Genomic DNA, 71689 nt, shown 5'->3' with positions numbered 1-71689 from the left:
GGACGAAGACCAGAAATGTTCTTCGTACTGCTAACCGCCGTGTATGTGACCACCGGCCAACGTGCCATCATCGTTCGTCGATCGCGACGAGCATGCGACCAGCCCAAACAGGCCACCCGACATCGGAAGTTAAGTGTAGTTGTCGCATCCGAGGACGACGCAATATTTCCCACTGGATCTCGAGTTCGTCGTCTTAGCGCTGAATGCACAAAAGAGCAAAAACGTAATAAAAATGTGTCAAGCGCCGAGCTAGCGCACTGCAAACATGGCGCGGAGGAGGAAGTATGGAGGAAGGCAGTCGGAGCGCCGCCCAAGAGCTAGGTGCGAGGCTTAGATGGAACACGGTGCGCAGCTTCTGAGTAATTAATGTTAACACTCTGGTAAAATCATATCCTAGGCGTTGAATAATTAAGGAGAGAGTAAACAGGAAAGTAAACAGACTATCACGCTTTACAGAATTTGTACAGAGTGAGTCAATAGTTTCTAGGTCTCATGGTCAGGTTTTCTGCAGTTTATTATGACACTTAATACGTGTGTAAAGCTACCAAGGCTTCCAGACGTGAGAATGATGCCTCTCCTGACACATACACCTATTTCGAGGTTCAGGGATGGTGTTGTAGACGTCCCAATACGCAGCTTAAAAACAAACTCCGTTGCCCGGGGACTTTTGATCAGGGGAGGGGGGGAGGTGTACATTATATAGGAAAACCTACTGGGAGTACTGTCGGGGACAAAAGTCTGTGAACCATGGGTTCCTCAGACGAAGGCGATAGCTTTACTATCAGCTGGCAGCTGGAGATGAAAGAACAAAGCTTTGACGCTCACGTCCACAAGCGGGCTCTTTAGCCGCCGGCTACATGTCACGTGTTCCTCAAACCAGCCGCCGCTTTCGTTTGAGGAACACGTGGTTCACAGACTTTTGTCCCCTACTATACATATGCTTTAGTAGCATGTATGCATAGCAGATATCTGAAAATATATTCACGTGAATAGTGAACAACCAACCTGTCGTTATCATAGACAGGTGTCCTACTATCCTTTGTTAGTAAGGCACCCTGTTCAAGTTGCCTTATGGCAATAGCTGACTCGGGTACCTTGTAAGCCTTCTTCAGCTTTTCAGCTTTTTTACCTAATTGGCAGAGTCAAAACAAATTCCCTGCATGTGGCAAACGCTGCTTTTTCAGTGGGACTTCTTTTTCTGCTGCCCAGATGCGATTGCTATTTGCGTAGCTTGTTGTTTTTTGCAAGAACAACTTTTATTAGCGGTTATCTTGTCACTATAACATTGTTTTTAGCCTCATGATGTTGCACGATTGTTCTGAGATAAATACGGCAAGCAGGTGCCGCGGTAATTTATCATTATGAAGGTGGACACAGCGGAGAAAGAGTGTAGCGTCTGTTAAGCTCCCAGGTATGATTTAATTTAGGACGGTGCATTTGTGAAGTTCCTGGCGAATCTATGCCGCTCGGAAGTATTCTCTAATTGTGATCCAGCAAACCTCGCATCAATTTATTTGCAGCTTGCGGTGACTGCAGACTCAACCACCAAGAACAAAGGCTGCAGCAGCTTAGCTTGCGTGCTAATTTACAATTTATTTTGTGGCATATACGTGTAGGCTTGGGCAGTGAAGCTGGCTTTTTAAACCCACTTTTCTCCTTCACACAAAGAACGAGAGCCGTCTGCATTTCCAGCCTTCGAATCGATAACAGCGACAGCGCTAGGCCTAATTGATTGCGTATCATAGGATGGTACAAGCTCTCAGAAGATGAAGACGCACAAAGATGGACGCACCAGCGCCTTGTGTGTTCATCTTTGTCTTCGTCTTGAGCGCCCTTTTACGGTCTTATAAAATCGTCAACCTTAAACCCTTGCTAGGCATCCCAAAATGTCTTTTGCCATACTCGGTGGTGTTCCATGAGCGAAGTCATGGGCACTGATGTTACCAAGTAAGTAGTCAGGAGCAAAGACCGAGTCTTTGTGCAGGAACTCTGCCTTGAAGACATGGTCGAAAGGTGCGGCGTCATCGCCTACGACTGTACTAAATCACTGACTTTGGACGACGCTAATGACAAGCTCGAGGTCGCTTCTGCTGCTATGAGTGCATCAATTTCTTATCCAATGGTATTCATTTATCCGAAGTTCCCCGGCGAAGGTTGTCCAAAAGAAAAGGCAATCCCTTGAAGAGGGAAACCGCTAATTAAAATCCGAATCTAATACTACCCGCAAGAGTAAGTTATGGTTTTCCGCAGACTAGGGCAGGCACGTAGCCAGCAGTATTTGTCGAGAGGGGCCCAAGTTAACGTTTCGTATCGAAGGGGGACGGGGGAGGGGGATTTTAGGCTAAGACGCCGCTCCTCCCCCCCCAACCCTTGGATGCATGCCTGCACTATGGCACTAAATGTATAAGCCCAATACCACAGCACTTAATGTTTGCCCTTTGTCACTTCAAAATTGAGGTGCCAAGAGACGCATGAAAATGCGTCACAATATTGCCACCTAGTATTGCCAGGTGGCGCATACGAAGTAGGGCGACGACGACGAAGTAGGGCTCGCGCCGTGTGGAGTCTGTCGCTGTTGTTGCCCCAGCTTGCCTGGCCTTCCCTTTTGTGCCTGCTAATAAAGCCCCCCTTCGTCAGCAAGTACGTTACAGTCTGGTGGAGGTGCTGGGTAAGATCCCTGTATATGTCTAATACTCCTCCGCATACCCTGGGCTCCAGTCCTTCGCTGGTGGACACCCCTGTGCACCGTGCTAGCCGGAGAAACCAAGGCCTACCTCCCGAACACGGGCTTTTGGAGTCTGCAAGAGCACCCACCCATCGACCTGTTATGCCAGCTGCAGCCTACTATAACTTGCAGAATCCGCGACTGCCCAAACCATTCCATGGCAGTCAGCTCGAAGACGTCGAAGACTGGCTGGTCGAGTTTGAACGCGTGGCCTCGTTCAACCAGTGGGACGACGCAGCCAAGCTTCGAAACGTCTTCTTTAGCCTGGAGGATGGGGCACGTACGTGGTACGAGAACCGAGAAGATGCGCTAACATCATGGCATGAGTTCCGCCGACGCCTGCTGGAGACCTACACCAGCACGGATCGCCGAGAACGGGCTGAACGGGCTTTGCAGTCTCGCATTCAAATGCCGAATGAGTCTGTAGCCATGTACGTGGAGTATATGACTCGGCTCTTCCGGCGAGCTGACCCGGCCATGCCCGAAGAGAAAAAGGTGCGCCAACTCATGCGCGGCGTCAAAGAACAGCTCTTTGCAGGCCTCGTGCGCAGCCCACCATCGACCGTTGCTGCATTCCTTGCCGAGGCCGCGACGATGGAAAAGGTTCTTCAACAACGTTCTGCGACTTACAAGCGGCCCGTGCATGCTGCTGCAGTCACCGAATCGTTTGCCACCGCCAGGAGCCACCCTGACGATTTGCGCGAACTGATTCGCACCATCGTGCGTGAAGAGGTCCTCAAGTTTTGCAGCCCTTCGCAGTCTGCACTTGGTTCCATTTCCGCTCTTGTTCGCGAGGAGGTGCAACAGGCGTTCAGGGGTCCTACCGTCGAAACATCACCTCTGCCGGGAGACTACAGCCGCCCCACCTATGCCGAAGTTGCGAGACGCCCGGCTGCAGCTTCGCCACCGCCGATTCCAGTAACGCCTCCTGCACCGCTGTCCCCAGTTCCACCAGTACCGTATTTCGACGATCGCCGAGTGCACTTGCGGAAGGCCGATGTCTGGCGCACACCTGACAACCGGCCACTCTGCTTTCACTGCGGAGAACCAGGCCATCTCTACCGCAATTGCTCTTATCGACGCCTCGGTCGGCAGGGCTTTCGAGCCGATTCGCCCAGACCTCGGTTTGGCCACCGGCCTCCAGCCATTGAAGACTTCCTCGCGGAACAGCGACTTTCAGCCCGTGCGCCGCATCAGCCGCGCTCATCTTCTCCGCGGCGCTCTTCCCCGAACCCGCACAGCTCCCCGCGAGCAGTACAGGGTCGCTCGCCGAGCCCTCGCCGGGAAAACTGAGACCAGCGACCTTCGGGGGCGAGGTCGCTGGGAGTCGCTGCGCTGAAGACCTCCCGCCGCCGCCGCTACACTCCGACCGTGAACAGATAGTACCGTCATCTGACCAAAACAGCTGCGTTTCCTTGGACATACCTGTTCTTCTCGACGGTCACAGAGTCAGTGCATTAGTGGACACCGGGGCCGACTATTCAATTATCAGTGATAAATTAGCGACTCTTCTAAAAGAAGTCCTTACGCCTTGTTCTGTAGTGCATCTCCGTACTGCCGGTTGTCATCTCGTTACTCCAAAGGGTATTTGCACGGCTCGCGTTCAGATTCAGGGATCTACGTTCGTCGTCAGTTGTGTAGTTCTGTGCAATTGCTCCCGCGATCTCATTATCGGCATTGACTTTCTGCGGGAGTATGGTGCTGTCATCGACCTCCGCCGACGAATCATCACCTTTTCGACCAGTAACGCGACCCACCTCGCCGACTCTTGCCACCGCAGTGCCGCCCTTCGTGTTTCTGCAGACAGTGTCACGTTGCCGCCACGGAGCAGTGTTTTGGTTGAAGTCACTTGCAACGACTTGCATGACGCAGAAGCAGTCGCCGAGGCTAACCGTTCACTCCTGCTTACTCAAGGCATCTGCGCCGCTCGCAGTCTACTGACGCTTCGTGGTGGCGCTTCTGCCGAACCTGTTACCGATATTCCCGTTTGTTTTGCGTCCGCGGCAGCCGGCACTGACGAACCTTCCCTTGAAAACGTCGACATAAACTGCCACCTGTCTCGGGAGCAACGCCTGGCTTTGGAACAGCTGCTGAAGGAATACAAGTCGTGCTTCGCTTCCTCCTCGAAGATTCGTCAAACACCCATCACGCAGCACCGCATCATCACCTATGACGACGCTCGCCCTATACGACAGCAGCCTTATCGTGTTTCTGCTAAAGAACGGGCGGTTATCCAAACTCAGGTTCAGGAAATGCTTGACGACGGCGTTGTTCAACCTTCCCAAAGCCCGTGGTCTTCACCTGTAGTCCTTGTTAAGAAGAAGGACGGCACTCTCCGGTTTTGTGTCGACTATCGCAAACTGAACAGTGTGACCAAAAAGGACGTCTACCCGTTGCCGCGCATTGACGACTCGCTGGATAGATTACGGCGCGCTAAGTACTTCTCATCCATTGACTTAAAGAGCGGCTATTGGCAAATTGAAGTAGACGAACGGGACCGCGAAAAAACCGCCTTTGTGACTCCAGATGGCCTCTATGAATTTAAAGCGCTTCCTTTCGGTTTGTGCTCCGCCCCGGCTACGTTCCAACGGATGATGGACACCGTCCTCACAGGCCTCAAGTGGCAAAGCTGTCTTGTTTACTTGGACGACGTCGTAGTTTTTTCGGAAACGTTTGACCAACATCTCCAGCGCCTGCGGGCTGTCCTCGAAGCCCTCCGCTCGGCAGACCTTACCCTGAAGCCCCAGAAGTGTCATTTCGGTTACGAAGAGCTCAAATTTCTGGGTCACGTTGTGAGCGCTGAGGGAGTGCGGCCGGACCCCGAAAAGACTGCCGCCGTCGCACGTTTTCCCGTTCCGACTGACAAGAAAGCTGTCCAGCGCTTCCTGGGTCTCTGTGCGTATTATCGGCGCTTTATTGCGGACTTTTCCACGATTGCTGAGCCGTTGACACGCCTCACAAGGAATACCACCTCCTTTGTCTGGGCCACTGAGCAACAGACCGCTTTCTCTACGCTCCGCCAGCGCCTTCAGACACCTCCCGTTCTTGCGCACTTCGACGAAGACGCCGATACCGAGGTCCACACCGACGCCAGTAACATCGGTCTTGGCGCGGTCCTTGTTCAGCACCAAGACGGCCTTGAGAGGGTTATCGCCTATGCTAGCCGTACTCTCTCCCGCGCCGAGAGCAATTACTCCACGTCTGAAAAAGAATGTCTTGCGGTCGTGTGGGCCACCATGAAGTTTCGCCCTTATCTTTACGGCCGCCCATTCAAAGTGGTCACCGATCACCACTGCCTATGCTGGCTGGCAAATTTGCGAGACCCATCTGGACGCCTGGCACGCTGGAGCTTACGGCTCCAGGAATTTGACATTATTATTGTTTACAAGTCCGGCCGCAGACACGAAGACGCCGACACACTGTCGCGTGCACCAGTTGATCCTGCCGACGCAGCGCCCGATGACGACAGCGGCTTCCTTGGTACTCTCACCGCCTCCGACCTACTGACTCGGCAGAGGGCGGACTCGGACCTTCGCCCTCTCATTGACGCCCTTGAAGGTAGTGATACGGTTATACCTCGCCACTTCTCTCGACGTCTTGGCTCCTTCTGTTTGCGGCAAGGTCTCTTGTACAAGAACTCGAGAGGCAACGATAGACCTTACCTTCTCGTCATTCCAGCCGACCTCCGATCTGACGTTCTTTTCGCCTGCCACGATGAGCCCACGTCTGGCCACTTGGGCTTTTCACGTACGCTCGCCAGAGTGCGGAACATGTATTACTGGCCTGGACTTTCTGCTGATGTCAAACGATACGTTAAAAGCTGCCGAGAATGCCAGCGCCGGAAAACGCCCCCACTTAAAGGGAGACTGAAGCACTTTTTCTGAAAATCGGGCTGGCAGCGGCGTGCTATAGTTTTTCATGCTGTATACTGGAATATCGCATCCAAATACGGCAAAAACAAGCGCGAATTGCCTTTTTTAGCCGAAATATGCGGCCTGTGCCGCGGGGCACGCCGCGCGGCGCGCCGCCGCCCGTCATTGGTCAAGAGAGATCGTGACGTCACTTTGAGGACTGGAGAAGCTGCCGACGCGGATCCGGCGCTGCGTTGAGTGCAGATCGCAGCTTTCCGTGTCGTTGTAAAAGCGAATACGGCGACTGTTTTTTTTTTACTGACCACTGAAGAAAAGGATACTACAGTTTGCTCATTCCACGTATCGCCTGAAACCAAAAAAGACACAAGCAAAAAATTCTATGCCTAGCACAAGCATACGCCAGCGTCAAAGACGCGATGCAGACCATGCGTAAAAGGTGCCAGCACAACCTCGGCTCGTATTCTCGGAAAGGAAGTGGTGCGAACAATACTCAAGTCAATTACCACCACCGGACGCCTCCTGGCTCGCCCGGAAGAGCGTCATCCAAAAGAAAAGGCCCAAAGCACTGTGTACAAGAAATCCTATTCTCAGTACCCGGCGTTGCAGGTTGGGGCAAGAAAGAATTTTAAGGAAACTATGAAGGAGCACAAAGTTGGTGTCAAAATTAGCGACGCAAGCATGGTGCGCTGGAAACCAAGCCAAATACGCGCACAAGGCTGCTGCTTCACTCTTGGCGCGTTCAGCAGATGCCAGAAAATATTAATCGCTGCCTCGGAAACGTTCGCCCTTCCTAGATTTGCAGTTTAGGTTCAGTGAAGTAGTTGCCAACTATATGTGTGTTTAAAAGCCAAGCTAGCTCCAACTCGCCCGCTGCCACAACTTGATGAAGAAACCGAGTAAGGCGGCGGTGTTTTTTTTTGCAAAAACTCGGTTGGCATTCATTTCTCTCATAAATTTGCATCCCAAATCAACGTCGAACGCTTTCATTTTAATTGCTTAGCTAGGATTAAACGAGATGCCGCATATGAAGAGCTTCGATGCTTGCTTGCTTTGCTTTATTGTGCTTTGCTCTGCTTGCTTGCTTGCTTGGACACGTCGAACCGAGTATAAAATCACTAACCGAGCCTTGCTGAGCACGTCTCAGGTGGTCTGGCCGCACCTAAGCTGAGGAGAGCGACACATGCTTAAGCCTCTATAAGGTTTCTTCAGGGGCTAAGTGAGCATGTTTCTATTTTTAAAAGAGGCGCTTCTTCGGAATGGTGACACGCCTCTCATGCGCGAGGAAATCGATGGAACTGTGTCATGGTTCAGCCGCGCCTTTTCGGCAGAAATCTCCAGAGATCACACTAGGACAAGCTCTGCCTGTAGCCGCTCTTACGAAAGTGTTTCGAGCAGAGTAAGCTTGCTTTAGTCGGCATGAATTCTTCGTCACAGCAGCGAGCGGTTGCGCTGCGAGCTTGTGATCGTGCGGAAAACAGTAGAAGACGACACAGTCGCGGCCGTAGTTGTTCGTGGACACGAACGCAGAGTAGTACCTGTTGAATCTGATTCTCAAGGTCGGCTGACACGCTTTGTCACAACGCACGCAGTACGAGGAACAACGCATGCAGCACGAGAAACAACGCACGCTGAAAGCGCGCTCGGGTGCGCCAAAGCATCCCCGGCTCCTCAACATGACGTCACGCTGGCCGACATGGACGAGGTTTCCCTCTCCGCTGTTCCCCTCTCCTGCGCTCGCGCGGGGAGCGGGAAATTTAAACATCTCGTTTTTAACTGGTGATTGCGCCACTGTTTTAGCCAAAATCGAAAAAATAATTTCACAGACGTGATCAGCAATGACACTACTTCAAAACGCTAGAAGGTTAGCTGATTCGAAAACCGCCTCAGTATCCCTTTAAGCCGGCGGGCTTTCTCAAGCCCGTTACTGCCCCTCGTGCTCCGTTCGACCAGATCGGCATGGACCTCCTCGGCCCTTTCCCCTTGTCGCAGGGCGGCAATAAGTGGATCATAGTTGCTACCGACTATTTGACTCGCTACGCCGAGACCAAGGCGATCCCTCGTGGCACAGCTTCAGAAGTCGCAGAGTTTTTCATGCACAACATCGTCCTGCGACATGGCGCTCCTTCGCACGTGATTACAGACAGAGGGACGGCGTTTACAGCGCAACTAATCGACCACATCTTTCGGCTGAGCTGCACAACACACCGCAAGACCACGGCCTACCATCCGCAGAGCAATGGCTTGACCGAACGATTAAACAGGACCCTTGCGGACATGTTGTCCATGTACGTAGATGTTCAACACAAAACTTGGGATGAGGTCCTGCCGTATGTCACCTTTGCCTACAACACCGCCCTGCAGGAAACTACGCGCTTCTCCCCGTTTCGCCTTGTGTACGGACGCGAAGTCCAGAGCATGCTTGATGCCATGCTCCCGTGCCCAGAGGATGACCAACTCGCCCCAGACGCCCACCAGTTTGCCCAACGTGCTGAAGAAGCCCGTCAGCTGGCCCGCGTGCACATCGGGCAACAGCAGAGCTCGGATGCGCGCCGTTACAACCTTCGCCACCGACAGGTTGACTACAAACCCGGTGACCAAGTCTGGGTGTGGACTCCTGTTCGTCGCCAAGGCTTGTGTGAGAAACTTCTCTCCCGCTATTTTGGCCCTTACAGAGTGGTACGGCGTGTGAGTGAGGTTAACTATGAAGTGGTTCCGGACGGTGCTGCGCAACCGCGACGCCGACAGCCCGACTCTGACATTGTGCACGTTGTGCGGCTTAAGCCGTACTATACACGGTGACGCAACCGTGCTGATGTTTTCGCGCGCTTCAGTTGCGGCAGTTTGCTTGTTTTTTTGTTTATTTTTTGTTGCACCCTTACGTCGACAGCGACAGCGCTCTTTTTTTTTTTTTTCCTTCATAAGGGGGAATAATGCCACCTAGTATTGCCAGGTGGCGCATACGAAGTAGGGCGACGACGACGAAGTAGGGCTCGCGCCGTGTGGAGTCTGTCGCTGTTGTTGCCCCAGCTTGCCTGGCCTTCCCTTTCGTGCCTGCTAATAAAGCCCCCCTTCGTCAGCAAGTACGTTACAATATGCATACGATACAGAACTGCGAAGAGTTCGTCCACAGTTAATGGTTACCAGAGAAGTCTATATCCTCATGATTGTACTGCAAGAATTAAGCCCCGAATTCAAAGAAACTACTTGGGAAAGTCGTGATGTTTTATCTTTCGATCTTACTGTCACGTGTTTAAAACACGTATTACGTTTCCAACGAAACAAGCTGCTTATTACATGCAGTACAAGAGCTGTACATTTCTTATAGAGGAAAACAACGCTCTTCCTTCCGAGCCGCCCGCGACAGTCTACCGAGACCGTCTTCTTTTTTTTTTTGTCGTGTGCTTTACTCGCTCGTTGCTACGTTCCCTTGGACTCCCCCCTCCCCTCGTGCCCCCCCCCCCCCCCCCCCCCTCCCCCACCTCCCTTCTTTTCTAAACCACGTCTCCGGGATTACTCTGCTCGTGGTCCGTTGAGTTCCTGGAAGGTCCTTGTCGTCGAAGCGCGAAGCATTCCATGGGTTCTGCTGACGCTGATGCATGTGCACAAGAGATCAGCCAGTGCCCCTGTCATCTTAGCTTGTCTTTCCCCTTCATCTGAGAGGGAAAAATACCCCACTAACGAGGGGCCGAAACGGCGCTGCCCCTGAGGTAGTCGTGTCGGGACTCTACAGGTGTGGCGGCCACCTGGTGCTAAAGAAAAGGGGCACCTTCTGCCCTGTCCTCTCGGGGTCGCTCGGCGTACTCAGTCAACCTTATAAAACTGGATGTTCTAAATGTTTCAAGACAAAAGCCACATTTGGAGCTGTCGGAATCGATGAATACTGCAGCAACACTATTACATATTTTTATTTCGATATCCTGATCCTGAACTCTAGTCAGCCAAGTTTTATGTGGCTTATTCCCGCGCTTTTTAGGTCCTTCATAATGGCTGTAACTCTATGCAGAAAACTGTGGCATGGACGTTCAGAGACAATAGTTTACGGCAATGGCTTTCAAATTTTATCATTTGACACATTTCATTTTTATTGCTGCCGTTATTTATTTGTTTCTTCATTTATACTGTTGTACTTCTGCAGTGGTATCTTTAACCGGCTGATTTGCTTCTCGTGGCAATGTGTGTCAGCTTAGCATGTGTTACTGTCCGTGCTCCTATGGTTTTCGTTCAAAATTTACGAACGATTTTCAACTTTTAGTTACCTTGCTACCTTTTATTTTCCAACATCACCTTTTACCTCTTGCAGTTGCGGGGTCTCTGCCTGTGCCCTTCATTGGTACAAGAAATATTACTGTTTGTTGCCCCAATAAATTAAATTTTTCACTCCGCACTCACTTGTCAGAAACCGCACAGATTAAAATTCGATAAAAGGAATCAGGTTAATCACAGCGCTGCGCACCGAACGTCGCGGATAGTCTAGCTTCATCCATTCTTGATAACCGTCATTTCGTTAAATGTTCAGCTCAGGTTCACATCGGCAAATTTAGAGCGGAGCATTTATTTCATGAATGTTTCCACCGTTCAGTCAAACACCACAGAATTATGCGTTCCTTGAATTCCAGAAGGGTCATTAGGATGCTGAACAGTCAATCCATATAAAAAAGTTAAAGGTCCAGTGAAGAGGAATCTGAACTCGTCTTTTTGCCGTGGAAACTCGATCTATACGTTCCGAGCATTCTTAGAAACTTCGATTTATTGCCCTGTGTGGCCGATTTCTCTAATTAAATCGAATTAACATCCGGCGCCCGCCTTTATTTTTTGAATTCTCCCCGTACGGTGGGCGGAGACGACCAACGAGTGGAGTGCCTTACAGCCACCTCCGTGGAGGCTTTGTTTTCTCTTTATTTTGTTTTTTAGGTTTCCGTGAATAAATAGTTTCATTCGCAGATAACATAGCCGCAAAATGAGCACGCACAAATAAAAATACGTGCGGACTATTTGCTACTAAGGATTACTACGTATTAGTCCGCCGATGGCAGCGCGGACAGCCGCCACGGGACTGGGTGAAACGCACTCCACGCGTTGCTCAACTCCGCCCACCCTACGGGGAGATAGCTAAAATAGTGCCAATATTTAAATCTGGAAACAGAAACTCCGCTGAAATATACCCTCCAATATCTCTCACGTGCATCTGCTGCAAAATGCTGGAACATATAATTGCATCTCATGTTTTCAGTCATCTTGAGCAGAATAAATTTTTTTACGGTAATCAACACGTGTTTAGGAAGCGTCACTCCTGTGAAACACAATTATTCGTACTTACTGCTGATTTGCATTTTAATATCAACGAAAACATTCAAACTGATCGTATGTTCGTTGACTTTGCCAAAGCGTTTGACCGCATAGTTTACTGCCGCATGATTTCGAAATTACCATCACTCCGTCTAGACTCGCTAACTTTAACATTGCTTCGCAATTTCCTCTTGCATCGCCAGAAGTTGATATTCGTTAATTATCTGTCCTCTGACCTTTCCCCGGTAGCTGCGGTGTACCGCAGGACATTGTGCTTTTTCTCTTATTATTTTTTATTTATATAAAAGATATCTAATCATTGAACTTCCGGTATGCGAATATTCGAGGATGATTGCATTATATACCGCCTTATTAGATCTACTAATGGCCACCTGGCACTCTAATACGACCTTCTTAATATTAACCACTGGTGCAACTAATAGTTAGTGACTCAATGTATCAAAGTGCAAAGTCATTCCTTCACCCGTAAAAGTAACAAGTCTAGCTATACTTATACCGTATTCAAAATGATCTACTCTCTCACGCATCACATTACAAATACCTTGGCGTTTCTTCAGATCTTTCATGGTCATTCTATATCTCATCGATATGCGCCGTTGCCTCGAAGTCATTAATCTCCGAAATCCACCATCTGATATTGGAAAACTAGCATACCTCACTTTTGTTCGTCCAGACCTTGAATTTGCTTCTTTCATTTGGTCGCCCTGTCACAACGACATGATCACCACGTTAGAATCTATCCAAAGCAGGCAAGTGCGATTCATTTTACGAAACTACAACTACAGTTCAAGCGTCACTCAGATTAAACCCGATCTTTCTCCACAATCACAAAGGACACGCCGCATCACTCTCCTCACACTATTTCACAAATATGTACGCTTGAATAGAGCAAGTTCATTTCACCTCGATGTATCATCCCGCACGTTGAAAAGATTATGTAATGAGCCCAGTTTCGCAAGGATATATGCTGATACATTCGGTTTCAATTCATCCGCACTATTACGAGCCATCAGATTACGGAATGACATAACAGACAACATCGTTTCCACATCTATTCTAGATTCTTTCCATACCTAACTCATCACACATTTCACTGAAACCCTCATTTAGCACGCCTTCGTTCAAATCTGTCATCTCTTATTTTTTGTTCTTTACTTTGCTGCAACTGTCGTGCCATTTTGATGTTTTCTTACTTATGCTTCCTGTTTTCACTCTTATATGCTTGCCTTAGTGGCGCATCGCTACTCACTGTTACCACGTTCCGCCGGCACAATATCCTCTATTGCTGGTATTTATTTTGGTCGGATGTTTTAGGGGAATAGCTTTCCTTTGTAGCCGTATTGCTGCGCTCGGGTGGATGTCAATGAGGATTTACTCCTTAGTGGTATTTATTTTGTGTCGGGTATTTTTTCTGCTTTTATTTCCGCGTCTCTTGTTCTCTACTAATTTGTTGATATATTGTTTATCATGACTGTGTGTTTCCCTTCTGTTCCCTTTGGTTATGAATGGAGAGTATAGTATTTTTACGCAGTACTTACGCAATGCCCAATGGGCCTCTAAGGATTTCAAATAAATAATTAAATAAGCAAGAGCGACACCACGGGAGCCTCTTGTCAATTCTGAGAGCGAAGGTTGTCTGCTTTTCGGATGATGCGACCTAGGAGACTATAGCTACGAAATTGGCAACATCCCGCATTTGCATCGTGGGGGAGTGGGAGGGCGATACGAATAACTTAATGTTTAACAGTGATTTTCTTAAACACTGATAAAAAATTATAAATGCAATATAGTTTCCATCTTTGAGCGAAGAGTGATGAAAAACAATGTGCTGTTGCAATTTTTTCTTCTTTTATTACAATAACATCAATTAAATGCGTATGCATATCAATTAAATGATACGCATAAAGCAGAAAAAAAGTCACACACACAGCGGTGATGTTCCACATGAGGAATTTCCTGTTTTTCATGGAACTGCGGGAGTAAAATATTTCTAAAAAGGAATCTTCACATGTTCTCGGAAAATATTCTCGTTCCAACCGACTGGGTCACGTTTCTAAACTGCTGAAAGGAGAAAGGGCTAAAAATGTCAATTTTCGGGTCGGGCATAATTTCGGAAATTTTTGGTTATTAAATGGAACACCACTCCTAACCGCAAAACAGAAGCATTAGAAGAAAGCTAAGCTTATGTATGGAACCGTCGAAGCACTTTGAATAATTTTGGACGCATGCTCAGAAGCATGAACAAACTGCAGGGACTTCCAGATGCTCTCTGGTAGAAAAGATGCGTCCCGGATTCTCGCCTCGAGTGGATTAGACTCCGAAGATCCACCTTAGTTTGATCCGAATTATGTCCTCGCTCACATAGCCTTCATTCAAGAGTTGCTTCAGCCTAAGCGAAGGAAAACGAAAACGGACTCCTATGGTCCGCAATTCGTCATCCCTTTTTGGAACTGACCCAGCTATTCTGCTTCCGTCCAAGCTTTTTTCTACTCCCGATGGATGTATGAAACTCAGCCCAAGTGCTCCTACGGATGGAGGCAGCCAAAGGTCATCGTTCCACACCATCCGGACAGTCACTTCAAGCTGACAGGCTCGGTCGATATTTGCGAGCACAGCTAGAGTTGACACGGAGCAGCCTAGGAGCCGTAGCTCCTCGCATCTAAACTCAGCATAACTGTAATCCATGTATTTATCCAGCAGTGATTCTACGCCCGTTATTGACGACTCGCTGACAGCTATTCGTGGTTGTTCGGCTGGGAGCACTGGGTAGATGCGCTTCGATGACGTCTGGCTATATTCTTGCGTTCCGGATTCTGGTCCGTCGACGGCGGCGGATAAGGACCCATTTCTCCGTTTTTCGACCCTCGCTGGTTCACATTCGGGTTCTGCGTCGGATGTCTCTGCGGTGCTCGAGAGGTTGCCAACTGCGTCGCTTTGGGCAGTCATATTTGGCCTGTTTTCCTCATTAGGCGTGGTAGCTCTGGTGCGGTTCTCTGTCGTTCTGTCATGGTCTCGCTTTATTAGTGCTTCCAGCAGTCGTCCCACTGCCTCACTGAAGGCGGCCATAGTGTCAGAGAGCTTCTCGAGTGTGTCGCTCTGTGTTGCGAGGTTCCTGGCCAGCTGCTCCACACAAGCCTGTTCTTCAGAAGCTCGGCTAGACGATCGCACAGACATGGAATCGTGTCTGAAGCTGGTCTGGCTTCCGCACTCTGACGGAGAAGGCGACAGGGCACAGGCCGACTTCAAATGCTCGCACACGTCGGTGCAGAGGACAGAAGCCGAGCACTCGGGGCACCTCCATGAGTGGTGCCTACAGTCCTGCTGGTAATGGTGTATAATCTGCTCTGTAGGCACCACAGCCCCGCAACCATGTTCTGCATTCCAGCACTTCACCTGCGTATAATAAATGTGCCAAGATAATAAACACTATACACTTTATTCGAAATTATGCTTTCAGGACTTGTTCAAAACGAACGAAGAACCCTGCACACAAGACGTTTAAAAGCAAATCGATTACGCGACCAGGCCGGCAGAAAATGAGTGTATATTGATCGTCGTAATCTAACACTTAATTGGAATAAATCAGCCAACCTTTAGTAATTAATTTCAGGCCGTCTACTTGTTTTGAATGCTTAGCGGTGGCTAGATTAAAAAACTGGCTTTGTGCAGAATTGTAGCACTCCGGTGTTCAAAGTTTATCGCTCCCAAATTTGCAAGTAAATTCAAGCCAGTGTGCATAAAAACGACAAGCCATGCTCTGCAAGAACAAGGTTTGCGTGCGCTATCAAGTAGTTGATCAGACTAACAAGTGCTTGGCTATATTTGAAACCACTGCAATAACCTTTTGTTGGCCATTGCAAACACCTTTTATTCACTCTTAATTTCACTTGAACCGCTGCCACCACCGCCTTGATCCGAGCCCTAGACTATGCCACGCACACAATAGCCGCGTTTACATGAATGCGACAGCAGCGCATCATATTTCCTCGCGTATTTTGCTGAGCCGATGCGCTTCTGTTTGCACGTACCACATCATGTCCGGTGAGAGTGATCCTTCGCCCAGTTCTCGCGGCAGAGGGGCAGTCACCCCCATCTTGAGCGAAGTCTGCTTTGTCTTCTTTCTTTTTTTTTTTTGGGGGGGGGGGGGTGTATTGTACAGCCACGACAGGGAGAAGGGACCCTGTTTCCATTCACAGCTGAAATCAGCTTGCCATTCTCAATCTAAGCCCTACTGGTGCATTGATGCGACGCGCTTTCCTAGCGCATTATCACCGTTTACATGAATGCGATGGGTTAAAAAGTTGATTCCATGCGCTGCCGTCGCATTCATGTAAACGCGGCAACAATGGGGCTACATCTACTGAGTCGCTGTACGATAAGCGCGTCGGCGGCTGTTCGAGGCACGTGGTATCGGCGGCAATGTGCACGGCTTGCCGGAGCAAAGAGGATACATGCAGCGCTGCACATCCTACTACACTGCGTACAACTGTCGCCTCAACCGAGAGAGGGCACAACGCTGCCGCTGGCACTAGAGGGACCTAGAGTTGCGCGTTTGTTTTGCCTGGGCCGCTCATGGTTGAAAAGTCGCCATGAATTTGGTAGAAGTAAACTGAGCTGCAATGTTTAGCAGTAGGCCGTTGCTGGCAGTAAAAACAATCATCGCGGAGGCCAAGAGAAAACATTTCTGATTAGCGGCGTTTACAACAGATGGCGCCACCCATCCACGTGACGATGGGTGGCGAGCGGGAAACGTATTGAGAAGGCGGTGCCTTTGGGGCTGCAATCGATTTGTTATGGTCCGCGAGCTGTGGAAGGCAGTTCATGTGCCCGCATTGTCATTTGCAAACTCAGTTATCTGCGTGACAGCGCCCACAAGGGAATGGCTCGAGCGTGGTCAACGAGCGGTGGGACGTCTGGCGCCGGGGTGTCATGGGCGGGTGGCTAACGAGGCAGTGCAGGGAGACCTCGGTTGGTCTACCTTCGAGGCTCGCGAGGCAAGAAGCAAAATAGCCTACGACGGCCGGCTGCGCCTGATGCACAAAAATCGATGGGCGCGCAGAGTCTTTGACTATGTAAGTCAATACTGCCTGCGGACTACATGGGTGAAGCGGCTCCAACACCTTCGTCCCAAGTTCGGCTTCTTCAGAAATGAAGTACAAGCCTACAACGCGAGGAAATGGGTCAAGGCAGTTAATACCCAAGTGCATGCGCAGGAGCGAGAGGCGTGGAGGGCTGCCATGGAGGGGAAGTCGACACTGGAAGTGTACCGGGCAGCCAAGCAGGACATCTGCGTTGAGAGCTTCTACGACAACAGTGTAGGCAGCCGCCTGTTTGAGGCACGCGCGGGTGCCATGCCAACGCTTGTGTACCAAAAGCGCTTCGACACTACAGTCGAATGCACCCAGTGCCTAGCCTGCGGAGAGCACGACGAAACAACGGAGCACATCGTCCTACTCTGAGAGAAGCTGCCGACGCCACCGCACGAGGGCGCTACGTTTCCGCAGGCGCTGGGTTTGCGTTCTTCGAACGAGGGCTGCACAGCGGATGCGGCAAACCATGCGGCAGTTGCAGCGACGAAGCGCCGACTGACAGAGTGGTGGACGCTGGTGCGACATTAGACCAGTACTGTTTCGTCGGTATTCGCATGTGTGTTTGCCGCTTCGCGTTTGATAGTGGTGTTTTTATGTGTGTATCTATCCAGCCAGGGCACCTTTGGTAGGCGCCCGCCCGTTACAAAGGGAAGGCTACATCATCATCATCATCATCAACGAGTATTTTGTTCGTAGCTCATTGAGGTAGCCCTTGTTGCAGCCGGCGAATTACTAGAAGCTGTGTCATTCAATGCAACAGCAGTTTGCATAAAATAAAGCAAGTTCGGCAGCCACAAAGAAGCGGATTGAGCCTTCACTTGCTCTGACCAGTGCATCTGGTCCGCCTCCCGCATGCAAGAGGGTCGGCTTTCCCTCACAATTTGGACGCTTTGCGGCAACAAAGCAGACCTATGCGCAACACCAGCTGCCGCTAGGATTGGCGCCGGCGGAAGACGATCAATGCAACGGCACCGTCTACGCCATCTATAAACGTTAGTCTACGCTACGAAAGCCCGGCTTTTCATGCGGTGGGCACTCGTACGACGCTAACAGGAGCCCGCACCCCCCTTTCGTAATTGGTTTCTTTTTCAACCTCCTTCATTTTCTTAATTCTCCCTGGCTCGGCCGCAGTCCTGCTCCCACCCGATGCAAAGGCAACAGCCACACACACACATCATCATCATCAGTAGACCAAGGAGGTTTCATCCTAACAGAAGACTGACCGAGTCGCCGGCTCGGTCCGTTCGTGTGCGCGTGCGTTTATGTGCGTGCGTACGAGATGGGCCACTTTCTCAATTACTTTCATTTCTGTGCGTTTTGTTTTTTCCCTTCTCCCTTTCCCTTCTCTTACCACCTGGTACGCCAAAACGTTGTCTGCCCACTACGAAGCGGCTATAATAGAATCATCTTCTTTATCATCATCATCATACTCGCAGCCTTTTCCTGTTTTCCTGGATGACTTACAGGGGCCCGCAGCGTTGCTCTTCACCTTACTGGCGGTAAATTGTATTAATCATCGAACGGAAAACTCTTCTAGTGAAGCAGCGCAACTGCACAAGGCCAAGGGAAGAAGAGGACAAACACAGCGCTTTGTTTGTCCTCTTCTTCCCTTGGCCTTGTGCCGTTGCGCTGCTTCACTAGATATATCAGACCAACTCGCCCACCAGTTCATGTTGGAAAACTCTTACAACAACGAAGGGTCAGTGCCATCTTCTCTTACCTCTCTTTTAACCATATCACCGAAGGAGGATTCCTTCCAGTCAACGTCGCCTTCCGGGCACCGGCGTCCGTCCAGAGGGCAGATACTAGCGCCATCGTTTGCGCACTGGTCGTAGCACGACTTGCACAACACGTGCATGCAGGGAAGAAGCGACATCGTCTTGGGGACCAGCCCACAGGCACTGCATACTCGACTCGGGGGTATCGGGGCGACGAACTCCAAGGGTCTCCGATCCAGTTGGCCGCAGAATCCGACCAGCGTGTGGACGTAACTTTCCATAGCGATGCTTTCTGCGTTCGCTCCCCACCGCCGACCGCGCAATGAGTCTGCCGTAGCCGAGGCGGCCAGGACATGCCTTCTCAAGCAGTCACTCTTCCTCGCTTCACTCTCGCTCTCTTTCATCCTCTACGCCAGTATTCCAGATGAAAAGCGAGAAGGAAGGAGAGAAGAGAGAATTCTGGAAAGGAGAAAGAGGTGGGCGCAAGGAATGAACACAAAAAAACGCTCACAAACAAAACAACAGCAAAGGGAGAGGGTTGAGATGGCAAAGAAAGTCTTCAAGCATGGCCTCAGCGGGAGTAAGGGGGAGGAAAAGAGTAGTTACAGTGCGTCGTTGGTCAGTTTGGCGTTCGCGGGGAGTCGAGGGAAGTGGGGTTGTTCACCGTAATTTCCGGAGGGCGCTTCCTTCGCCCATGCTCCTGGGTTGAAGGCCGACCGATGCTTGCAAGCAAGCCGGCTGGACCCTCTCCCCACCATCTTTTTTCGGTCACTGACCCTGCCCACTTAGCTGCACGCAGAGGCATGCGGCGGTTCTTCCTGCAAACGTGCGTTTCGTCGCCATGTTGGAATGTGCGTTCGCATGTGGCTAAACTGCAGCTGTTTTCTTTCCAGTGTGCTTTAATTTCGGTGCTGTAGTGCGCATGACGCGAAAAATGATTATCTTGAGGTTGAGTCAAGCTCGCTGAGACGACATGTCCAGTACTTCAGCTAGCAACGAAGCTTTCGAATCTGAAAGAGCACTGGTTGTGCCTATGGTTAGCATTGCAGATTAGTGATGACTCGTTATAAAGGCATTCGCTTTGAATGGCTTTCTAGATTGTTATATTGTATTGAAACTTCCTGTTGGGCGAGTTGGTAGTTCATCTCATTGTAGACGGGTTTATAGCGCAAACAAAGACACGGGCGAAAGAAAGGAAACACTCACACCGGTGTGTTTCGTCTCTCTTGTCGGTGTCTTTGTTTGCGCTATCTCCCTATAATCCCTTCTACATCAAGACGTTATATTCCGATTTTACACACCGCGTGGAAAAAGCGCGACAGTCCTGCAGTGCCTTTAGAGATGGGCTTTCGCTCTGCTCAGGGTCTTCCGTTTCTGATCGAATGTTTGCGCACGGAAGCCTGCGTAGACTGATCGCACTCTTACCTTCATTGCATACTTTCCGGGAAGCACACTTACTTTTCACAATGCGCTTTTCTATTTCACACCAATCACAATTGCGGCAGGTCGACGGCGGCCGATCCATTGCTGGCTGTACCGTTCATACGTCCATTGCGTTGGTTTATCGTTCTTTCAAGACCGCGATCATAGAATTGATCGTGATGTTCTTCCCATCGCTCAGGATAGGCATACTCAGCATCCAGAGGGTTTCGCCTCTGGTGCCAATTTGCTATCCATTTTGATGACGATGGGAGACAGTGGCGGTCCCAGAGATTGGATCTCGGGGGGGGGGGGGGGGGGGGGATTTTGTGTAGCAAAGAAGAAAAAAAGAAAAGCAACAATTTTTTATTTACACTCTATTTGTACAACAGTATTTGTGCACTTTGTTGTTGAAAAATTAAATGGCCAACGATATAGATGTTATACCGTAACTCATGCTTTGAATGTTAACGGCTATGGGAGCAATATTGATTTGAATGTTAACGCATACGGGAGCTAAATTCATTTTGATACCAGTGTCGCCGGCTAAGATATCCTGCCAATGCATGTCCAGGAAGGTCAAAGCACCTGCCCGGGAATTTCACGTGCGGGGTTAGCGGCCTTCATTATTCAGTTCAGGGAAGGGGCTTTGTTGGGCCCCTCCCTCAAGGCGGCTGGTCGGCGCTCCTTGTCAAGCCAACAAAAGGGATAATCCCATCGTGGGCTTCTCTGTATCCCGTGGTGGGATACAGACATGAATAGGTGGTTCCCTGCAGCCCCGACGAGGTTGCTGGCCACGGCAACTGCAGGTGAGCGGCACCGCCACCGCTGTCGTCGCCGCGCCGGCGCCAAGGCAAGGCAAGGGTGGGGGCAGGGCAGGACCATGTTACCTCGACACGCATTACGAATTGTACTCGTACAACTACCAACCTGTAGAATGTTAAATTGTGTGAAATAAGACAGCCACTAACACGATGAGCGTACAAAGTAGAGGACTACTTGACGCATCACAGACGAAAAGCCTTTCTAGGTCCGTTCTACGTTCTACGTGAAAAATCACATCTCGCCCTATGAGAGCCAGAAAACTGACGTTCGGGTAGGTTTGCAACAACGTTTGGGAGGGGGTGGGGAGTATAGGACCGCCACTGATGGGAGTCTGGGGGGAGGTGGGTTTCTTGGGGCAGATGCATGCAGAACAGTTCGGACTTCTCTGGGGTGGTCTGTGAGAACAGCGACGCTGACCATTCTGTTAAAATCAAGAAAGTTTAACTTCGATACCATTGTACAAATTTTAGCACGCGCTCTTAAGTATCTATAAAGATTTGCGTGCTCGAATGCATGCCGTCGTGTACCTTTGGGCGCACGCTCAGCCGCGGACACCAGCGGCTGCGGTTGCCTTTGACACATTCGCTTCAGGGAGGGAGCGCAGGCATTCAGGTCCAAGATTCGGCCATGTTCTCCCAAAAAAGCGTCTTATGAACCGTTTATTTTCACGACAATGACATTTCCGTGCCAAAAACACTGCGTATCTTGTCGGCCGTGTTGGCGGCGGCAGGCAAAGGACCAGAAGAGCGGGCTTTTTGAGCTGCTATTGGCTCACTTCAGCCACCGCTTGCGACTCCAAACGAGCCGTTTTAAATTACGCCCGGGGTTGCGTGACACCCCACGCGGCCAGAATTCTTCAAGACCTCACCCTCTCATACACGGTCAGCATCATCTGGGCACCCGCTCATTCTTCCCTTACAGGCAACGAATCCGCCCACAACACCGCCCGATAGCTAGCGTAACGGGCAAAGGGAGAAGACGAAGGCGGCAGTAGCTCTCAGAAGGATGTACTGACCGCATACCAGGAACTTACGCAAGCCTACCGTCTGGCCCGCAAACAATATCCTGCCGGCCACAAAATCCTAACTAAAGCCCAAGAAAACACCTGGCGCCGCTTACACACAAATACGCACCGTCATCCCACAATTACCCATACAAGTACACGGGTACATGTAAATTCTGCGCTCAGCCAGCCAACCTCACGCATATGATGCGGGGTTGCTCAAATCTTCCCAAACGACATAGCAACATTGAAAATATTGAGCAATGGGAGGCACTGATACTCAGCCAGATCCAGCCGTCCAAGTGGCGGTATGCAAGTCGGCTGCGAAGGCCGCCGGGGCTCAAGGGCTCCCGTCTGCCTGATGCCATCACCCTTCCCTTTTAAATTTGCGCACAAATAAAGTCTTAAACAACCACAACAACCGGTCTCACCAGACGCAGCCCGTCAAAATCTATCCGGTCCTGATTGGCGGCGGCGGGCGTCAAATCTGCGCCGTCGGGCGAAAATCGCCTCAAAAATGCTCCATGTATTCCGGGCTAAAAGCTGCCCAATTTTGGGTCATATTGGCGGCTGCATGGAGAGTGTCCTTTATGGCGCCATCATTGTCTGTTGCGTGATGTCCTCGGCACACAGGGTATGTTTCAGGCGAGGAATGGTCGCCAGTTGTCGGGCTAGGGGGATGAGAGTGATGTAAACAAGAAAGGTGAGAAGACGGACCCTTGTGGGGGGCCGACGCTCTTAGAGAGTACTTCGGGTAGGCGAGTGGGCCAAAGTGAAGCTCTGCAGTGCGTGCTGTGAGAAAGGCTTGAATGTAGGTCTACGTACGGGAACCGATATTCAGTGGGGAGAGTGCAGTCATGATAGCATGATGTTCAAAGCGATCAGAGTCTTTGGATAAGTTCAAAGCTAAGACTTTCATTGGTATGGCCTAGAAAGAGCGGGTCGGAGATGTCATGGGTGATTCGAAGCATTGCGTCTTGGGGGGTGGAGGGGGGGGGGAATCCCACCCTGCTTTGAGGCTGCAAGTCGGGGTACGTCATGTGCTGTGTGAGTCCCACTAATACCGCATGCTCTAAAAGTTTTCCGAGACATCAAGTAAGCGAGATTGGGTGAAGGTTTTGGTTTGGGATCAAGATTATTTTGGCGTGGCATCAGGACTGGGGTAGGATGCCCTCCTTCTAGCACTGATTGAAGTACTCTGCAATGCAGGAGATCCATCGATTATCTACATTACGGAGCGTTGTGTTGGTGACCTGGCCGGCGCCTGTTGCGGAATTAGTTTGGAGAGTCAAGAGGGCTGCTCTATCCTCGGCCTCCGTCATGCCAGCGTCGAGTTCGGGGTTCGGCTGTGCTTTGTATGAGAGGAGGGGAGTTGGTATGCCGGGCGAAGTGTAGGTCTCGTGGAGAGCATACAAAACAGCGGCGGGGTTCAATGTGTGCTTGTATATGCCGAGTGACGTGGGGCTGAGCTCTAACATAGCTGAAACAGTCACTCCCTTTTCGTTCCTACTCGAACAGAAAATTGACGTTTAGTTTATGTCTTTTCGTTTTCCAGCGACGAAGTGTTCCGAGCAGACGTGAGAGGACAACGAAGGCGAGAACTCGTTCTTCCGCAGTAAATAGATGCAGCTGAAAAAGCTTGCAACCACAGTGCGCCGCTGCTGGTCATAAGGTTCGCATGTTTCTATTCCCATTTTTTTTTCGCTTTCGTTAGTTGTTAAGTTAGAAGTCTGCAGCCCCGATGGCTCGTTTCCTCTTCCGTCGAGAGCTGCCGTCTTCGAGAGAAGTCGAGAGGGGTCAGAACAATGACGGCGCGTCGCGCACTTCGAAAGCTTTCCAGTGCCTTGGGGCCAAACGGGGAGGGTGACCGCAAACGGCGTCGTCAGAGTCGCAAAGGGCCGACGACCTTTTCCGCTGTGGAGGGACGAGACGCGCTCCCAAGTGGGGTCGTCATCAATGTCGGTGGAGGAACAGTACAGCTCCGCCCAACTACCAAAGGTTTTAAAACCAACCGAAAACAAAGACGTTGGAAGAGTGCGCAAAGCCTCAGTCTCAGCCTTTCTTTTAAAGCACCTTATTCTTAAACTGCCTTCTATTTCAGTCCCGTCCTTAATAAGCCAAATTTGTTTGTTAGATTGGAATTTCTGCCCCAACCGGCAACGTGTCGGCGGACGAGACTATGTTTCGCTCGCTCTCTTTCACTTTTTCTCTCACTCTTTTCTTCGCCGTCACCCTCTTCCGGCCATTGACTTCGACCTTCCCTGCAGCTGTACTGCCGTAGGGACAGCACGTCAGCTGCGTCTTCTGTTTTCACTCGGGCACGGTGGTTTTCCTTCCCCAGTCTTCTGGAAATCCTTTCAAACCACCTTTTTCTGTTCGATCTCTCCTCTAACCTCTCCCTTGAACCCTTACCTCATCCAGTGGGCTTCTACGTTCTTCACACTCCCTCCCCCAATGTCTTCAGCCCGCTGGGCCACGCGCTGCGTCCTCCTCCTCTTCACCTCTCCTTTTGTTCTCTTAATCCCCACATCCCTTCCCTGTGCCTGGAGTCTGCCACCTTGCTCGGTGAACAGCCACATATCTGCCGGGCAAATTGTCGTTATTTCTTGAATCACGTTTTCGCTGGCTGTGGTAGACAATACACTCAGCCGCTGAGAGCCTAGCGCGCCAAGGCCAATGTTACAGAGGTAAGGGCACGCCACAGTGTGGTGCCGCTCAAGAGTGCGGAACAATTACATGAATCGGACAGAGGCGGGTCAAGTCAGGGGATCGTGTTGAGCAAGGTCAGTTCAACTCGACGACTGCGTGGTTACATGAATTCGATTTTAGCGACTCGAGACGGGTTCAACTGAAGCGACACGAAGTGTCGAGCAGCGCAGCGGGAAAGGGCAGTGGCCGCCTCCAAGATTACGACATGGCACCGCTATCTCGCCGGCGCAAGCGAAAAACAGGTTCTAATTTATCCTCTCCCCTTCCGCTAACCCGACTCTTCGACTCGATGGTGACGATGGAGGAATGTTACGCTGTGTAATGTAAAAGTACTGCAACATCTAACGTCACCACAGAAACTGCATTCCCCTGCTGTCACATACACACGGCTTTTCGACTGTTTATGGCACTCTTACTGCCTACAGTGCAGCGGCAAAAGAGGATGCCTCCGTGCTCAGCGCTGGAAGAGACAGAACGTACGGAGGTATGTTGAACAAATTCAGAGAGCGAGTTGGCTGTTTCCTTGATAAATAAAAATGCATACAGAAATAAATAAACAAAAATGAATGCATATTTGTGCAAGCACCGCATGCGTCGGTTTCCTTTCACCACAAAATCTTGGTCTCGGACAGTTCAGTAACCTTATTGCACAGGTAACTCATGGGTGAGACATAATACAGCCTTATCAAGTATGGGAGGCTATTCACGGTAAGCCAGTCGCGACTGATCGGTACATCATGCTAGATTGTGACTCGCTTGACTGTGGCTCTAAAAAATACATGTGAGCATGGGCTGACAAACAGTTTTGATGCGCGGATAAAAAGAATTTACTAAGCCATGTTCCCTGATCTCATGTCAACGAGTCTCTGGAAGCCGCTTCGATGAATAGTCAGGAGGAAATGAACAAGGAAAAGCGATCGGCCATTGTGAGCCCTTATATCTACTGCTTGACACACCATTTCAACAAGGTGGCTAACTTATACAGGTTAAGGGACTTTAGATGTGTAATTAGTTATCTGTTTTCGTCTTTCATATGATGCGCTAGACATTAGGATACTTGGACTGCCACATGGTATTCGCCTGCGACCGCTTAATTATTTCCGTCAAAATCTGCTTTCTCATGCCGTTTCGGTTTCAGCAACGGAGCGATGGCTGTAACGTGCTGTTGAGTTTTTGGTCACGTGATTGACGAAAAAAGCGTGCAAATAAACGCTGATACGTAGTTTTAATTCAGTACTACACTTAGACAAGTCTGCTTCAAGAGTTGGAAAGACAACAAAGGGCGTGACCTGACCTGAAGGTCCATCACTCGTCAGAGCCAGTACTGTTTGGTTTATGCAGCCAAAGCTGAAACCGCGTCAAGAAAAAGACTGCCGTAGGAGAATAGCACGCGGTGAACTATGGTTAATTATATGCAACACATGTTATGAAAGAAGAAAACACGTAAGAATAAATTTGGTATCGATAATCCTTTAATATTGCGTTGTCCTATGTACACCACGCAAGCTGCGGGAGATTTGTCGGAGACGAAAAGGGAGGCAAGATGCGGCAGGCAGGGCAGTGGAGCATCTGCGCCTGGAGGGGTTTCCTTCAATTTTATTCAGAACGCAGCTTTCCCTTTTATTATAGATTAATATTTCCTACATGCCATTTCTGTGGTTTTTATCGGCGGAATAAATGATGTCATTGTGCGTTCAAAACGAAGGTAGAGTATATCTTTGCCTTCTTTTTCAAACCAGGAGCTCGCGCAGCAGCATTTACGCCATAAGTGTTCGCACAACGAGCATTTTTATTGAAGGAAGCCGCACAGTTGTAACATTTGTTACGAAATGCCGCAGTTAGATGATCGGGCCGTGAGACAAAAATATAAATGGAAGCTGAGTTCGAAAACTTGATCTTCACATACTAGTTGCACTCGGCGATAAACGATAGGATCGTGCATTGTATGCTACGCTTGGTGGGGCAGCGATGGAACTGCTGCTTAACCGTCGCGGAGGTGTGAACATGGCACTTTCGTGCCGTTTATGCAGAGTTTCACCAGTGACTATTGCTTATTACGGTTACAAAAGTTGCAATATCCTTACATGCAGTGGAAAATCCTATACTTAACTAAGCGACGCCGGTGTAAGATAACTTTGTCTCACGTTTTTTCCGGTTCCAGCATTTCTTTTTTACCGTGACCTAATTGACTGGTACATTAATGTCAGTTGGTTGTGACGCATATGCCAGAAATGGACCTACTTCAGATATACGTATTGGAATGAAGATGATGATTCAGCACTGCCACCAACGACGACGAAGCGCTAGCGCCGCCCGTGAAAGGCTCGTGCTGGAGAACTGCCGCTTGTGTGCCGGGCTCTCGCCTCGCTGGTTCCTAGACGACTTGCACCCGGGTCTTCGTTGCCAGCGCTTCAACGTGCCAATAAGCCACGCTACATTTGGTAGAGGTGCTGGGTGTCGATCCTAGTACCTTTACATGCAGTAGCAAAACCTTTGCTTAACGAAGCGACGCCGGTGTAAGATACCTTTGCCTGACGTTTTTCCGGTTCCAGCATTTTTTTTATACCGTGACCTAATTAACTGGTACATAAAAGCCAGTTGGTTGTGACGCATATGCCAGAAATGGACCTACTTCAGATAAAACTGAGTTTCAAAAATCAACTCGTCTTACTGTTATCGGCGCTTTTCGGTTTGAACCCAGAAGTACGCGCCCTAGCTATGTCTTACCAGAAATATAGGATTCACCGTGTGCATACCACGTTTGAGTATCGGTTGATGCACCGCCCTAGATTTTCACCACAATGCTCATCCGACTTCCTGGAGAAAGCCATATGAGAAACGCTTTCACAGGAGAAGCAAACAAATACGGGATGTTCCTCGAACGAGGACGTTTTACGGAAACCAGAGCCTTCGTTTGGTTTTACCTTACACGCAAAATCATCATAGCATAGTTGAAGTTATATTTCATCAACGCCACACAGTCTTTCTGTTCTTTGCCTAGTGAGCATTGTCATGAGTACTAAATATTTTTTTAGGTGCCGCCACGTTGCCTTCACAATGCTTGGCGATCGTTGAGTGTTAATTAGTCTTCACTTTAATTTGCTTGTTTTATGATCGCAAGCATTTCTCCTGTTTTTGCTGTTTTCCATACTACATCATTATGTTCGCATTGAATGTGCACATGTTCCATTGCTTTGCCTTTACCGGACCTCGAGTATTTCTCAAGCAGCTTTGTAGCTTTTACCCCGAGGCCCATTTCTGTACGTCTGGAACTAAGCTGTCTTCAATTAAGTTCAAGCTATCTCAAACCAAAGTCTTGCTAGGTTGCCGTACTAAGCTTAGCAGAGCTCGGAGTGCCAGCAGGGGTGCCGGGCACATAAGGTCTTCCCTTCTCCCTCCCGGCTCCCTCTTGAAGCGGCTTCCTCCACTGCTCACCAGACATTTTGTTGAGGACAGTGCAGCTTTGCGGTGACCGACTACCGGGCAGACGGCACCCCTAGCGAGGCTGTAAACACGCCTGCCAACAAAAAGGGAGGAAATTGTTTCCAGCGCTCTCCCGGCGCCATGGTTTCCTGCCGGGAAAGGGCAAGGACCTTCAAAGTAGATGCTTTGGAGTGACCGATTCCTCGAAAGCGAACGGGATGGATGGGGACCTGGGAGCCGGGGGGGGGGGGGGGGGGGGGGCGAGGCAGCCATTAGTCGCGCTTAAATGGCAGCGTCAGAGGAGCAAGTTGTCGCTGCGCAGCTTGTTTTCCGATTCCCCGGCGGCTTTTCAAAGTCAACGGCCTCGAGCAAACAGACAGAGGCTTTCGCAAACTAGGTCCGCTATGTTCGGAAACACCACTACACGCTTACCGGTGCTTCTACATTTGACGACATTAATATTACAATGTGGAAAAATTGCGTTCATAAACTGTTTCCATTTAAAAAATGCTTTTGTCCAAGATTGTTTGTATGCGCATAATGTCTATTTCCTTTGTCCTCGTACTTCACAGGCGGTGAGGACAGGGCAATTTTAGTTTTTTTTTTGGTCGCTCGCCTAACGAATGATATTTTGCCTAACCTTGCGCTTAGACTACGAGCAGACGCAGTTGACGAACAAATGAAAAACATATAGAGAAGAGAAAAAGAAAATGATGTGTGCGAAGAGCGGCCAAGGGGGATATGATGTGTTCATAGAGGAGAGGAAATTTTTGAAAGCAATGCAGTTCATTGAGAGCGGAGCCATAGCCGAGAGTACGGGATGGCCCCGGAAGAGGTGAGCGAGGGTAATACCCTTGTCACACGGGCAGCCTTAACCTCAGTTCCATCTAACTGCAGTTACCCGACATAACAGCAGTTGCCTTAAACCGAACTGAGGCGCTGCTACACGCTCTCTGAGACAGCGGCAAAAACTATCACATGGTCGTGACGTAAAAGCCTTTTTTCAACAATTTCAACAACTTATCAATAATAAAAAATACCATTTGAGGCTGGCAAATTAATAATATTTTCTTAATAACTACATTCATTTTATTTGTAGCACAATAAGTTTGTTTTTTAGCTTCAGCGAAGTCAGTCTTTCAACAGTGGTCGTTGTTGGCTACGTAGCCATGTTTGCAGCCGCAATTAGCCGGAGTTTGTTGATTTTGTTCGCAGGCGGGTGGTACGAGTGTAGCGGTCTAGTTTGAAACTACAGTTAACTAGAAATATTCGCTATCTTTGAGACTACAACTCTTGTGTGTTCCGTTTCGAGGACTGAGGAGCGCATTGGTCAGCAGTAAGCAGGTTGGTGAGACTGCGCTACCGCACCTTCCAGCGGACAGTTGCTTTTCAACATGGCGCAGCGTGGTTGTGTAGCGGAAAACCGACATGACGACGACGATGAATTCTGGGCAATGCTCGCCGTCCACCAAGCAGCTCTTCATCAGCGTCGTATTCAGCAGCTGCGTATTCTTGCAGACATCGATGCTGCAGAAGAGGAGCGACAGCGCGCGGAGAGAGAATGTCGCCGGATCGTGGCAATAACTGCGCGGCTCTGTTCGTGCGAGCGGCGATTATGGGCCTATCCGCGAGGGCAGTCGTGGTACGAGACAACGGTGCCACACCTGCCGGACAATGAGTTTAGGGCGCACTTCAGAGTGACCCGCAGCACCTTCAGGTATATCCTGAGTGTGTGTGAATGTATGCAGCGGCAAGATACGGTCATGCGGAGGGCAGTTCCCCTCGATAAGCGTGTGGCCGTAGGCTTGTATCGACTCGCGTCGTCAGCAGAAGAAAGGACGATCGCCAACGCTTTTGGCCTAGGCCGCTCGACAGTGAACACTATATTCTGGGAATTTTGTGCTGTCGTTGTGCGTGAACTGGGGCCAAAGTTCATCAGACTCCCCAGGCAAAATGAGTTGGCGGAGCACCTTCGCCAGTTTACTGCCGTGACTGGATTCCCGCAAGGCGTGGGAGCCCTAGACGGCGGTCACATTGAGGTGTGTCCGCCAGAAGAGCATGCCGCGGACTACATAAACTATAAAGGGTGGTACAGTACTATCCTTCTGGCTATCGCCGACCACCGCTACAGGTTTCTGTACACAAACGTCGGGTCTCCTGGACGAAATCACAACTCTGGCGTATTTCAGAGCTCAAGTCTGCCAAGTATTCGGTCGTTCCAGCGACGGTGGCGGCGCCATGCGGCCTCTTCCTGAAGCAGAGAGCCGGTGATCGCTCTGCGCGGCGCATGCGGTCGCAGTGGTTTACAGCGTGAAGATACGCGTCAAAAATGAACATATTCTGCTATTCTACGGTGCGCGAACATTCGAAAAAGCAGACATGTTGTTTCTGCCAACACGCAAAGAGTGCAAAGAGCAGTGAATAAGTGCGTTCGGCAGATTGGCAAGGCATTTAAGCCGCATGACCAGTGTGTTCATCAACGCCGTACTTTGTCGACGCCACTGCATTCCTGTTTACAGCTGCATGAAAGCAGTGCAGTGCTTAAACGCCGAGCTGATGGGAAGTATATCCGTTATACCTTAAGGCGTACGTTTGCAGCAAACGAAGATTTTTAATCAAGCTTCAGTCCATTCAGGTCTAGATTAAACACGGCGTTCTGGCCACAACATGATTGCGAAATGGCGATATGAATGACAAGTATTTCTCAATAGTTCCTTCATTTTTCAGATATAATGCGCAAAGCGGCTGAATAATCGCAAGCGTTTCTTGACAACTGTCGTCTGCTCACTAGATCACAGCGCTTTTTATTCCTCTTGTAGAAAACACATTTGAGCGCAATAATCGGCTGTTCCATTAAGCTGAAACGGCCGTCTGGCTGCCGCTTCGAAGAACAGTATGCACTGCATTTTCTGTAAGCGTATATTGGAAGAAAGCACGCTGCAGATAAACTATAGTCCGGTACAACTCAATCTGCAGAGAAGCTCCGCCCACATTCACAACCGCTGAACAGACGAAACTGTAGGCTCAAGGATGCTGATGTATCTGGCTTGTTTGATACAGGCAAACATTAAAAGCTGATTTTGTTCACAGCTGTAATTGGTAAGCGAAGTGGAACACGACGCCACGGACCGTGTCCATTGTCACTGGCTGCTGTTTTTTTTTCTTCAATTGTGTCCTTAAAGATCAGCGCGAAATAAATATACATACAGCATTTATGCGTGTAAGGGCCGCACTCTGTAGGCACCAAATATAGCGTCAGACTGTCTGGGTAATTAAAGTAATTTCTTCAGACACTAGCTTAAAAACTGGACTATAGAATTCCGCTTCGGAATTAGCGCTGAAAACAACCAAAACTGCGAATAGAAGTCAGGGCCTTACCCACGTATAGACAGTAATCGCCGCGCAGAAATTTGCCGAAATAAAAAGAAAAGGTGTAAGCGGGAAAAAATTAGTTCAAAGTGTCTGTCGTACTTTACTGTGCAGAGTTTGGTTCATGTGTCAACGCCGACGAAGTTTTTGCGGCACCTGCGAACTCAGCAGTTCCATGCTCATATAGAAATTTATTTCTTGGCTGTAATGCACCCAAACACAAACATGAGCTCTTATTATTGCCTGAAAATGACTTACGGCTGCTTATGTAGGTGCTAAATCTCGCACGAATGAAGCCGCAACGTCAAGAAGCCGCTTTGCTTCTATAGAGACGCAGGCTAATGGCAGCGGCGCTATCACCGGCTCGTCCGCCATGTCGTACTGCCGCCGCGCCACCTATAGGAGCTGGAATGGTCGATGGCCGGTCCACTGTTCCAAGCTGAAGCAAAAGTTGTGGCAGGAGTGACAGTGGAACCCGTTCTGCTTGCTGATCAAGCATTTGCGCTGCAGAGTCACGTCATCAAGCCATTTCCAAATGCAGGACCTCCAGGCTCACCAACTGCAGTGTTCAATTACCATCTGTGCAGGGCTAGACGCATTGTTGAAAATGCATTTGGGCGACTAAAGGCACGTTTTCGCATTGTGCTGAAAGGACTCGAGTGCGACATAGCCAATGTGAACTGTGTAATCCGTGCGTGCTGTGTGGTGCACAATATCTGTGAGGAGATGTCAGACAGTTGCGATGCAAGTTGGTTTGATGAGGCCCGAGCTCGAGACCAGGGGCGGCCTCAGCCGTCCTGCGCAAGCAACAGGGCTGAGCCATCAGGTGTTGCGGTGCGAAATGCCCTGGCAAGTTACCTTGCCTCAAGCTGAACCTTGCTTGAATCTCATAACTGTTTTTCTTATCACATGTAAAAAATGTGCTGGTGGTGCCTTATATTGTTGGTACAGAAAGTAAGCAATGGCACTGTTTCCTGTCCTTGTGAAATGTTTTGGAGCTTGTGTATTGCCTTGCAAAGTTGTGATTTATTAAGTGTACATAATAACAGAAGAACACAAATTATCCTATCAGGTGCAGAGTAGCAGGCATATATTGCAGTCATTTACTTGCCTTTTGGGAAGAATGAAGGTCTGAACTCTGGCGGTGCCTATGATGTAAACATGTGTATTTCAGCACTAGCATGGCTTTATTTTGTATGACAGGTAGTGACTGCAGACACTGTAGCGTGCAGGAAATATCAGGGTCACTTCGGTTGTATGTTTTCACAGCCCAGCATGAGACATTCACTGCGCTTTATTGGTACAGCTAGCTAAATGGCAGTTCACTTAGGTTCGAAAGGTGAGAAGTGTCTCCTGCCTTCCTTTTTTAATAAGAGACGTTACATGTATGTATTCACCTCATGATCATTTTAGAAAAAGGATTAACATGGCTCTGTTTTGTGTGGCAGGTATTGACGGCAGGCACTGCAGCGTGCAGGAAATTTCAGGGTCACTTCGGTTGTCAGTATGTTTTCACAGCCCAGCATGAGACATTCACTGCGCATTATTGGTACAGCTAGCTAAATGGCAGTTCACTTAGGTTCGAAAGGTGAGAAGTGTCTCCTGCCTTCCTTTTTTAATAAGAGACGTTACATGTATGTATTCACCTCATGATCATTTTAGAAAAAGGATTAACATGGCTCTGTTTTGTGTGGCAGGTATTGACGGCAGGCACTGCAGCGTGCAGGAAATTTCAGGGTCACTTCGGTTGTCAGTATGTTTTCACAGCCCAGCATGAGACATTCACTGCGCATTATTGGTACAGCTAGCTAAATGGCAGTTCACTTAGGTTCGAAAGGTGAGAAGTGTCTCGTGCCTTCCTGTTTAGACGCGTGCTTTGCAATAACTTGCAACTGAACTAAATGTAACTTGTGGTAGGGCTAGTTGGTGGGAGGGCACTACGTAATGCTCATGTTGTCTTCATTATGTTACATTTTGTGCTGTAGCTGGCTGCTACATTTCCTGTACACAGAGGGAGACACATAACACATAAGACGCTTTAGGCAAAATAACTTCTCAATGCCCTGCAGTGACATAGAAAGAGGTTCAGAGATCGTCACTTTGGAGGCCGCAGCTGCTAGTGTTTCATTTACCACAAAAGGTTGCCACGAATACAGAATTTATTTTTCTTTCTCTTTGGATGCAAAATATGTCTGCATAATTTGCAGGCAACTTTTCTGTATGTCATTCGACTCCCTCTGCAGCTGCACCAGCTCCTTTCTTAATTCAAGGCTGTCACTGGCAGCCTTGGCCGCACGCTCTTCAGCTTTCTGATGCATTTCCATCAGGTCGCTGAATGCTGACTTGTAGGGCCGCTTCCTGCTGGCTCCCTTGTTGCTGTTGCTTGCGCTTGGGCTGCTGGGTTGGCCACTTGGGTTGGCCACTGCTGCTGCAGTTTCATCCGCAATGGATGCTGTGTTCTCCACTCGTGGACTACCGCTTGCGGCTGGGAAGTCCACCTCTGCTGAATACGTGGCCACAATTTCGCTCTCGTCAGGAGCAAAATCAACTACTGGCAGCTGTGAATGACAAGAAAAAAGGCATGTAATATCAAACGAGATCACTTAAGAGAATTGGATGGAAAGTGCAACATCAACATATCAAACAAAAACCCTTGGCATCAATGTTTGTCAAATAAATGTGGTACGCAAGCAGCTTCTTTGTTTGGACCTTCACATTTCACTGCACCTTGTACAAAATATGAATATTTTTAAATCAAACAAATAGCAGTCATGCTAAGTATAAGTGAATATAACCTACTTTTAGCCTATCTTGCAGGCCATGATGGATTGCACACAACAAATCACAAAACAAGGAGAAGGCGTTTTTGAAGGCACAGTAGTGGTTAAATAATTTTCAGCATAGTGCTTTTGCGACATTACAATAGACCTGATAAGTATACATGCATGCTTATCATGCACAAAAAGCCAGCTTACAGCAACAACTGCGCCATAAACAGTTCTATTGTAGTGGTTGGAACAGTTGGTTACCTCCACACTTTCCTCAACAAGGCCTCTGTCATTGATTGGCAGTGATCCGAGGAAAGAATGAAGCTGCCAGTAGAATGGCCATTCAATTCCTTTGGCGCCTGTTGTGGTGCCACAACGCCTCAGTTTCCTGCAAAGAAAGGTTTGTCGAATGCATGCATGAAAATATGAGTATCTGCTGTGTTGCTACCTTTATGGATAAAAAAAAACGGGCTACCAGTTGCACTCAGTGCAGCACCCGCCTGCCATTTAAGCCAGGAACCGAACGGGCTCAAGAAATGAAAGAATAGCGCAGCAATGCAGGAACAGTTCACACATTCAATGTGCAAATTTTAACAAATTAGGCACTCTGAAATAGATAGGATCATTATCTATTTGTTACAGATTTTATGCGTTAAGGAGCAGGTAAAATTTTAAAAGGAAGAAAATGCCACAATTTTGAAATGAACTCTGCGGTACATGCAATACACACAATGTTTGCCTGGTGCACTGGTGTAGTAACTTGTACAAGAGGCGCCCGCGCGGCTTTTAACTTTAGTGAGCTAAATGAAGGCTCCCGATAAAGCACTGACACAGACGCAGAGTAAATGCCGGCGCATGATCGCGCAAGGACAAGAACTATGTCGCCTTATGAAAACACATCTCGGGAATGTTGCGTATCTTTCGTCGTTTACAACACGTCGGCGCGGTGTCGCTACTGCGGACAAGGCCTAACTACGCCAGTGCTAACCAATGCTAACAGCGCGGCGTCCCTCTCTTGAGCGTCAATGCTGCAACATCACACAAACTTCCGACAGAATTCATCGTTTCATTATTAGGAAAAGAGAATTGCACTCACCGGTAGTGTTTGTTCAGGTTTTCAAGTTTTTGCCGAACTTGCTTCGCAGTGTACGGGCCTTCTCCCGCCGGCAGGCCCGCGTTCAGCGCGTCCACCATGACGCGATATATGCGCGCGTTGCGCGTGTTTGAGCGCAGTGCCGTCAGATTATCCTCCCAGATGCGTATCAGCGCCTCTGTCGTCGCCACAGACCATATAATACGCTTTGGGGTAGATGCTTCGCTGGGAGCCGAGCTGCAGGCGTCGGTAGCGTCGGACATGGTGGCGGCCATACTGCCAGTTACTAGGCTTGACTGAGGTGGCCAGCCTCAGTTTGCGGTAACCATGGTTGGCAGAATAACAGTGGTTATGTTTATCGTGTGAATGTGCGTAACTGCAGTTAGCCTTAACTGCCGTCAGCCTTAATCATGGTTAGGCTGCCCGTGTGACAAGGGTATAAGACGCATGCATGCCTTCGCCGGAAGCCCCACTCAGAGATAGTTCGGTCGCTAGCCTTCTTTGTCTCCACGTGCGCACGTGTGCACACTTCACCTGCAAACTCTACATTGTTCAAATTGCCGTTTGTGTTTCGTGTTAATTGCAATGATTTCTCTACAGGAATAATTGCAATCTCCATAGAACAACTTTGTCGTGGAATCCCCGGAACCGGTGGTCGACGCACCGGTGGCACAAGCACCCACATCACGAGCACCGGCAGCTCTGCTTGCGAAAATCGGGCACCTCCGAAAAGGGCAGGAATCTAATAGCACCAGCTTGCTCTTGTACAGCAGAGGCCTTACTAGCTGTCCAAGATGGTAAGAGTCTAGAGACAATCCTGGTCAAGACCAGTGCGGCGCCTTCACCTCAGCACTAGCTAATATTTCAGGAAGTCGCCGCTTGCTAGAAGGGCGAAACGCCGTGCAGCAGTCCTGACTTTAATGACACCTTACTTGAAGGAGTAGCCGTGAGTCAAGTATCATAATCGTTGTCATTTAACTCAAGTTCATTGAGCGTACAAATGTGTACTGAATCAGAATAAACGGACATTTCCATCCCTATTACGCAGTAAGAAAGTGTGCTCACTGATTGGCATGCACTGGCTACCTCAAACTGGCCGTTTCAACACTGAATACCAGCGATATTGACCTAAACATTCCTCCTAACGCTGCGATGTCAAGGCCCGCATGGGTGCTTTGCCAGCTCACAGCGCCGTCTCCGTCGAAGCAGTCGCACTGTCGTTCGGGCGCAACTGCAGCGAAAGTACTTGGGCGGGACGAGCACGGAAGCGCACCTGAAGTTTGCTCCCACTGCACCAGCGCCACTTCTCCCCTGCCGGTCATTTTGGCGTTCCTGTCCGGGCACGTCGCGGGCGGAGCGCATTGAGCCAGCAGCCTGTCGACTTTTACGCGCATGCTGCTCGCGCAGCTGGCACTCTCTCTTTTATTGTGAGCACGTGCCGTCCTGCTCGCGGGCGCACAAAAGTGTTGTTGCCGCTCGCTGTGAATTCCGCGACGTTCTAAGAGTGGAGAAACTTGTTGTGTCTGGGGCTGTCACAATAGTTCTCTGAACATCGACGGCCCAGGACTGCCCGTGGAATTCTACAGATTTCCTGGAGATGTCCCACATTCTTGGGGGAAAAAATTTAATATCGGAAAATTGTAACGTACAGTAACGGAAATATTGAAGGTAATGGTCCACCCTTTCTATATGCAGCAAAATCTTAAATATTTTTCATCGCTCGTATCGAGCAGTTGACGATAGGAAAAACGTTAATACGAAAAAAAAACGCAAGCCTATCGATGGGAGATTGCTATAGTGAAATCTTCAAGTATATGAAAAAAAAATGCGTTCATACACTTTTTCCTATTAAAAAGTGTTTTTGTCGGGAATTGTTGGGTATGAAATGGATGAGAACGAGAAACGGCAGGCCTAGATAACTGCTATGGGCAGGGTGAAGTAAGCTTTTTCCTGTTGCTAAACACGTTTGGCATGTTGCACGCGTAATATTATTTCTGAGCAGTTTTTGCTGTAATTCACTAAGCATGCAGTGTTTAGTAAAGCTCGCGCTAACGAAACTCATTTCTTTTGCCATTTTTTATTTTGGAGACTGACAACAGCTAGCGGCATTATGCAGACGCGTGTGAGGCAAGGTCAGTGATCGCCTCAATGTTCCGACTTGTGACGCCTGGCTCAATTTTCGAAGTTGCTTTACATGTAAAAAATTTCTAAAAACAAAAATAATCAAAATGTTTGCTTGCACATGAATGAGCGTTTGCATATGAGGGATGGCTCTGCAAATAAATTGTCTTGGGGATGCGCGTGCGCAGTAATCGACATTAAAATAAATATACGAACCGCGCTTATCTCCGTTGTAGCGATTGACCAAACTAGAGCATTTTTTCTCTTTGCCGTATATAGCAAGAAGCTGGTAGGCGCACTTCGTGAGTGTTTTCGTTTTCCTCCTCAGCCTCGCGTGTCGCCTTAAGGCCACTTTATTTTAAGTTAAAATAAAAATTATTTCCATTATTTTTTAGCGAAACACGTAACAAAATCCTTATTATTTGGCCAACAAACCTGCATGCACCTAACTGCTCAGCCACCCAACGAAATTAAGCATCTTGCGAAGATGGCCGCGCCAAAAAAAAGTGGTATTGACCTCGAACTCCACGTCTTAAATGACCTCGTCATTTACTTGCGATACACATTTCGCCGTTACGGTACCGGCTTTTTCGTCAACAATCTGCTTCACGTAGTGGGCCTGATCCACTAGCAGTTCATTTTTCAAGTTTGCGCAGCGAAAAAAAATATTCACTGTCCACTATTTCTGTTAACCTACATCTCAGAGCGCACTGCCGCGACAGAAAGAAATGCGAACAGCGCAGTGCCTAGGCGCCCCGCTGTTGGAATTTATTTTCGTCACGCTTATACTTGGCTCGCAACACAAATACGCTAGAGACATCCGTGATACAATAATGTACCACTCTAGCGTCTTTTTGTTACTACCGAGATAAAAACGCATTGAAGATAAATTCCGACTGCGCAGCGCGTGGGCGCCGTGCTGTCCGCATTTTTTTCTAGCGACCCTGTACATTTTGCTGATCCTCTGAAGCTCGTCAGCGTTCAAGAACGAGGGAGAAAGCTCGCGACTGCACAAAGAGATTTGCAGGCTGGCCAACACGTGCAAAGTACGTGCAGAACTGGCTTTTTTTCAGGAGAAAGCGCGCTGCTCGCGCCGCTACTCAATGGGAGGGAGACCGGTTTGCCCGGACAAAAGTGCGGAGTCGGCCAGAGAGGGCGCTTTTCAGTGGCGTCCGCAGCGCCCCCCTGCGAAGCTGCGGTCCCCTGCTGTTCTGAAGGCGGCTTCTTCCCTGCTCGCTGCACTGCTCACCAGACATTGCGTTGAGAACAGTCCAGCTGTCCAGCATGAGATTGCCGGTTAGACAACACCCCAAGCGAGGCTTTTAACACGCCTGCCAATAAAGAGACAAAATTGGTTCCAGCGCTCTTCCCGGCGCCATGGTTTCCGGCAACGAAAGGGCAAGGACCTTCAAGGGAGGGGCTTTGGAGGGATTGATTCCTCGAAAGGCAAAAGGGTTGGGGTGGGTGAAGGGGGGCGCGTTGACTATTCCTACGTGGTAATAGACAGCCCTTGTTGGTGGATGTGGCGATTTTATATGGTGGTCATCGAGTGCCCGCAAGACTACCCAGATAAAAAGAAAAAAAAATCACGGATCATTTGCCCTCGCTCTTCGTCGCCACTTGAAAAAAGTGGGCAAACGTGTCAAAGGCACGACGCTTGTGTGTATTGGAAGAGAGTAAGTACTGGGGTACTGTATTTTCATTTCACCCAGTCAAAGCACAGCAACATTACGGCTACGCATTCTTTGAACTATTTTTTTCTGAATGGCGATATAGAGGGATGAGCACAGAGCAGAAGATGCGTAAAAAAATACTGTGCAATTGCAAAAAGTGTCTAAAGTTTACCTTCTGCGAGTCCTAAATTCACCACTAATCTTAATGAGCGACTGCGACAACCTTTCTGCTCATCGGTAGCAAAACGAAGCATATTATAACAATCGAGGCTGTTTATTCGTTGTACCTTCGATGGCTTGCAATTCGAGTCTCAATCCTGCTCTGTACTACAACAAAAAACAACAAAGAAACAAACTATTGCCTCTTATGAAAGCAATGATCTTAATTCTTTTCGATTCTGTTGGTAGCCATGCAAACGCGGCCTAATGTGTTCACATAAGTGTCAAAAGTTCAGCTCTGGAAGGTCCACCTGTGTGAGGACTAAGAGACAGGTGGTCCGGCGAAGGAAATGAACGACTTTTTTGGTAAGAAGTGAAAACACAGTTCTAAACAAAATGTTATGAACACACCTAGTAATAGACGCAGCGGCATTTTTGTCATTACTAAATGTCAAAATACGCGTATATCAATCATACCTGTGTGTCCTCGTTCTTCGTCATGTGTCTTGCTGGTTTGCGCCGGTATTAATATGGATTCACAGCAAAGTGTCTCTCATGTCTTTGTCCACGCAACTATCATGCCATGATGATGATGATGATGCACTTTATAAGAACAGTCCACAAACGTAGGTACATCACAGTCACGAGTTCCAATAGCACGGGCTTCACAGGCTTCTTCCATTTATCCTTTTTTGAAGCATCTTCTTCGATAAAATATCTCGTTGTTTAGGAACCACAGTCGCTGGTCCGCAGAAGCGAAGACTTTTCCCGCTCTTGACTTCAATACACTTTCCTTACCTACAAACTCGCTGAGAGCAGAAAGTGCGTTTCGGCGGGCCTTTTTTTGACCGAAGCAAGCAAAGCAGTCTTCTATCTAGTTGAGAGCTGGGAAAAACTATTGACGTGAGATTATGCGGGGCGAAAAGCCTAGAGCGCCCTTTTTCATATTTTTCACAAGCATTACAATGGTAACTAATCACAAAGACAAGCGGACGCCGCCGCAACAATGATTTCCCGTAGGTATAATCCTAAACGACTCAATGTTTCAATCTCTGTTAGGGAACCCTTCTGGGTGCTTCCCGTATGCTGCAGGCTCTCTCCCTATATTCCAGAATGCTGTGTTGTGGTCGGTGTGAAGTTGGATGTGCTCGCCACATACCTTGCCAAGCCCTCTTGCCCCAAGCCAGAACACCGCTTAATACAAGATAGATTCCGAACACTAAATGCACAAAAATACGCAACACATCGTTAGCCTCGATGGTCAGAGTTCAAAACTGTAGAGGCTACAGTTCGTTTCACACAAAAGGAGAGCGTTATGGTTCCAAAGATGCTCAGCTTAAACACCACTTTGGGACTCCGAGTGCAGAGCAAAAGGCAGAAGATAAAAGTTCGTTCTGAGTTGGACAAAATGTAAAGTGTGTGAATGGTTCCAAAAACTCAACGCAGTTGATATAAGCGATTATTTGGCTCACGGCAAAAAAGATGTACTATACAAAGCGACACAGTGAGAACTATAGCACGGAACGGCTACGAACTGCCGCGGAATAAACACAAACACATAAAAAGCTATAAACCAGTCAAGATCGCCGTAGTTGGAAGTCCCGTGGCGTTGCAGGGTGTTGAGGAGGGGAACTGCACATATCCCCGCACATAGAGATATACTTAAACGACTACTTATAAAGCCTAAAACAAGCAAATTTGTATGATATCCGACGAATAATACAGTTCCGTATACTCCACAATTAAAAAAGCTAGATATGCGGCGTGCTGCTTCCTGTCTGTGGGATCAATTTCGGACTTGAGTTCAATGGAAGGTGCAACGCTCGCGAGGGTTAAGCGGAGCTCCTTCGGCGCATTTGAAAGCTTCCGCGAAACGTTTCTGGTTGGACACAGGAAGATTGCATCGGAGAGCAAATGCGGGATAAATTGACCCCTGCACGTAGCCGGCGTCATTGCAGAATTCGAAACATCCCGCGACATAGAAAAGCTGGTCTTGCGAGTAGCCCAGGATCCCCGGACCGGCGGGAAGCGTGTCGAGCGCGAGACGGGCCTTCTCCACGCCTGCCGTGTCGGCGAAGGTTTCCGAGAGGGCGTTCCTGGCGTGTTCCTTGTCTGCGGTGTAGACGGCCACCTGCTGTTGTACGCAGATCAGCCTTGCTGTGAAGTTGATCAAAGACTGGACGCCCCACCACGTCGCCACTTCGCCGGTCCTGGTGAGGTCGCTGAACAATGGATCGAACGAGTGGGTCAGCTCGTGGCCGAGGACCTTTCCGATGGCGCCGAAATTGACTGCAAAGGGCTCCTCCGGTAAGAGGAAAGGAGGCCCCATGATGGTAGCTGGTATTATCATCAGGTGGGTGAGAGGCAGGTAGTAGGCGTTGACGCTGGTCGAACTGTAAGGCAGGTCATCCCGATGCACGGTAACAGTAGGGTCTTCCCGCAGGAGGCGTTTGTACTTCTTCGACCGCTGATTCAGTGCGATCAGTAGCCATTCGATGAATGAAGAAGACAGCGTTGGTAGGTAGTCGTGGAATGCCTCGAGGGCGTCGCTATCGTTGAGGTGAGCTGGGAAAGGGACGAGGGGTTTTAGGTTATCAACATGGTCCTCGGCACCTGCAGCTGTCTGGGCATCCATCCACGGTAGCTTGGAAAAACTGTTTCGTGTGGCCTTCCGGACAGCTTCCCACGTCATCTGGGTGGTCTGGATGGCCCTGGACAGCCCCAAGGTATCCACCACCAGACGAGTCATGGCAAAGGCTGCAACCTGCATTTAAAATTGGTATGAAGTGGAACTTTCAGGTTGACGCAGGTTTCACGTACAGCTTCCTAATATGTGGTTTGCAAACAGTTCATATTCCACCAGACCGGGCCGCTAAGCTCCTTTGGCATTGGGCTGCTAATCCAAGGTCACAGTGTCCACTAGAAAGCCTGGCTGCAGCGGGTGGATTTGGTTCTAAGCGAAATGCAAAAAATGCACGTAAGCTGCGCTACATCATCGCACGTGAAAGACGATCTAGTGGTCTTAACGTGGAGCTCGTCAGTACGAGATCTCTCATAATGATTGATTTTTGAGGAAATGAATTGGCGCAGTAACTGCTTCACTTCTTAGCTCCGCAGGCAATACGCTCCGACGAGTGCCTATTGCTCCAATGTCGTGTTTCTGCCACAACGTTGTCAACGCCAACGCATGCAGCGCACATCTATGTCTTACTACCGCAATGTAGCTCAGAGCGCAATTGAGGTGTGCACTGACCCATTGAGCCAGTTATGCGTGTTTCTTTTCCTTTCGTGACTATCTCCATAGCTTCACGTACACCTTCGGATTTTGCGAGGCAGGAGACTAATATATTTTTTTGTTTGCGCACGGATGGCAGTTGAAGACGACGACAAGCAGCGCACAGCGCGAGTGTGTGGCAGTTAATCACCGATGCATGATCGCTTGCGGCGATAGGGTAGTACTCTCTTGCAGTGTCCAGGGAAGCTGATCGGTTCGCGCCGCCGCGGTTTTAATAACCAATCACGGCAATAATTTTATTTCTGGAGATCTAGTTCCAGTTATGCACTTTTTCTTTCTTTTGAGGCTATTAAGAGGCTTTAAGTCCCCGTTGGTTCTTCCTGGAGTAGGGAGGCTAATAGTGTTTTCGCACTGAGAGGAATTTCGGAAGACATTCGCATCCGTTATCCGCAACGAGTTTGAAAAACTGCTACCGGCAATAGCTGAAGGAACATGATAAACGATGAGCGTGTGCGCCGAAACTAATGCATTTTTGGCGACATCAAAAAGATCAGTATGCTTGCGAATGACATTAGGTAGCCGCTTTCTCTTAGATATTTAAAAGTCGTGCCCATTGGCTGACTTTACATAGCAAGTGTCGGCAGTTGAAAAGAAACAAAGCCTCCGCGCTAGCCCATTTGGCAGACAGTTAATGCCACATTCCGGATCCACCCAAGCGAGTGCCAGTAACGTAAATAACGTTACTGGCTGTGGAAACGCCAGTGGAAAAAACGTAATCCGTGAGACCGACCCACAAAGCGTTTCGCAGACTCCGTTAGACACGCAGCGCAAAATTGCGTCCATTGCCGGCGTACATTGGGCAGTGAATGGTCGTGAAGACTGCGCCCAAACCATGCCATTAGTGCAGCAAGAAACGGAGGTAACGAACTCTGCCGACAGGAGTTTCTAGTACACTGCCAACATGAACCAGCATCAATGCTTGCTGCTTGTTGTGCTCGATTTTTAAAGTTTAAAACTGCTATCGGTACACATCATGACCATCGGTGACGATCTAGCGTTTAGCCACACAGCGCGTAGTGAGATATTGGCGACAGCAGGGGTGTTTAAGTCCATGGTTTGATGTGTCTGCAAACCCTTAAACTCGCAAGTGCCGGCTAACCACCACCCTCACCTATGCTGTTACGTGGCTGTGTCAAGACTTCCACCATACAGTGGCATGAAAAAAAAAAAAAAGACCAGAACATTTGCGAAGCTGCAATGCTTATAAAATATTTTTGCGTTGGAATCACAAGTGAACAAATTATACCACTAATTGATACCGGATGTGGTTGCTGCATGTGTTGAAACTTCCGTGTGCGAACACTTAAATATTTTGTATTAAATGTCACTGGTTCTGACTACTTCTTATATTTTATGGTGTTCCGCGTGGAGTCACCGTCTTTGAGACCTAGCTACCGATGCAAATATCTATGACTTTTCTGCAGATCTAACTGGCCGGCGCATGCTAAACAACCGCAGGGTGCCAGCCCCTCGTACAAAGCGCTACCCGCATGTGCAGCGTCAATAACTCACCTCGTCGACGAACTTGACGCAGCTCAACGCCGCATTAATGACGGATTCGCCAAAGCAATCTGTCAGTGCGTGCGATACCGCAACGTGCTTGCTGACAAGGATGTTCCACCCCGCGAACAGGACCAGATCCACGTATTGCGAACGTTTGGTACGGGCAAGTGTCTCACGAAAGATATGGCCGGTCATGTTGAAAATCAGCACATCTTCGTCCTCGCCGATTTGCCGATCTTGAGGCAGGTGTTTATTAATGACCTTCAGCCAGGTATCCAGCGTCGCGTGTGGAGCGGTGTCGTTAGCCAGGAGCTTCACAGTGCTGTAAAGACGCGTGATCCGTGTTGTTGAAAAGATATCAATAATGACAGAGCTGATGTCCCTGTGAACCTTGCTGATACGCTCGGCCATAGCAGAAGCATCGCTGCTTTGAACAGACAGCGCCACCCTGTGCATGCAGTTCGCAATGACTTGGGCGTCGAACTTCTTTATCTTTCCTCTTTCGTCGTCGTCGATGATGAGGTACAGCGACAGCCCGTAGCGTTTATCAGTTTTGAGATATGGCTCTAGACGCAACAAGAATGGGGTGGGCAGCTCGTAGTCGAGGGAAAGGCCTAGCAAGAAGTCCATGACATCGAAGTCGCTCGGAAGGCTCGAGGACGGCCACTCGGATTTGAACTCCTTGAAGAGGTCGAAGAGTGCCTGCAACCGGTAAATAGTGCATTACTGGATTAAGCAGCACAACTGAGGAACATTAATGTAATTTGGCGCTTAAAGACGCGATTTTGCGGCTATGCGCGACGGTTCAGTATGATGAAATGCTGCAAGGTTTCAGTAGTCACAAAAGATGTGCTGTCAGTCAGCGGGTTTTTAGACGGATCACATTAATCGACGCAGTGTTAGAAAAGATTACGTTACCCGTGCAATCGAATCACCGCTTTCTGTCCTAGTGTCATTTATCTCTCAGGTGGCCGTCATTCACAGGTCATCGATGCAGTTGTCTCGCGACTGTGATCAATCTCCGCGCAAGTTTCTGGTTTTTTCCTCTCCGCGTCCCCTCCACAGTTCATCGGGCTACTCCAAGAGTCTTATGACGGCTTAACACAAGCATGCATGTTCCTGCGTGCGTGGTAGCAGCGGACTCACAAATATCGCCTTTTATTTTACCCTCAGGGTGCCTGCCCACAGCCGTTGCAGTGAATTTAATCCGCCGCCTTTGCTTTCCCGAGAGACGTGTCGTGTTTAGTAATATTGGAAATGTACACCGCGTGTGGCGTCACAGAGTGCATGTGGCTGAGATTGAGTGAGGTACCTTCACATGCTACACTTTTCATGCAGTGAGTTAAGTTACAGACTAGCTTTTTCATATCGCAAAAGTATTCGCAGCGTGTATAGTTCCTTCCGACTGCGCTTTTATTCAGCCTTCGAGTGCCGTACGATGGCGCAGCAACGGAGTACTGCTGCACAGACCCACGGCGCTGAAGCTTCGCTATCCAGCGCTGTCCACCAGCAACACTGCTGCTCAAGTGTTTTCGCGCTCTTCCTATCAGGAGCCGATGCTTGCTCAGCATGAACCCTCGTGCCGTTGAGCGTTGAAGAGTTGCTAGATTTATGACATTTGAGATATTTCCGCCTTGTTTCTTTTAGAAACAGTTTTTCCACCAAGACAACACGTTGACCTGTTCTTCGCCTCTTTAGGAAGCACACAACAGTGAATGTGTCCTTTCATAGAGGCTGCCGGACGGCGGTAGAAAGCGTCGCTTGAGCGCCGTGTGACGGTGTTGCAGTACGCTGCTGCTGGGCCGTCTGACGCATTCGAAGGCTTAGCAATAGCGCCGCAAGACTGCACTGTGTACATTGCCATTGCCGGGCCGTCCGACGGCCTGGCAAGAACACAACTCGTTAGTTTTTAACGCGAGAGCGTTACAGGCCCCGTTATCCAGAAAGTACGCTGGCGGCTTTGTCGGCGTAGTCAGCGAAAAATCACAGGCTGAGCTAGCAGTGTTTTTTTTTTTTGTACAATATAGACCTCATTTTTTTTTTTCAAATCGTGTTGGTTCCTGTAGCAGCCCGCGGGGACAGTAATCAAAATCTTCTAAAACAGTAAGCTCCGCCACATCTTTGGATAGCCATGATCCGCACTCAATCCGGGCTCCCGTAATAATGTATTATCATTTGGTTCTGGCATGAATGTACACCCTACCGAACTAACGCTGCAAAAAATCAGCACCAAAGCTCACCCTCCTTTAACTATCACCACTGCTCTTAGAAATGCCTTCCTCTGTAGCAAAGCCACGATAGTACGCGAGCTGAAGCCATCGGAAACCCTGCAGAGACAGTGTGCACACGTAACTACAGCGATAAATCATTCGCTCGAATTCCGCTACACGCCTACAAGCAAACAGAAGAGGTGTACCCCGAGCCACCAGAAAGTCGTACCGGGTGGCGTATTCGCCAACTGCAGCCTGTACAGCCACAAGGCTTGAAACCACGGTGAATTGATCACGGTGACTGAAGATTGTCACAACGGCTTACCTAAAAGGGATAATAAATCCGTAAATAATATACCAACCTATTGTTACTAACCATGTAATATTTAGTTTAAATTCAAAACTGATATTCCAGCGCTCTGAATAAGCTGTGTTAAAGTATGCAGAAAATCTTTTTTAAATCTTAAACGGCGTTATATGCCACTAAGCATCACGACTTGCGACCTAAAAGGGGAAAAAAATAAAAAATGGAATTAAAAAAAGAACAATAAAATTGCAGTACAGACAGCGGAGTCGAACGGCCGACCTTCCATACGCAACACGTGCCTCTAATCCACTGCGCCATAGCGGCGATGTCAAGCCGTCATTCTAAATGAATATTTATAACCAGCCTTAATGGTGGCTGCTACCTGCCGGTGGGCGGCGCTGCCATCGCTGGCTGTACCGGCTGCATTTGGCGAACACGCTACCGGGTGACCCGATTCCCAAGAACAGGTACCCGAACCCACAGTCCGGCAGAAGATAGGCCAGGGCCCTAAATAAGAGGCATTCACGTGACGTCACAGGAGCCATTTTGGCGTCCAATGGCCAGCTTCACCGGTGCAGGCCGGAGGACGGGGGGATGCGCCGATCTGAGACGCGCCGTAGCCGCGCCTTGCTGCACGGACGCTAAAATGGCGACCATTGTCGCTTGAGTGCATACTTAATTCACACTGAAAAGAAATACCGCGTCGCGAATACGGCCCGATTCACAGACGCCGCGCTCTGCAAAAGCAGCGCCAAGAAGGCGGTAGCAGTGGTTACAGACCGCGGAGGAACCGTAACCTCTAGTGCATCGGGGTACGCCTATCAGCTCGGTTATCTTAGAGCGGTGCCTCCTTACCTTTGTGTCGTCTCGCCTTTCTTTGTAGACGCTGAAGCAAGACTGGAAGGCCAAGACGCTCGTTCTGACTACAGGCACAGGATGAAGTGGTGGGCGCTCAAGCGTGCGCAGGATGACGTTCAGCAATCGCTGCTGGAGCAGGAAGAACTGGCCGGAGCCGAACGTGAGAGGGTGGTTCCGATCCCAGCGGCCGCACACGTGCTCGAAGAAATTGTCGCACGGGTCGACGCTTGAGTCCACGCTGGCGGCGAGCTCCGCGGTGTAGTCGAAGCAGTGAGTAGGGTGGTCGCACCAGGGGAAGGCCATCAGTGAAGCCTGGTCCACGATGTACCACACGCCGGCGTAGAGGAGACCCAACAGGATGACCAAGTGGACCTCAGGGGTGGTCTTCACGGATGACGTGGAGGCGACGTGGATGCCAGGGTCCATGATAAAGAGTCGTGGCTGTGGTGATTCATCAAGAGCGGCTCAGGGAGACGACGATGATGATGATGATGTCCTGAGGCTTAATGGCACGCTGAGCGCGTGCCCGTTTTCCTCCGCCGAATAGAGAAGAAGAAGACAATCGTTATAATTGTAATTTTTCTGAGCAATAATGTTTTGCAAATAAATTATTGATAATCACATTATACGCGACTTTATGCTAATAAGTGTTGATGATAGAGACGAGATATGCTGGATAATTCAGTCAACTGATATCTCTTCATCTCTGGTGATTTCAATTTTTATTTCTTCTAATTTCTTGTCGTTCTGCCTTTCATTCTCAAAAACACTCGCCAGCGCAGGATAGCATGTGACCACAATTTACACATCGGCTGAATTTTCTGTCTTTTTTCAAGAACGCCTCCCTCTAACTGATCTGTTCCACTAGGTGGAGTCAAAGACCATGTTTTGTGAAGCGGCTACATGCAATACATACCTCGAATTTCTGAAGTTCGGCTTTAGGGCAACCACACAGGTGAAGTCACTTTGCAAGCCTTTCATGCCCTAAAGTCAAACTTGCTTCTGTATTTTTCAATCATGCGGTGGCCATGTTTTCTCTGGGAATGATGTGGATAAATACTTGCGGTGCAGTTTTCAGCATTCCGAATGTGACACCGTCGACCTCAGAGGCTGCAGCCAGCATTCAATGTACTGTGGAAGTAGCTTGTACATGTCGGCCTCGGTACAGTCTTCGCATAGTTGGTGTAGATGCACCGGAATCACGTTCATCGCGTGAAAACACCGAGCAAGATCCGCGCTACAGTTCGCTGAGATTGCCGTCCTGGCAACACTACCTTGTTATATAAGACGCCGAAAATTTTAAATTGGTCTCTAGACCTACAAAGTGCTGTCCTATTCGATGAGGGGACATAATAGCTGAAATTTTCACAGTGCGACACCATGGCATCGGCGACTTATCTTTTAAGCAAAGCGGGAAATAATTTGCAATTTCCATCACTCAGAATCGAAAAAAGTGTTTATTATTCGTTGGCTTTACGCTACAAGCAAAACAAACAAAGAGAAAACAGACCATAAATAAAATAAAAATAGCGGATACTGAGGTTAAAGACACTGATAGGATAGCAACAGCATTTAACAACTATTTTGCTAGTGTGTTTTTGCACGGCAGTGACGAGGTCGTCGAGCTTGAGCGTCACTCGCTAGATGTAACCCCTAAGATTAAAACTGATGAACAGGGAATTGTATCCGCTGTACGCAACTTGGACCCAAAAATATCCACCGGCCCAGACGACACCTCAAATGTTTTTCTCTGCAGGTATGCAGAATGGTGTGCTAAATAATTGCTTATAATTTACTCCGAAAGCCTGCGCGCCGGAGATATCCCGAATAACTGGAAATTAGGCAAAATGGTTCCCGTCTATAAATCTGGGGATAAGCACTGCGTAACTAATTATCGGCCAATTTTCTTGCTATGTACCTCGAGCAAGGTCTTGGCGCACTTCCCTTTCCCTGCCACTCCCGAGGTAACTCGGGCTACCACATATGGACACCCCCTGCCTCTCCCGAGTAAACTCGTTTTGGCTTTTTAACTCACCCCCTGCCGCTCCCGATAATACCCGTGTAAAAAAAAAAACGATGCAAAGATGCATCGCCATCTATGGAGAGACGCTATAAACTCACAGATCTTGTAGGGCAAATTTTACACAACAGATGGCGCGATCGTTTCCACATCCGAGTCGCTTCGTTTTGGTTTTCGCACAGCAGCCAAGTGAGGCAATGTGCCACACTCGTCCGCGCTTTGACGGACGAAGAAATTCAAACCTGCTTGTGAATTCAGAGTCCAATGATAATGAGAACGAGGAAGGAGCCCACCTAAGTGCCTTGTCAAGTGATGACGGCGATGGAGTCCCCCTGCCACCGAAAAATCCGTGTAAGAAGAGGAAATCCGACAGGCACGATTGGTGCTGCAAGATTTGATTCAGTACAACTAATATCTATAAGATTATCCTGAATAAACGCGTCTACATGTCCTGCAGAGCATTTTAGTGCGTTACTAGCAAAAAATTTCTAGAAACTATGCAAAAAAATCCGGCAGGGTGTGTGCAGCTGTGAGTAAAAAAATCTGGCAGTGAAAGGATTAATCACATCGGTTCGTTCCTAGAAATAACAATTTTTTCTTAAACAGTCAATATGGTTTCCGTCGAGGTTTCTCCACTGTCAACCAGTTAATGCACACTACAAGTGAATTTCTTGCTATTTTAGAAGAAGGCGGACAAATAGACGCAGTCTTCCTGGACTTCAGAAAAGCCTTCGATTCTGTCTCACATCCGAAGTTACAAATGAAGCTAAAAAACGTGTTAAGAAAACAACACCATCACGCAGAGGCTTAATCTTTACCTTTCCGAATGTTACTAATACGTCAAACTTGGTAGGTCCACATCTGATCTGGCGGCTGTCCAGTCAGGGGTCCCCCAAGGATCTGCCCTGGGCCCGTTACTTTTCGTTATTTATCTCAGTGATCTGTCATTTGATTCTCCTGTGCGCTGCCGTTTCTTTGCAAATGATTGTGTTGCCTACCTTAGTTACGCAACAGTTGATTGACGATTATCTTGCAGTTGTCGCTGACTGGTGTCGAAATGGGACATGAGCTGAAAATGGGACTTGAAAATGGGACATGAGTGAGTCCACATCACAATATAGCGCAAAAAAAAATCACTCACCTTCAGGTACAAGATTGACAATAACGAAATTACATCTGTTAGCCAAAATTAATATTTAGGACTTATGCTAGAACAAAATGTAAGTTGGAGCGCTCACATTAAGAAGGTAGTCTCAGGCGCCATTTAAAGGCTCTGGACGCTAAGACATAAATCAAAACACTGCACGTCAAAGACAAAACTAGTTGCTTACACAGCTGTCATACGCCCACTACTCGAGTATACCGACGTCGTCTGGGGCCCCCATTCTAAAACAAAATTCAACCATACTGAAGAAGTGCAACGTAAAGCCCTCCGATTTATCTATAATGACTACGGTAGGTACAGTCTTTGCCGAAAGTAACCAGGCTGCATGGTTTGCTTCTCATTCGTATACCAGAGCCCTCACGGCTCCCCTAAAGGTCAAAAAGTTCTTTGAAGGTGAGAAGAGGGGTTCTTCTTACCTTACAGAGATTCAGAGCTTGAGGGCTGGCATGACAGCTTTAATAAGCGTCTGATAAGAAAAACGTTCAGCCTAGTTACCTTTGACAAAGACTGTACATCTCACTGAGCAGTCTTTTTTACGCTATCGGGCCTTCCACCGCTCGAGCAGCGCCGCAAAACGCACTGCCTAAAACTACTGTATATCACTAATAGCAACACAAGACTATTTTAATGATTACATGCAATATAATACTACAAGACCTACTCGGGGAAAACATACCAAAACACTTTTAATGCCACAGTGTAAACGAAATTCATATCGCCATTTTCTTTTCCGAGATCCATCCTCGAATGGAACGTACTGCCTCCCGACGTTACCGAATCCGAATCAGTCGAAACATTTTTGCTTGCTTTGCATCCCTGCTTGTGATAGTAGTGTATGTAACGTTCTCTTCTCGTGTGAATAATTGGCAGCGGTCCCTTACCTTCTCTGGCAATTGCACAGCAGTTTTGTAAACTATGCACATGCCTCGCGTCTGATGTATCATGTATCTTTTCTCCTGTTTGTTTCTGTCATAACCAAATGTATACTACGTGTGTACCTGTTTGTTTGATAATGCAGTGTACTCTGCCCATTCCTGCTTTGGCCGCTAAAAGGCGACTGGCAGCATAGCAATAAATAAATAAATAAAAAACGCAGGTACTGTCTTTGTCAAGAGCGACCAAGCAGCAGGGCTTTCTTCCTATGCGTGTAGCAGATGTACTTATGCCTCCTCTTCAGTTATAGATCGTTGGAGGTAAGCAGAAGCCTCTTCCTTACCTTTCCGTGTCGAGGAGTGCCTAAAGGCACCACTAAATAGCTGAGAATGGAACCTCGTTGTCGGTTTGATTCCGGGAATTAAGGTACGCACAGCGGAGTTCAAAACCACGTGCAGGTACTGCCTTGCATGCAAAGATTAGAATAGGCTAAAAAAAAGAAATAAGGACAAAATTGCCCGGCCCGCCCAGCCAGAGGCATGTCTTGTGTAAAGAAGAAAATAATGATAGAAAGAAATTGCCGGACGCATTGGCCATGCCCAGCCTGGTTTGACGATAACACAAGGCAAATGTACAGCGTAAGACGCAAAGACAAGGGACAGAAACAGTGAGAGGCATTCGGACGCTGACTATCAACTGCGTAGTGATAGCCATATATATTAAGGCGAAAGCCTCTAATGCCTCATCGTTGTCGACAGAGGGATGTCAGCAGAGGTGTAACGGTTTTCGGTTGGTCGAACTGGTTATGACGTCATAGTGCGCGAATTCGCAGTACTGAGGTCACCCACGGATGCCTGACGCCCCCTTTTGGAGCTGAGGACAACTAATAAAATAGTTGTCGTACGCCACGACAGGGGGCGTAAGGCGTCCGTGGGTGACCACATTACGTACCTCATTACTGCGAACAGAGCCATGGATAAAACAGAACTCATCGAAGCAGAGTGAGAGTCGTGCCAAAGAAGCAGTCAAGGTCGCAGTCAAAGTGTGCAGTTGTAATGTGTAGTCAAAGTGTGTAGTCAAATAAAGCAATAGTACAGCCCAAACAGTCTCGCAGTCAATGCCAAACAGTGCGCGAGGAAAGGCTTTCGCCTTGCAGCACTTTAGAGAGTCAAAGTGCCCCCTGAATGTTTCGCCATGCATACAGTCGATAGCCCGCGCCAGTGTGTATCCTTCACTGTTTATGCGCCTCGCGCTGTACTATCAGCGTCAAATGAAATGCGAACAAAACACCTGAAACGCGAGCACAAAAAATCAAGCATATTAGAGGCTGGAGGTGAAATACAGGCGTGGGCTATTAACATTTCGGAAAGCGGTCTTTTCGGCTTCGAGGGGAAAATCAACTGCTCATGTATTTCGCCTCCCTTGTATAATATCTGCGAGTTTTGCTGTTCGCGTTTCAATTGGCTTGTTCGCGTTTCAATTGACGCTGACATGAGCCAAGCAGAACCAACTAGCCCGCCAACTCGCTCTTGATAGCACACGGATCTGGCCATTATCGCCAAGAACATCCTCGCACGACCACACATGCTCTACACATGAATGGAAATTGCTTATTCGTGATGTTTCAAGTCTGGTAGTTTGAATTTGGTGCACGCCTCTAGTCCGCGGAGCCCCCGCCGCGGTGGCTCAGTGTATACGGCGCTCGGCTGCTGACCCGAAAGACGCGGGTTCGATCCCGGCCGCGGCGGCCGGATTTCGATGGAGGCGAAATTCTAGAGGCCCGTGTACTGTGCGATGTCAGTGCACATTAAAGAACCACAGTGAGTCGAAGTTTCCGGAGCCCTCCGCTACGGCGTCCCTCATAGCCTGAGTTGCTTTGGGACGTTGAACCCAATTACCAATCTAGACCGCGGAGTGCCCGCGAGGCATCTGCGGGCGCCACCGCGCTTGCTAAATTTAGCGGGAGAAACTTGGCGCAGCTGTATATGTTGCCAGACCAGTGGCACTGGCCAAGCGCTATAGCGGACGTCTACTTGGCAAGGCGATGAGCTCCAAGCTATCGCTTAAAAGAAAACTGTAATATAGATCCATAGTGATGGTGTGACATTTTTATTAGAACAGCCTTTCTATTAGGCGTTCAGTACGTCCTGGGCCAAGGCGACGAGGGCACGTTGCAGTCTCAGATCCAGGGAGGCGAGCCAGATGGGCCACGGTGGGGGTGAGGGGAAAGGATAGGCGGGGGACTGGAAGGCTGCGTGGCACTGTGTAAGGCAGTGTTCTATGTCTGCATATGTGTATGGACAGTTTGGGCACTGATGTGTGAAAGTGTACGGGTAGAGATAAAGTTTGGCTGGTGTATGTAGGAGATTAAACTGTATTCGGCGAAGAATGCGAGCTTCACGGATTGATAAGGATTGGTGTGGTGATGGTAAATCAGCTAAATCCAATTTTTGCTGCGCGTAGTATTCGTCGACAGTGTGTCTGTAAGCCCTGACCGCCTGCTCCGTCGGTGGGCTCGTCCATGGGGTCCCCGGCACCCGGTGTATAGTTTCGCAGTCAAGCTGGTGAGCCAGTTCATTGCCGAGGATGCCCATGTGACCAGGCCAGCTCTAGATTCGAGCTCTACTATGGATCTCAACCACAAGCCACCTTTGGACGCTGCGGCGGAGATCCATAGTAGAGCTCGAATCTAGAGCTGGCCGAGATGGTGTACTTCGATCATTTTTAAATCTCCAAAAGACACGGACAGGCAAGACAATCTAGCAGCTTGTGTGAAGCGCACTACCAACATTTTATTGCAGCAACAAAACTATCATGAATGAGACCTGAAATATGCAACACACCGCCGCACAACTGCCGAAATAAGCACACAAAGAAAAAGAACAGAAGGAAACAGAATAAAAAAAAACGTGAGAATTCTTTTCTCTTTCCCCTCTTCCCTTTCAAGTTCGCAATAAACTTGACTTCGGAATATGAGATTGAAGGATGACTCTTTTTCCTGCCTTTGCGATATATTATGTCTGGACGATTTCGCGCACTCGCTGATCTTGTTGCTTAAAGATGAAAATGAAGAACACGAAAGCAAAATCGATTGCAGGATTGACAGCCGTCTGGCAGATGGTAATGTTCCTCACTTGTCAAGACGTTATTATGTTTGTTATGCCTTGTGTTCAACGCTAGGGGAGCTTAGCTAATGTACATTAATTTTCTGTGGCATGATTTCCTTCTTACATTTTAGAAGCTGGTCTTTGCAAGACACAATGCATCGATTCCCTGCGTTTTCATCTTTTTGAGAATAGCAGTATTTGAGAAGCAAAACTATTAACTTAAATATTGCCAAGTACATGCAATTCATTGGAAACTGTCAGGAATTCGTTTTTATTCTTTTGAAAAGTCGATGCATCTGGTCAGTCCAAATCAAGTTCGCATCATCAGCGTGCCGCATGCTGGAGTTGGCAGAGAAGACAGTGGCAGGAGAAGCTAGGCTATGACGTCAGATATCTTGAGATGGCGTACAATGGCGCGCCAGCAGTCAGCATTGAGATGATCGCACTGTGTGCGACCATCTGCAGGGTGGCACACTACAGAACGGCGTAAAATCCCTGTGATGACGAGGTAATTGTCCAGGAAAAAGTTTTCTGCGGATGCTATCGCCCGCAGCGCCTCGGGTTCTGTAAGCCCAGAAGTGTGCATGACTTGAGCGAGGAGGCAGCGTTTCCCGGAAAAAATCTCGAAGGCCTCTGCACACTTTCTGCTCATACTGCGTAGGACAACAAAGTCCACGGCACGATTCAAGGCAAACCTGTTCGCCCTTAACCTTTCTGAAATGAGGTAGCGAGTGCGGACATCAGTTTCAACTTCACTTGTTTGAAATTGCAAAATGACTGGGTTAATTATAATTCCTTGGGACAGATTTTCTATGAACCAGCTTAAACCACACCTTTCCACGAACAGCCTGAACTTGCTGACTGTCCTGTTGCGAGCAAAGAAATCTGCCAGTGACGAGGCGAATTGCCTTCCTGGCTCAAAGCTCTTTATCTCTAGCTCACTGATGGTATCGTTGGATGCAAAGACATTCAAGAGCTCTTGGGCATTGCTCGATAGGAATCTGTTCAAGGTGATTTTAAAAGTCCTGATGGACTGGTTGGCTCTTAGCACTCTGCATATCGCGGCTAACATAGCCTCCGAGTTCGTGTCGCCACGAACGCTGAGCGTAGTCACCCGGCTGCTTGAGGCTAGGGCGTTGAAGAAAGGCTTGACTTTGAGGTAAGGGAGGTCGGAGAAGGTGATCTTGCCGATGTCCTCGGGACACGATGTAGGACAGGCCAGGACGGTCGATAACGGCAGCAGATCGGGCTCAGATAGAGGCAACACCACCCGGCTATAGCCACCGACGTCGGCGAGTTTCTTGGCCAACGCTGCCCTAAAACAAAGAAAAGTCGCGAGGGGGACTTTAGCAACAACCAAAAAGCTTTTATTTAGCCTTAAAGGTGCAGTGAAGAGGAATCTTTTGCCGCCGGTACTCAATCTACACGTTCCGAGCATTCTTAGAAACTCCGATTTATTGCCCTGTGTGGCCGATTTCCCAAATTAAATCGAATTAACGTCCGGCTCCCGCCTTTTATTGCGAAAGCAATACTGCTTGCACTTTTCTGCCATCGATGGAGGTTCATCCTTCCCTCCGGCGCAGCTGCGGCGCGCTACAACGTGACCACGTGACGTCACGACAAGAGAGCTGGGGGCCCAACTCGTCTCATCGATGGAGGCGTATTAATGTAATTAATTTAAATAATTAATGCAATTGCGTATCAATTCAGTATTAATCGAATTAATTATTCAAGTTATTAATAAACTAATTGATCAAGTAATTTACTACTTGCGTTAATTAGTTAATTAACATGATTAATTAAATTGCTCAATTTTAATTAGTAGTAGTAGTAGTAGTAGTAGTAGTAGTAGTAGTAGTAGTAGTAGTAGGTTTATTTGGCCATATTATATACAATATGCCCTCGAGGTGAGGCTAAAGGAGGTAGACCAAGCATGCCTCCTGACAAGGCCTACACCCCGATCACACATCATGGAAACGGGGGCCGAATGGACAAGAGATAAAAAAACAATGAGCAAACATGATCACAATAGAAAATAGTTAATGATAGACAATAATAAATATCAATTAACAATAAACAAAACATTTCATAATATGCACATTTAAAAAAAAAGCAGAACACAAACACACACTAAAAAAAAACAACTAAGTATACAGAATTAGCTGAAATTTAACCGGGCGAGAAAAGAATCGTCAATTTTTTCTTGAATACAGACACACTATAACTTTCTAAAGCAATCTGAATAAGAGACTGGTAGGTATTACACAATGTTATAATTTGATAATCGGTTGTTTGTTTACCATAATTTGTTCTGGGTCTTGCAGTAGATAGGGCAACGGAACGTAGACCATACGCAACGTTTCTTGAATTATAAGTGTTAGAAAAAGAGCTAAAGTCATGCTTGACTTTATAAAAAATATGAAGAGCCAAACTAAAATTGTATGAATGAAAGAAATTGCGAACATGAAATGTTTCGAAAAGATTTGTTTCAACAGATGAACTTGAACTTAATAAACGTAGAGCTCTTTTCTGGAGAGAAAGCAATTTGTATGAATCAGTTTTGTTGCATGTACCCCACACTAGGTTGCAATACACCAGGTGAGAATGAACAAGGGCAAAATATAGCTGTTTTTTAACTTGTAGTGGGAGGAGATGTCTAACACGATAAATAACATAAATAGATCTGGCCATTTTTAGTCTAATGTAGTTTATATGATCAGTCCAACCCAAATCGCTACGAAAAAACACACCAAGGAACCGGCAACTATGAACTTGCTCGATGTTAAAGTCATTAAAAAATAGTTTGATGTGATGGTCTAATGGTTTGTTTTTTGGATGGAAGAGCATAAACTTTGTTTTGTTTACGTTTAATTGAAGTTGATTAACATAGAGCCAAACCGCTAACTCCTCAAGCCAGGCATTACATTGGTGTTCAATTACTTGGAGACTGGAGCCGGAAAAAAAGACATTAGTATCGTCGGCATACATCATGATATTAGGAGTTAATGGAATGTTTACAATGTCATTAATATAGAGAATAAATAAAAGTGGTCCCAAAATTGAACCCTGAGGGACACCGAATTTTATCATACCAAAACTGGATTTTACATCATGAATCTGAGTGTACTGTATCCGTGCAGTTAGATAACTTTCCAAAAGTGAATTTGCCACTCCACGGATCCCGTAAGTCTTTAATTTATGGAGCAGTATTGTATGTTGCACAGAATCGAAAGCTTTGCGCAGATCAAGAAAAATTCCAACTGAAAAAAGCTTAGTTTCTAAATTGTTAATTATAGAGTTCTTAATATCTAACAGAGCAGATTCTGTTGATTTACCGGCCTGAAAGCCATACTGTTGGGGGCAGATAAGATGTTTAGCTTGTAAGAAATTGTTTAGTCGCCTATAGAGTACACGCTCAGCTAACTTCGAAAACAAAGGCAATACCGAAATAGGACGGTAATTATTTGGGTCATTTTTGTTGCCTCCTTTGAATAAAACGGTAACTCGTGCGACTTTTAATTTGCTAGGGAATACACCGGAAAGTAGCATTCTGTTACAAATATGCGTAAGAGGGCCAGCAATAATATTTACAGCACATTTGATAGGAAAAGCAGCAACTTCGTCATCTCCAGGTGAGCAGGTGTTCCTAAAAGAATTAATGATAGAAATAACTTCATCCTCTGAAGTAGGGGACAAAAATATAGATTCAGTACTGCAAGAGGGTAAGTATGAGTCTACAGTCCGAGTTGAATGACAGCTAGCAGAGGGTCGGTATGCTCCGGCAGCTAAAAAGTGTTCATTCAGCATATTGGCAAGTGAAACTCCAGCATAATTCACCCCATTGACTTTCAGCTCAGAGGGAAGACAATTCTTCCTGTTCCCTATAATAACGTTAATACCTTGCCAAAGTAATTTAGGATTGTGTAAGATTGATGAAAACTTATTAATATAGAAAAAAGATTTAGCTTTCTTTAGATTTGAGTTTAATTTATTTCGAAACTTCTTAAACTTAACTAAATCATCCGGGCATCGCGTTTCCAAAAAACGAGAGAACATTTTGTTCTTTTCTTTAATTTGTTTCAAAAGTGCTCCTGTCATCCATTCTTTTCTAGCCTTTCTATGTTTTTTTATAGTTTGAGTTGGGAACGCAGCGTAATAGCATTCAAGCAGCTTCTGAATAAATATATCATAAGCACGGGACGAGTCATTTTCACCATATACATCTACCCAATTAATTGTAGACAACAAGTGACAAAATGTGGAGATGCTCTTCTCATCATTAACTCTACGAGCGTGAACGGGTTTGTTCAATTTGGTCGTATCAGGAAAAAGTGAAAAGAAAGGCAAGTGATCACTAATCCCAGAAGAAAAAACACCGGATATGCAACTCTGAGGTGGGAAATTAGTGAAGCACAAATCAATTAATGTTTCAGAGTGCAAGGATATGCGAGTAGGCAATTCAATAGTATTGTCACAACCATTAGACAGCATTATTTCATTTAAATTAATCTTCAGAGCATTATCCTCCAAAAAGTTGATATTGAAGTCACCTAGCACAATGACACGCCAGTTGTTTTGGTTTGCAAACTTCAGAAAACAATCAATGAAGCGAAAAAAATTGTCAGAATTTCCTTGAGGGGGGCGATACACAACCATAATAGCAACTCTATGAAAAGCAATGCAGACAGTTTCAAAATCAGTACAAACAAGTGAATAATCCGACAAGACCTCAAAGCACAAATAATTTTGCACATATAAAGATACACCACCACCACGCTTTCCATCTCGAAATACTGAAATAGGTTTGTAACCAGGAAACTCGCTGACATCTGCATTTGAGGTAAACCATGTTTCAGTGAAGGCAATAAGGTCAAAATTAAAGTTCAGTTTAGTTAATTCAGCTTCTACTTCTTCTGATTTATTTTTTAGGCTTTGACAATTCAAGTGGTAAAGAGATAGTGTGTTGCGAGGATTGTAAGCACCGTCCTTTAGAAAGTCCGTGAATGACTCGGCAGTAAAATAAGCCATTGTTGAGCAGGTGTACTGCGCAGTCTCGCAGCAACAGTGATTAAACCATTAAACGAATGATTAATTAATGATTAAACGAAGAAGAACCTGAGTAGTGCGGAGCGATATAATCACAAGAGAAGAAAACGCCGTGCGGAAGAAACGCCGGAACAGAAAGAAGAGCGGCTTGCTAAAAGAACAGTGCAGTATACAGCCAAGAAGAAAGAGCAGAGCATTGTGGTGATGCGAGACGGTGGCATCGTGGCTCAGCGACGTGAAGAACAAGAGAGAAGAGTTGGCGAGTTCGAGTCTGCTACGCGCGAATTCGAGAAACGAAACTACCAGCAGAACCAAGCGCAGCCAGGTGTTATTGCTTTCGCAATCAGCCAGGCTTAACCAAGCTAAGCCTTCAGCCAATTTTTTTTTTAATTCTCCCCGTACGGTGGCCGGAGTCGACCAACGCGTGGAGTGCCTTTCACCCAGTCCCGTGGCGGCTTGCCGCTCTGCCATCGGTGGAGTAATACGTAGTAATCCGTAGAAGCAAATAGTCAGCGCGTATTTTTATTTCTGCGGGCTTATTTTGTGGCTATATTATCTGCGAATGAAACTATTTATTCACGGAAACCTAAAAAACAAAATAAACCGAAAGCAAAGCCTCCACGGAGCTCGCTGAAAGGCACTCCACGCGTTGGTCGACTCCGCCCACCGTACGGGGAGAATTAAAAAAATAAAGGCGGGAGCCGGACGTTAATTCGATTTAATTAGGGAAATCGACCGCACAGGGCAATAAGCCGAAGTTTCTAAGAACGCTCGGAACGTGTAGATCAAGTTCCCGCGGCAAAAAGACGAGTTCAGATTCCTCTTCAGTGCACCTTTATCTGAAAAGAGTAGACAATGATTTTCGGTTGCGAGCTCTTCCCTTGTAACGATGTGCAAGACATTATATTCGGACACATCTTAAGTCGGTAGTGAAGCTCCTCGGTCATTGATAACCCCCACGCACTATTTTTCGGCTGCGGGAAAATAGTCTATTGTATGATAACTGCAGCGAAGAAACACGTTCACACAGGGAAGAAACACACAACACACGGACGAACGCTGCGTTCTTTCGTGTGTTGTGTGTTTCTCTCTATGTGAACGTGTTTCTTTGCTGCAATGCGGCGAGCTAACCCAAAAGCTCTTTTTCCTAAGAAAATGAGACCTTTGTTAAAGATTTCCTCCTTACCTAACAAAAAAATCACAGTAAAATATTTTTAGCACAAAAGTTCTGACGCTTTTCACTTTAAAAGTTAGTCAAGCCTTAAAGTATCGAATTCGTTTAAGGTTGTATGAAGAGGAGTAGTAAAGAGCTAATCTGCCATGGCTTCTAACATTATTTACCTTGAATTTGCCTACATCTGGTAATACGTTAAAATCACATTTTTTCTCTCGTGTTGTTTAAATTTTAATTCACCAGCACAAAGGTTGCTCTGACGTAAAAGAGTTTAAGTGACGTAAGACGTGTAAAACTCCACTGATTCGACATTTTCCTCCATTGTAATCTTGCACCAGCCTGACCAAATAACCGGAATGGCTGCGAATGAATAAGCAGATACTATACAACCGTATTTACATATCTCAGGTGAAGCCTATTAAATGTTATGTGTTTAGCTGCCGTTCATGTGTTTGAACCAAACAACGTGTGAGAAAATATTCAGTTACAAATTGTTTACCGGGAGGAGGTCAATTTTTTGTTCATTTCTATATATACTGCATAACGCACAATTTCGAAAGGAAACGCATGCTGCAGAACATTTTATGGCCGTGCTCCTCTAAAGAAGAAGGCGCACTTTGAGTGATCAAAACATGTTGTGCTACACAGAAAACGCAAGTTTTCAAAGCTGTAAAATGATATAAAGTCTTGGGCAGGACACGCGACGTTCATAACGCATAGTCTAAACCGCGGAGCGAATACTTTATGAAAATGTAGACGCAGTCTGTAGGTAAAGGTTAGAGAGGAAAGCTTAACCCAGTATTGCGAATCTAGCGCGTAAGAACACGGTGTGACTGGTCAGCTTCGAACCGCGTTAGACATCACTCGGCTGTTAAAGGAACACTGAAGACGAGTTGAAGTTGGCCTGTGTCGATTCACTGCCTCATTCTAACCACGAAGAGACCACCGTGTTCAAAAGGAGAACTTTTACAAGCTGGAGTAGAACAAAAATCGAAATACAGATGTCGCCACCACTGGCTGATTCCGCAAGTAAACTGCATGTGTCGACACGGAATTCTACACAGAAATTAACTTCAAAACGCTGGCAACCAGTCCTTCTCAGTGTGTACGTCACGTGCTTAAATGGAGTGGGGGTGAAATCTTTAAATTGAATTTTCTGAGCCGTAGATGGTTTTTCGTAAACCAATGTTCGTCAAGGAAACGTTAACGAACCCCAAAAGAGCTGGGAAATAAATTTTACCGAAAATAGTTATTGCAAACAGTCATCCTCAGCGTCGCTTTAATAGTTATACTCGTTATCAGCATTGCTAACTCTAGATCTGCTGCGGTTAATTAGCAGATAATTAGAGTACACTCTACGCTCGAAACTAAAGCGTTGTGCGGTTCTATGTTCTTTACGTTACTTGTTCTTTACTTTAGTTGGCATGCACCAAAATCTCAGCACCTTGGCGTTATACTGGATATGAACACTTCGAAAGGCGATCATCCCAGCGGCTTTCGAACACTCATAGAAGCACTCCATACATTAAAGCCACGACCTCTGAACTACCAGTGCGAGTTCATGTGTAAGTTACGGGCATCGACCTTGTGCATGATTTGGTTTCTGTAGGTATTTAGTGTACGAAAACCCGCTCGTCAGTTTCACGGCGCATAACAATACAATAATAATAACACCACCAATATCAGACAAAATGCACAAGCTATCGCATTTAAGAACGAAAAATAAACAGATGTAAAGCTGTTCCTTACATACCTCTCATTCCAGGGAGCCTGGAACTGAGGAAACTCTAGCTTCTTCAACGTCTTGTTGGTGCGAAGTGCATCACACAGCGCAGGGACCCTGTCCACGCCTTCCACGAAACCGCAGAACCACAACTTTTCCAGAGTCCTGTTCTGCGACAAGGCCTCTGCCATGTTAATCATGCAAAGGTTGTCAACATGTGCAGCCAACTCCAGGTGGATGAGGGAAGTATTTTTTGACACTGCAAGCGCCAAGGCCTCACCGCAGCTTGGGTCAATAAAAGTGAAGTCCATGCGTAAATACTTCAGCGTGGAGTTGACCACAAGAGCAGCAAACAAGTGTTTGGGTGAGGCAATGTTTTTTGGCAGTTTCAAGTCGAGCGTCGTCAGTTACGTTGGTCTTCAAGGTGTCAGCCATGGAAGAGACATTCCTATCTAAAGCTATGTATTGAAAGAGCACTCTGCTCTGCTCTACCAGTGGACTCAATATCAGGCCGCTGTCATCGCCGTCGGTCCGAACCCAAAGCGTCAGGGACTGGCACTTGTCGAGACACTGCAGGGCCAGCATCACGCGTCTCGATAGTTGCGACTCGGTCATCTCGACACACCTGAGAGACCTCGAGTTGCGTCGTAGAAGGCTCACCACCAGCGACTCGCTTATGGCGTGGCAGGAACTAATCCTCAGATGCTCGATGTCCCGAAGAGCGTTGACGTATGGCGGTAGGTAACAGATGCGTCTGCAGGCTTTGGACACTGAGCCAACTGTCCTGAGCTTGATGTATACTGCATCGGTATTACTGCACAGTTACGCACCTTGAATGCAGAATTTCTCTTTTCAGCGGGATTTATAGTTACCTGGTGACCGATTACGTATAACAATTGGAGCAGTCAGTTCAATGTTGTCCGTATAAACGCGGCAACACAAGCGCTGATGTGACGCCTGCGGATCGTTGGTCGTTGAACCGTTTTAGCGAAAGATAAAAGCCTACGAGGTTATTCTGCGAGAGCTCGTAGGTTCGATCAGGTGGTTTGCCGCTGAAAAAGTCAATTTAAAGACACAGATAAACTGTAAACTGCGCCACAGAGCCTTAAAGGAGTAAACAAAACGGCCTGAGACGCATTCCGAAACAAGACTGGAACCCGTGATCTCCCTGCCGTCAGCACGCGGCCGCTACCAAGAGATGGCGCCACGGTATGCCGTCGAGTCCAACACTTTTCGAAGCTCAGAAAAACAAGAAATGCACACTTGTAGACAGCATGACAAATAACAAGTGTTTATTGCAGCGAGGAAGCTATCAAAGGTGAAATTAAAATCTGAAACACACAGCCGCAAAATTGAGAAAGAGAACAAAAAAATCAAACTAGAGAAAAAATGCACACAGAAAAAAGATCAACAAAAGATATTTTACTTGTGGATTTCTTCGCGTGACGGACGCCTGGCTCACGTGCGTGTCACCTCTTTTTGAGCTGTGATAGTCATTGACTATTCCGTGCCCTTGCTAACCTTTATAGTTAGAAATGACCGTTGTTTAACCGAAAACAGGAAAAATAACGGCCGCAAGAACGGCACACAATTAAGATAGGAGCTTTTGTCATTTGTCAAGGCATTCGCGTGCTCATTAACCCTACTGTCCAAACTCTGACCAGCTTAGCCAACGTAAGTAAAATTTGTGCGTCATGATTCACATCACTGCAGTGTTCCTTCATTTTTATATTCACGAAGCATCCTGGTTAGCACTGATATACGTTTGCACATGTCATGATAATTCCATACGCGCATTCACTTTCGTACATCCTAGAAACTCGTCTCTGCAAACACAATACACCAGTTGCCTGTCCATTGATCTGGTTAGTCGAGCAATCTATTTCCATCAGCCCACGTAGGCAATATATATTTCCTGAATAGATGGCTTAACAATGCTGTCTAATGGTTGATTTTTAAGCATTCCGAAATTTGAAACCACAAGTGAGGTCGAGGATGGCTGAACTGTACAAGGCAGTTTCGAATAGCCCTTGTCCTGTCTTGTTCTGTTGTTCCTTGTCGTCACCCGCCGTTTCAAAAAATCTGAGTGCACAGAATTCATTGACAACTCTCCAGAATTCTTCTTATGTTGCTTACAAAGTTAACGTCATTGTGCCCTAAGCTGCAGTTGACAGAGAAGAGATGCCGAGAGAAGCTAGCTCAAGACGTCAGAAACCTTGAGATGACGTACAATGGAACGCCAGCAGTCAGCATCGCATTGTGTGCGGCTGGCGCTAGGATAGCACACGACAGAGCGGCGGACAATGCCTGTGATGACTAGGTAATTGTCCAGCAAAAAGTTCTGTGCTGAGGCTATTGCCAGCTGTGCCTCGCTTTCTGTCTTTCCAGAAGTCTCAATGACTTTGGCGAGAAGGCAAGGTTTCCCAAGAAAAAGCTCGAAGGCCTGCAGACTCCGTTTGTCATTGCAGTGCAGGACAACAAAGTCCACGGCACGATTCAGGGCAAACCTGTTCCGCCGTAACATTTGAGAAATTAAGTAAGCGACACTATCGTCGGCCCAAAATAGACCCGTTTCAAATCCCACAATCACTGGGTTGGTCATCACGCCTGGGGACAGGTTTTCTACAATCCGGTATATGTTCGGTGTTAGTGCGGGCAACTTGAATTCGTTTATTGTCCTGTTACGAGCAAAGAAGTCTGACAGTGATTCGATTGTTTGCATTTCTAGCTCAAAGATTTCTAGCACTAGTTCACTTATGCTTTCGTTCGCTTCCAGGGCATTAAGGATTTCTTGGACACATTGGCCTTCGTTGTTTTCCACGGTTATCTTGATAGTTCTGCAGGACCGGTTAGTTCTCAGCATACTGCAAAGTGCTGCTAGCTTTGAATGCGAACTTGAACCGATAGCAAAGCTGAGCGTTCTGACGCGGATACTTGAGGCTAGGACATCGAAAAGAAGCTTGACATTGGCGTCGGAGATGTGGTCGACGTTGATCTGGCCGAGTTCCTTGGGGCACGACGTTGGGCAGGTCAGGAGAGCCGATATGCGGGGCAAATCTGGCTCAGACAGAGGTAGCAGCACTCGGTTGTAACCGTCGCAACCAGCGAGCTTCTTTGCCAACACTGCCCTGAAAAACGGAAGTCATGCACGGCGTTTAGAAAGTACCTATAGATGTTCCTTGCCAGCCTTAACCTAACGGGTGCTTCCATAACCATCATCATCCGCCCAACTACGCCCACTGCAGGATAAATGCCTGTCCATATCCTTTCTATGAACCGCGTCCTCTGCCTGTCCCGCACACTTTATCCCCCAAAGATTCATGTGGTCTCCTCACTTTCTGCCTCCCCTGGTACGTTTGCCTTCTCTTGCAATCCAGTTCATTACCCTTAACGACAAGTTGCTATCTTTTTTTCAGGTTAAATTCCTGGAAGTGGCCATTTCTTCTCGATTTCGAGTAAAATATCACTAAAGGGACTATACAACGAAATAAAAGTCGCTTGTAAATGTTTTCAGTGCTTAGAAATGATGTTAAGAAGCATTCACACCAAGTATGAGTCTTCGGACCTGGGCCGGCAATTTATTATGAATTTTAAAAAACCGTGTTTTTTAAAATTCGCGGGCCGACTGGTGTCTTCGTAGTGCCTGATTTTGAAACTAAAATCTCTGAAAATAGACGTCACTAGTCCCGTAACGTCGGCAGGCCACCACACGCTGTCATTCGCTGGAACCACTGCAGCCACGACGTCACGGGCACACTTTCAGTAGCCGTGAAAATCGTCTGCTCGTGCCGCCGCGCGACCCCCTCGGGAAAATGCGAGCCAGAGCATCGCCTTCGCGCATATGGTTTCAGTTTACCTCAAGGGCCTTTTTCTGTCTGGAGTTCGGGAGCCACTCGCAGTGCGTTTGTCGCAGTGACAAGCAAAGAAATCCGATGCGCTCCGGGCGAAGAGAGACCGGAGAGACGCTGCCGACGCTGCTGCCGGGCTGCTGGGTGCGACATCCGGAAGTCGCAAACCCAACGTCAGGGAAGGACGTAATCATGGGCGGGGTCCAGCCCCAGAGCTGTTCTCTTTATTTTTTTTTCTGGTGCTTCGCGTGTACGAGTTGAGGGGAGAGAGGAAGAGCGTAATTTTTAATCGTCTAATTATTAACGCTAGCTCAAAAATTCTTGTGCTGGGATGACGAGTGATGGAATGCCTATCTCCCGTCTGCCTTATGTAATGTCAAATTAATTTATTGCATAGTCCCTTTAACTAGCGTTTGTTCCCCGACGCGCTTCTCTCCCTTCCTGTCAAGTAACGTTACACGTATCATTTTCCTTGCCATTGCTCATTGCGTTGTCTTCGATTTAAGATCAACTCTTTCCGTCAGCCTCCAATTACTCCCGCATAGGTGAGTGCTCTTAAGATAAGATACAATTGTTATATACTTTTCTCTTCAGGGATACCGGTCAACTGCAATTCGCTTTGTCAGAGGTAGCTGTCATATATGCGCTCGACCGCATTCTTATTCTTCCAAGTACATCACTGTCAGGGTTTTTACCGCCGGTGGCTATTTTGCATAAGTAGATGCATTCCCTAACTACTTCAAACACTCGACAGCGTTTTGTAAACTTCTTACAGGGCGCGTTTACAGGACGTATTCAGATATATGAATGAGGAAGAATTAGGGATATAAGTTAAAGAAGTCATGAGCAATTCGCGCGGCGCTGATCACATTACCTCGCTACGTTACAAGAGAACAAATTACAAGGCATGATCAAGGACCTCGAGAGCCAAAGCATAAAGACGGGTGTAAAAATTTGCAGGCAGGAAGCTAAAATATTGGTCAACAGTCTCGGAAGGGAACAGAAGTTTACGGTAGGCGGCAAAGTTCTGGAAGCGGTAAGGGATTATATCTAATGAAGGCAGGTAGTGACAGCCGATACGGACCACAAGAATGAAATATCTAGGGGAGTGAAAATGGGGCTGAGCGCATTTGGCAGACACTCTCGGGTCATAAATGGCAGTTTACTAGTATCCGTCAAAGAAAAGTAAGTAACAACGGTATCGCACAGATTTTACTGGCCGCACGCATTTTGCTTCCGAAATCAGCCGCTGGCGGCGACATATGGATTTAATTTTTTTCTAGCTCATAAAAGGCCCATTTTCGAGTAGAATGATCCCTTAGTGATTAGAACGTCACACCCAGCCGAAAAAAAAACAACTTCAATTTGTACTCAGTTTCCCTGACATACGCGCTTTGAGCAGAAGAAGAGCACTATCGAATTTTTCGAGAATTATCGAAGCTGAACGTTAGGAAAATCCTGGAGCAGACACGCGATGCTGAGAACAGATAGGTAATGAAAGGAAACGCAGACGCAGTTATTGTGGTGACATTTGTCCAGTGTTGTTAATCTGGCGCAAGAGCCGTGTGAATGATGAGTGCTAAAAGGGTTCCTTGCGTCCTGGATTAGACCGGGCCCAGCTCCTAATTTTGATGGTGATCGTCAGCTTTGCTAACTTAAGGTCCGGTATAGAAGTTAGGCAAACGAACTTATGGTCCGGAATCAAAGTCTTGGCAAGCGAGAAGGAAATCTTCCTCGCTTTCAGTCAACGTGGCATGGAGATCTATGTTATTTATTGAGTCCTGCATTGTACTTCGTTAATACTGACGAAAATGTCGCTACACGAGGGTTTTTCGAAAATCAGCTCCATCGAAATGCGATCGCCACAGCGGAGATCGAAGATGCGATCTCGTGCTAGCTGAACGCCGCTGCCGCTGATCCACTATGGATAGCATGGTCGCAAGTTACGGACTATGGTAGCAAGTTACGGATGGCGCAGTCAAGCGTGGTAAGGTCTGTGTAGGCCCATAAAGTATTAAAGGCTACAAATCGGTTGCCGGACTAAGATATTACATCTTAATAAATTATTGTCAATTGGTGCAAATTCACGCGCGAAACCTTTAGAAACTGAATGCAAAAAGTACTGTTTACATACCTCTCCTCCTGGGAAGCCGAGAACGTAGAAAACACGAGTTTCTTTAACGTCTTGTTGGTGCAAAGTGCATCGCAGAGTGCGAAGACGCCGTACACGCCTACCTCGGCACCTGCGAACTCCAGCTTCTCCAAAGCGGCGTTTTGCAGCAAGCCCTCTGCCATACTCTTCATACAACGGTCTGAGACATGACCACTCAAGACAAGGCTGAGGAGGGAAGTGTTCTTCGACAATGCCAACTTCAAGGCCTGCGCGCAGATTCCGTCAAATCTGCTGAAGCCAATGTACAACGTCTTCAGGGTAGCGTTTACCTCAAGGCCAGCAAACAGTTCCTTTGGTGAGCTTTCGCATCCATACATTTCCAGTTCGAGAGCCGTCAGCCTTACGTTTTTCTTCAAGACGTCAGCAATGGCAGAGACATTCCAATCTAAACCTGCGGATATGAGGCGCAACTTCTTGACCCCTGCCATGCTCCCTATCATGCTGATAATCGCGGCTGTGGCCGTGTCCCCGTCATAGCGGTCAGGCCGAACAGAAATGGTCAGGGCCTTGCACTTGTCGAGGCGCTGTAGAGCATTCACCACGACCCGTGATAGTTTCGACTCGAACAACTCTACTGACCTGAGAGAGTTTGAGTTACGTTGTAGCAGCCTGACGAGTGCGGACTCGCTTATAGCATCACAGGAGCTGACCTTGAGCTGCTCGATACCCCGAAGAGCGTAGAGGTATGCCGGCAAGTAGCAGTTTTGAATGCCGTCTTTCGACACCGTTACGTCCAGACAACGTACACAATGAGCGCCGTTTTTTCCTTCTGCTGGCTCTGAAAGAATGGGGCAGGTGTTTGTTCTGGGGTAGAATCAGTGCAGAAGACGTGCAGCTCGTCGATGCAGCTGTGACGTTGCAGGAGACACGAGATGAGTAAGTCCCTATGCAGGCAGGCGTTCGCAGTCTGCGGGGGCACGACAGCATGTGAGATGTCCCGAAGAGTGAGCCTTCCGGGGTTGTCCTCGATTAGATCGTACCCGAGCCCGTGCAACACATGGTTCCATGCGGTCAGGTCTTCGATGAGCCAGCACCTGTCTTGAGGCCCTGTATGCGTACAGGGCCTCTCAAAGTTTAGCTGACTGTTGAAAGTTTCAGTAGTCACTGCGTTGTATGTGGCCATGGCTCACCGGCATGTGGAGAGGAGAAGACCTTGATGCGGAGTGTCGGGGTTGGCTTCTTTGAGCGGGCCTCGGTATGGCACGGTGGCAAACGGCCTTTTTCTCGGTACTCAATTGAATCGAAGTCTATATACGGTAGTCACGAAAATAAGGCAGACAAGCAGTCTAATGCTTGTTGCGCTTGCATCGTTGTGTTCCAGACGACCAGAGGGCGTTGGCATCCGCTCCATGCCGGCGCCGGAAGTTTGATATCAAGCTCTGGCACGAAATGAAATAACACAAGAAACGGTGATGCTGTGACGCCGCCGGAAAGCACGCAAGCGCGATATCGCATACAGAAACCTGCACCATTGTTTACGCTGGAATTCCTGATAGCCTTAGTCGAAACGATGCGGGTGCTTGACGCATGCTGGTTATACAGTCCAAGGAGGATGAGAGATTTGAGGCACATACAAATATTCAAGGATGGGTAGGCACGAAAACGGCACGCGGGTGAGAATGGAAACAATAGAAAAGAAACGTGTATAATGGGCGGCAGATAAAACGGTTGATGTGCTGGATGGGAGCTCTAGGGGTGCTGAAATTATACTCTCTGCTAATCGCGTGGCTATATGCAGTTGTAATTGCGACTGCGAGCGGGATGTGCGCATCACATCTCTAGCATAGGTCGCTCGAAAATGCTGCAGTATTAACTAATACCTGTGCTACACGGTTACTTTCGGATGGCATTGGAAACTTGGGAGTGGCATTCGGGCTCGTCGGACTCCCGCTGTGCTACACGATAATTTCCGTACGCATGCGAAAGCTTCAGCTTTGATCCGCCGCATTGCATTGGCGCTGTTGCCAATGAGTTTAACTTTGGCCCGTTCGCTTGTTTTCAAAGTGTGCAATTGCTACAAAAGCGGTGCACAAGAGGATAGCGTGTTTGTTTTTAAAATAATCCCTACCATAAGTGTTGTTTCCTTTATTATTAATCAATGGAATCTACTAGCTATGTTTTAGAGTATTAACTTTTTGGCTGAAAATATCTTAGCGCTATCTGGCGTTCGAAAGCTCTCACAATGCGGCTGCTGGCGGGTGGTTTGAAAGTATATGTTAAGGCAGAAGCCTATCGCGCTAGTAGCTAATTTCCCCCTACCGTGTCCGTCTGGAGGGGTTAGGAATGGCGACAGCGGGTCGCGCGCTTCGGATGCCGTCCAAGGCTGCGGGAAAGACCGCGACCGCCTTGTCGGGGACCAAGGGGCCGACGACCCCTTGAAAGGATCCCTTGACAAACATAGAAGTGGGGGTGGGGGACAATAAGGTCGACGACTCCTTAAACCCCCGACTGTCTAGCTAAGCAGTGGCGCCTCCAGAGTCGGGCTCTGGCGTGCACTGGGCTCCGCCTACTTGTATGCGCAGTGCCACTGCAGCAGTATTGGTTGGAATTGGGCGAGAGACGGTTTATTAAAGCTCCGCCCAATTATCGAGGGGATAAAAACCGCTGCAAACAAAGAGCGGGCAGGAGCGCGCCGAGTCCCAGTCTCGGCCGCTTTTCGACGGCCTTTTTTTAACAGCCTTTCTTTAAACCGCCTTTTCTTTAAGTGTTTGTATTTCGGTCTCGTCTTGATTAAATCAGTTTTGTCTGAAGAAGTCTGGAGTGGCTGCCCCAACCGGCAACGTGTCGCCGGACAAGCGGACGAAGTACCGCTGACCAACGTACGATCGGACCAACCGGTCAAATGAGACCTTTTCCTTTTAACTGGTGCCGTGACCAGGATAGTCCGAGCGGCTTTCTGCGAGCGATTGGAGGCAGTACCTTCCGGAAGCCTGACGGGGCAACATCTTGGCGAGAAGCCCCGGGGACCAAGGTCCAAGTGAGGTGATTTCTTTGGGAGAGGCCTCGGAGCCAAGACTCCACGACAGTGCCGAGGAGCGAGCGAAGCGAGACCGACGGAGCGAAGCGCCGCGACTTCGGCGGCACTGTGCAACTTCGTCTGCCGGGAGGAAGTG

General features: G+C 47.9%; 1 protein-coding gene and 4 pseudogenes across 2 annotated transcripts; 1 reads left to right on the top strand and 4 right to left on the bottom strand.

Annotated features, from left to right (window-relative positions):
• The first annotated feature begins 28801 nt into the window (after positions 1–28801).
• LOC149329136 (uncharacterized) lies at positions 28802–36265 on the top strand (annotated as a pseudogene).
• On the bottom strand, positions 33602–35755 carry LOC149329137 (uncharacterized). The gene is made up of 3 exons (XM_089562131.1): positions 35325–35755; positions 34490–34616; positions 33602–34018 (listed from the first exon to the last, which is right to left on the bottom strand). The coding sequence occupies exons 1-3, from the start codon at positions 35594–35596 to the stop codon at positions 33620–33622; spliced, it is 798 nt and encodes a 265-aa protein (XP_089418257.1). The 5' UTR covers positions 35597–35755; the 3' UTR covers positions 33602–33619.
• Positions 36266–39708: 3443 nt separating the features above from the next.
• LOC149329135 (endothelin-converting enzyme 1-like) lies at positions 39709–50852 on the bottom strand (annotated as a pseudogene).
• A 4079-nt stretch (positions 50853–54931) lies between these two features.
• LOC149329134 (uncharacterized) lies at positions 54932–64052 on the bottom strand (annotated as a pseudogene).
• LOC149329133 (uncharacterized) lies at positions 63837–69916 on the bottom strand (annotated as a pseudogene). The gene is made up of 2 exons (XR_016285840.1): positions 68538–69916; positions 63837–65683 (listed from the first exon to the last, which is right to left on the bottom strand). The product of XR_016285840.1 is annotated as an uncharacterized LOC149329133 (transcript).
• Between the last annotated feature and the right edge of the window lie 1773 nt (positions 69917–71689).

The sequence above is a fragment of the Amblyomma mixtum genome, chromosome 9 (genome assembly GCF_055824585.1).
Source record: "Amblyomma mixtum isolate Tamu chromosome 9, ASM5582458v1, whole genome shotgun sequence".
Classification (NCBI taxonomy): Eukaryota; Metazoa; Arthropoda; class Arachnida; order Ixodida; family Ixodidae; genus Amblyomma; species Amblyomma mixtum.
This window is presented reverse-complemented; position numbering and strand designations above follow the sequence as displayed.

What these genes read in the sequence shown, in the direction of transcription:
- LOC149329137 (XM_089562131.1), bottom strand. Translation starts at nt 35,596, where the DNA reads ATGGCCGCCACCATGTCCGACGCTACCGACGCCTGCAGCTCGGCTCCC. An exon ending in AACCTGAACAAACACTACCG is followed by an intron (nt 34,617 to 35,324) that starts GTGAGTGCAATT and finishes CTTTCTTTGCAG; the next exon opens with GAAACTGAGGCGTTGTGGCA. An exon ending in TTGTTGAGGAAAGTGTGGAG is followed by an intron (nt 34,019 to 34,489) that starts GTAACCAACTGT and finishes TGTCATTCACAG; the next exon opens with CTGCCAGTAGTTGATTTTGC.